Below are 72089 nucleotides of genomic sequence, written 5' to 3' on the forward strand. Positions count from 1 at the left end.
TTATTGTAAGTTTGATATCATTTCAAAATAAAGTTTTAGGTTTTTTTAAAGGGCTAATGGAGAGATGGCCTTTATAAGCACATGTGGTCTATAACAAAAATTTGAAAGTTTAAAGATAAAATCAAGATATCCAAATAAAACTTCCAGAAAGAGCCCCTTTTGTATTTATTACTTATAAAGGAATAAAATAGATGTTAAGTCAGCAAAGAATGAATCCTTCTGGTGTGTATTTAACTCAAGAAGATTATATAGTTTATGACGTGTCTGTGGAGCTATAATGGTCTTGGACGACACTTGGTAAGTTCTCTGTGTTTGCTTTGTTTTCTACATAACACCAAATTCGAAGTTAAATTTTTCTTTTCATTCCACAGGAAAAGAACATCCTCAATTCCTTCTAATTAGCAGCAAACCAATGTGGGCTCACTTCCTTGTCTCTTCACCCAAATCTCTTCCTAAACTGGAAAACACACACATACCTCAAACATGCAGTTGCTTGACCTTGAGACCACACTGTGAAAGGCGTGAAGCTAGAATATTTCACTCAGATGGATTCAAAGGCAGATACTGAATTATTATTACTAAAATTTTAAAAAATCTAACACTATATAGTATTAAAAGTTGGTAATTGCTTCCAGAACTTAAATTTAAATACTAAAAAATTCTACTGTATAGTTACAACCATAAATTGGTTCTTTAGGAGTAATCTGTATCTAGAAAACCTTCCAGGGTATTTCTTAAACCTGATTTTTTTTTCTAATTTGATCAAAGAGATACAGATTTTATGGGCTAGAAAAATAACTCTGAAACCTGAAAACCTTACTGTCTTAACTGGCAGATTTTTTTTTTAAATTTTTTTCAACGTTTTTATTTATTTTTGGGACAGAGAGAGACAGAGCATGAACGGGGGAGGGGCAGAGAGAGAGGGAGACACAGAATCGGAAACAGGCTCCAGGCTCCGAGCCATCAGCCCAGAGCCTGATGCGGGGCTCGAACTCACAGACCGCGAGATCGTGACCTGGCTGAAGTTGGACGCCCAACCGACTGCACCACCCAGGCGCCCCAATAACTGGCAGATTTTAAGTGGTCACTTATTCTTTGATAATCTCTCTATCATAAGGTAGCATCTATATCCCATACCCCCTCTCTTGCATTTGAAAGGATGTTGTGCCAATTTCAAGCCCGAATTATTAAGAGGTTTGCAGCTTCTACTTTCTTTTTCATAGAATACTCACTCTTAAAGTCTAAGCTACCATGTAGGAGAGCAACTACCCACTGGAGAGATAATGTAAAGAAATCATATTGCATGAAGGTTGCATAAGGAAGGAAAGTGGCCCAAATCAGCCCAACCTTCAGATCACACCCACCAAGTGTCAGACATGAATAAAGCCTTCTTGGACCCTCCAGACTAGCCCAGGGGCTATTTGAATACCACCAAGTGACCCCAATTGATTCCTGCAGAAGAATCACTCAAATGAGCCCTACCCAAATTCTTGCCCCATAGATCTTGAATATAAAGAAAGAATTATTGCTTTTATCTAGTCTGAACTGGTTTATCATATAACAATAGATAACCAGAAGACATGGATGTGAAGATGTTTTTGGTGTCTGAGACTGCAGCTCTCTGTCCCCTTCTCACCCCATCTTTAAAACAAGCATCCCAAATGTAGTGTGCCAACATGACTGGTATAAGGACTATAAGTCCCAGGATCCCTTGACGATCTATGTGGTCAAGTGACAACGTTCCTCAGAGATACAAGTAGAAATACTGCTCACACACTCTAGAAAATATCCTTAAACCATCTCCCCTGGTTCCTTCTCTGGACTAGTATGTGATATGATTATCTGCATTACAACCATCATCTTGGATCACGAAGAAGACTTTACCCTCAAGGTGTTCGGGTTTAGTGCTGTAAGAATAATGAAACTTTGTCATTTCCACGAAGGATGAACACATGTTACAGTCTACATTACTTTACAATTTTTGACAAATGAAGTTAAGACTAACCAATGTAGCAGGCAATTAAACAAAGGAAGACAATAGGAAAGGCAAAAATGTATTTCCAAGAATGTTAACAGGATTAAGATATCATATTGGTGGGGGCTCGAGATTCTCATATTCAGTTATCATACAAAAGAATCCATCTGTCCATCTCCAGCATAGATGTTTAATTCACCTAATTGTGGTTATTATTTTCCATTTAAAAAAATAATTATTTTATTATATGAAAAATTTAGAGTAATATCACAATGAACTGTCAGTGGATTACTCTAATGATGGTGAGTTACTTGTTCAGAAAGTTGTATCTTCTGATTGCTCAATTACATGGAATCAACTCAACTCTCCTGTCATTTTTACCGAATCGTCTTTGACCTTCTTACCGTTAGTGTTGCTGAAAAACTGAATAGCGATTAGGGAATTTCAGGGTAATACCTAGATGGCTTTGAAGACAGGAAAACATTTGTCATTTTCTCCACATCACCTGCCTGAAAAGCTAGACTTTCAGGTTGTGGGGAGGGTGCTGATGTGGGTCAATGTGATGCAAATACATGTTTCATTTACCTTGTAAAATCCTCTTAGCTGTATGTCTATGTTGTTTTTACTTTTCCATAATTATCTTCTTAGGCAATATCATTACTTTGTGTCTGCTTAATTCTTACATCAAACATTTGTTCTTTTGTGCCAGATTTGCCTGGAGGAAGTATATGCTAGGATGTGTCATGCCACTTCTGGATCTTCTAATGATGGAGATGGACAAATGAAGGATTCTATCCACAAGCAAGGGATTAAAGCCTAGGAATTAAAAAAAAAATGCAGCAACCGTGCAGTTATTACTTGGCTCTTAACGTTCAATGCCATTTGCTGAACGAATGAATGATCACAAATAATTTTTGAATATTCAAACTTGATCAGCACCTGGCAGTCATAGAAATGAATGCCCTCTGAAGAAAAAAGAGAAAACGTCCTGGGGAAAGGAACTAGATAGAAATATGACTTTTGCTTCATCTTAAATACAGAAGAAGGAATACAGAGGAAATACAAAAGAAAAAAAAAACTTTTAGGATTCTACTCTTTTGATTTTTAGTTTTGTGCTCTTGGGATTTTTTGAATATTGTAATTTTGCTATTTATTTATTTATTTATTTATATATTTATTTATTATCGATCTTGCAAGTTGTGTGCCGTTTGTAGAACAGACGGTGAATAGCGAAGAGAGGTAACTCTGGTCTGTTTCATGGTCCCCTCAGCGACACTAACTCGTTTAAGATTGATATCATTCTTCTACCTTCAGAGTTTTACCTTCTTTGTAAAGTCAATAAGTGTCCTGATTTTTAAACTGGAATAATAAAACCTTCACTTCAAAGAATATACCACATAAGGAAAATTTTCTGCGTGTTCATAGGGTCTTTTGAAATCCTATTCCTCAGAGGAGGTTCAAAGTGTAAGTAGAAAAATGTTTTCAAAGGCTTAGCAAAAGCTTCCATACACTAAGCCACAGAGTGCCCCGGAACTAATTTGTACACAGGTGCACACACACACACACACACACACACACACACACACATATACTTCTGGCTTGCATTTTGATGGACAAGTCCCATTTTTATGGACCCATAAAAAGTGGGTCATTTTAAATATAATCGTAATTCTGAACATATTTTGTCTTTGCAATGTCTTCTCACTGTATCTACTCTGTATTCTTGTCATCCAGAAAAAATCCTATGGATCATTAATACAAGTAAAAATATGCGTATTAAGTATGAATTTTCAAATTCCATGTATCTTGTGTGTTGAATCGTGCTGTTGGGAATCAATAGGTAGAGTTCGATATATAAAATTGTCTTCAGATATCTCAGGTGTCAGTTTTCAAAATGGAAAGGACGCAGGGCGCCTGAGTGGTTCAGTCGGTTAAGCACCGGACTTCAGCTCAGGTCATGATCTTACGGTTTCTGGGTTCAAGCCCCACGTCCGGCTCTGTGCTGACAGTTCAGAGCCTGGAGCCTGTTTCAGATTCTGTGTCTCTCTCTCTCTCTGCCCCTCCCCTGCTCGCACGCGGTCTCTCTCTCTCTCAAAATAAATAAGCATTAGAGAAAATTTCAAAATGGAAAGGACGTTTTATGTCTCTGATGTTTGTGTTTCAGGGGAATTCAGAGGGAGTGAGAGATGTGAGTAAAGTTAATAGGATTCAGGTATGAGGCACTCTCTAAGATGAATGATTTGATGATGTGCCAGAGACCCTTCTAGAAGTCTAAATTAGTACACATTTTTCTCAACCTCTTACAGGGCTGTTGTCCCTACATTCTTCAGTGAGTTGAATCATCGAGATAATTTGATAGAGTTCAAATTAACAATTGTTATTGGGTAAAATCAGTGTAAATATTTATAATGAACTGAAGTCAGTGCCTGGCAAACAGCAAGCTATATGTAAGTGCTTGTAAACCTAATAAAATTAGATCCAGAAATGAGGCAATTAGTTTCACGTGTCAGCCTGAAGTTGTTTTGTTGACAGAAGGTTCTTTCTTCCAGCTAATATATGTTAAAGTGCCTAAAATAGTGTTTGGCTTTTTAAGGCATACTCATATAATGAAAGAGTATTAATTGCAAGATATTTCATGAAACCTATTATTTTCAGTACTGTGCTATATTTTTTATTAATTCCTAGAATTTGTAAATAAATTTTTCTATTGGTTCCTTCAGGGCAAGGCTTATATTTCTAGATCCTAGTGTAAATTAGAAATATAGTCAGTGATCAATAAAAATAGCCTTGTTTGTTAAAATGTTAAGGCTGATTTGAAAGTCTACAAATAGATTCATTTTAATTTATATTTTTAAAAGTTTTAGTAATTTAATAAATATGGGGCTGATTGCAATTTATAATGTTAATTTTATTTATTTTTATTTTATTTTTACTTTTAGAAGAGACAGAGCAAGTGGAGGAGAGGAAGAGGATGGGGGGTGGGGGGAGAGAATCCCATGCGAGGTTTGACCCCATGACCTTGGAATCATGACCTGAGCCAAAATCAAAAGTCAGATCCTCAACCAACTAAACCATCCAGGTGTCCCAAGCATTATTAATTTTTAAAAAGCCTCACTTCCTGGGGCGCCTGGGAGTCTCAGTTGGTTAAGCCTCTGACTTCGGCTCAGGTCATGATCTCACAGCTCATGGGTTGGAGTCCCCCATCGGGCTCTGTGCTGACAGCTCAGAGCCTGGAGCCTGCTTCGGATTCTGTGTCTCCCTCTCTCTCTGCCCCTCCCCCCTCATGCTCTGTCTCTTTCTCCTTCAAAAATAAATAAAAACATCAAAAAAAAAAAGCCTCACTTCCTGTGTTGCTTGGGTGGCTCAGTTGGTTAAGTGTCTGACTCTTGATTTCTGCTCAGGTCATGATCTCAAGGTTCATGGGATTGAGCCTGTGTCAGGCTGTGTGCTGACAGTCCGGAGGCTACTTGGGATTCTCTCTCTTCCTTTATCTCTCTGCTCCTCCCCCCCCCCCAAAATAAATAAATTAACATTAGAAAGATAAAAAGAAAAAGCCTCATTTCCTCTGTTATGTGCTGAGTTCCTTGGACAGGAACAATGGTGTGTGGAATAACACAATGGTGTATAAAGCATTTGCCAATCAATGGGATTTGTTTTTAACAAAAACATTGTGGGCAGAGAAGGGACTTCCATACCCAGAATAAATACCTGTTACAGTGAGAACAAAATACAGTCCCTTCCAAGGTAGAAGTGGTTCTGCTGTATAATCAGGTATCACACAGTTCTTTGTGCATAACTCAGATCACGTGGTAACTGGGTGGTTCATAATCAAGTTTGGTTCGGTCTTTACTAAGTCCTAGCAGCAACCCTGAGCTATTTCTCAAAATGAGAGGAGTTATGTATAAAAGATGACAGAGCACTGTTCAAAAAATCTTCAGAGTTTTTGCTATGATTCACCTGCAGGACCCTGCTAAAGACTCCACACTTCTCTACCACATATACCTGAAGCATCATTGGGGCTGTGATTCATATGGCCCAAATATCTGAGCAAACTGTATGACAGCCTGGGTTTGCTACATAATCTTTTTCTTGTTCAAGACACCACTCAAAACCTGTGGGTTTTGGAATTACTTAGTAAATGGACCGGAGTGAATAGGCAAAGGAGATGTATGTTTCCTTCACAATCCAAAGAAGCCTACTAGATACTGTTCTTCTTTGTTTGTGGTAGCAAAGACATAATCCTTCATTTTCAAAGTACATCTCAACGTCTCTGAGATCACTGAACTCCTAGAAGTCCACTAAAGTAACAGCTTTCTGAAATCTTGTGGAATTTCTTTCCTACCCTTTGATTTGAATGTGCCTTAAGAATAATATGTCAAAAGCAGGGGCGCCTGGGTGGCTTGGTTGGTTAAGCGTCCGACTTCAGCTCAGGTCATGATCTCACGGTCCATGAGTTCGAGCCTCGCGTCAGGCTCTGTGCTGACAGCTCATAGACTGGAGCCCGTTTCAGATTCTATGTCTCCCTCTCTCTCTGCCCCTCCCCCACTCATGCTCTGTCTCTCTCTGTCTCAAAAATAAACGTTAAAAAAATTAAAAAAAAAAGAATATGTCAAAAGCATTTGCTACTTTCTCATCAGCAGGTCCAACTATCATGTCATCACCAGTGTAATAATCAAGCGTGTTGTCCTATGGAAAGGGGAAGAAATGTTCCTGAAGGGTAGATAATGACAAGAACTATAGAACTGTGGAAGTCCTGAAGTAAGATAGTGAAGATACACCACTGGCCTTGCCCGCTGGAAGAGAAACATTTCCAATGGTCATTATTAAGAGGTAGAGGAGAAATAAAACATTCACTAGATGAGAGTTTATCAAACTTGGCAATATTGAGGTTTTAGACCAGATAATTCTTTGTTATAGGCCCATTCTGTGCATTGTAGGATTTTAGCAGCTTCTCTGGCTTCCAACAGTAGCCACTCTTATCAGTTGGGACAACCCAAAGTATCTCCAGACACTGCTCAGATCAACTCAATTTCCCCTACTGGGAACATCTTACAGCAAAGCTACGGTATATTTGTCTAAACTAAGAAATTTGTGTTACATTACATACCATTAACTAAACTGTAGACTTTATTCTAATCTCACCAGTTTCAACTCTCATGGCCTTTTTCTGTTCCAGGATCCATTCAATCCAGGATGCCATGTTGTATTTAGTTGCCAGGCATTAACCTCCTCCATTCTGTGCAAGTTTCTTGGTCTTTTCCATCATGATTGAAAATTTTGAGAAACAGCGGCCATGTGTTTTGAATAGCCCTCAACCTGACTGTTTTCTGAGGATTAGACTGGGTTTATGGATTTGGGGGAAAAATACCCAAGAGGTGAAGTGTTTTTCCCGTTGCATCACATCAAGAGGGATAAGAAGTCAACAAAACTTATTACTTGTTGTGTTAATCTTGATTAAGTGGTTAAGTGGTACCTGACACCTTTCCCCTGTAGTTTTTATCTTTTCCTTCCCATATTATATTCTTCAGAAGCAAGTGGCTTGGGGGAGGCAGCTTAAGAACGTATGTAAAGTTGCTTCAAAATTGTTAACCCATACTGCTGTGAGAAGTGAATTCATCAAATAGAATTACTGTTCCTTTTGTCTTCAGCCTTTGAGTATGCAGTCAAAACACTTCTGTCAGAGCTTTTTATCCCAACCCCTGTTAGTGAGTTCATTCCAGGCATTAGTAATAGAGTCGTATTCATTTGTCTCTATCCCATGCAGGGATCCCACAACATTCCCGGTGATTATTGTTTAATTTGCATATAGTAAAGTTTAATCTTTTTGTGATATAATTTCATGAATTTGGACAAAGTCATTCACCTCTAATCATCAATACCATACAGAACAGTTTTATCCTCCTAAAAAATTGCTTCTGTGGCTCTGTTTGTTATCAAACCCTACCTCAAACCCCGACGATCACAGATCTTTTCTCCATTTCTATAGCGTACTGTTTTTCAAAATGTCATTTAAATGGTATCATATAATATGTGCTCTTTTGTATCTGACTTCTTTTACGTAGCAAAGAGCAAATTTTTTAAATAGTTTTTATTTATTTCTTTTGACAGCGAGAGAGACATGGGGTTGGGGGCAGAGAGAGAGAGAGAGAGAGACAGAATCCCAAGCAGGCTCCACATTGTCAGTGCAGAGCCTGATGGGAGCTCGAACTGATGAACTGAAAGATGATGGCCTGAGCTGAAACCAAGAGTCAGACGTTTAACTGACTGAGGCCTCCCAGGTGTTCCAGAAAACTACAATTTACATCAATCCATATCATTATGTGAATATTAGTTTAGTCTTTGTTGCTGAGTAGTATTCCATTGCATGGATATACCACATTTGATTATCCATTCATCCGTTAAATTAATTCTTGATTGCTTTATTTTTTTTATAATTTTGAATAAAGCTGCTGTAAACACCCATGTACAGGTTATGTGCAATCATATATTTTTATTTTTATATATTTTTAATTCACTTGGTGAACACTTAGGTGTGGCATTGCCGTGTTGTATGGTAAGGGTGTGCTTTACTGTAGAAAACAAAAAACAAAAAAACAAAAACAAAAAAACAAAACTTTAATGGGCCTTTCATTTTGTATTCCCAACCCAAATTCATTAAATTTCCTTTTTCTCTCATCCTTCCTAGAAATTGAAACTGTCCATTTGTTTGTTGTTGTTTTCCTTATTTAGCCATGTATGAAAGGTTATCTCACTGTGGTTTTAATTTGCATTTTATAATGCCTAATGATGTATATCTTTTCACATTCTCATTTGCCTTCTTTGAAGAAGGGTCCATTCATATCTTTTGCCTTTTTTGAGTTCTTTATTTTTTTTTTAATTTTTGTTTTTTAAGTGATGTTTTAATATATTCTGAATATGTGTTCTTTATCTTATATGTGATGTGCAAATATTTTCTACCATTCTATTGTTATCTTTGATTTTCTTAACAGTGACCTGCACACAAAGAAAAAACACATTTTAAAAATTTTTAGAGGAGCGCCTGGGTGGTTCAATTGGTCATGATCTCATGGTTTGAGAGTTCGAGCCCTGTGATGGGCTCTGTGCTGACAGCTCAGAACCTGGAGCCTGCTTTGGATTCTGTATCTCCCACTCTCTCTCTGCCCCTCCCCTGCTTGTGTGTGCTCTCTCTCTCTTTCTGTCTTCTCTCTCTCTTTCTCTCTCATTCTCTCTTAAAAATAAATAAACATTACAAAATTTTTTAGGAAGTCCAGTTCATTGTTTTTTCATGAGTCATGCTTTCAGTGTCATATTTAAAAACTCACCACCATAATGCAAACTGGTGTAGCCACTTTAGAGAACAGTATGGAGGTTCCTCAGAAAGTTAAAAATAGAACTGCCTTACAATCCAGCAGTTGCACTGCTAGGTAATTACCCAAAGGATACAAAAATACAGAGGCGAAGGGAAAAATGTACCCCGATGTTTATTGCAGTATTGTCAACAATAGGCAAACTATGGAGAGAGCCCAAATGTCCATTGGCTGATGAATGGATGAAAAAGATGTATCTATGTATCTATCTATGTATCATCTATCTACCTATCTCTCAGTCATGAAAGAGAATGAAATCTGGTCCTTTGCAACGACATTAATGGAGCTAGAGTGTATTATGCCATGCAAAATAAGTCAGTCAAAGACAAACACTATATATGATTTCACTCATTTGTGGAATTTAAGAAACAAAACAGATGAACATATGGGAAGGGGGGGAGAGAGAGAGAGAGAGAGAGAGAGGGAGAGAGAAACAAACCATAAGAGACTCTTAACACTAGAGAACAAACTGAGGGTTGATGCAGGGGTGTTGGGTGACAGGTGGGATAGAGGGGTGATGGGCATTAAGGAGGGCATTTGTTATGATGAGCACTGGGTGTTGTATGTAAGTTATGAATCACTGAATCCTACTCCTAAAACCAATATTGCACGGTATGTTAACTAACTAGAATTTAAACAAAAATTTGAAAAATTTGAAAATCATCCAGATTTTCTGTTTTCTTACATGGGTTTTATAGTTCAACAATAAATTCTTCGATCATTCAAGTTACTTTTTAAAATTACATATGAAATGTACATCAAAGTCACAGTGAAGGGAAGGTGAGCCCAGGCAGAGGCATGTGGCTTCCTTGGGCTGAGGAGACAGAGCTAGGCATGTGAGAGGCCAAGGAGGCTGGAGTTCACAAGGAAAAACACTAGACAGCAAAGAGCTACACATTGAGCAAACCCCAGAGACCTCTAGAGGCTCCTCTTCTGAATTCTTCCACTGATTTCTGATGTGCGCATGTGTATGAGAAATCTACCTGAGCCTGGCCAAAGAACCACCTAAAAGGATCAAACACAAGAATGTCTAGGGCCCATCTCGTGTCAACTCTACTTTATGTTCCAGGAAGCCACAGTAGAAAACATTAACATTGCATCGGGATCAGAAGCTTATCATATTACTTTTGTAGTAGGAAAAGGTTAGCTGCTCTATTCCCATCTAACAAAACTTGAAAAGCAAACCATAAAATGATCAAACTATTTCCGAGTAACTTAACACTGTCCCAGGACAAGCTACAAGAATATTTAAAGGAATATTAAGCATCCAACAAGGTTAAATCACGGCACTATAAAAAAATTATAAAGGCATGCAAAGAACCAGAAAAATATGACTAATAATGAGAATAATTGATCAATTGAAACTGACTCAGAACTAGAACATGAATGAACTTCAAAAACCTAAGAATGCTTTGATATATCTATGTTGCGTATTTTATTTTATTTTATTTTATTTTATTTTATTAAAAAAATTTTTTTTAACGTTTATTTATTTTTGAGACAGAGAGAGACAGAGCATGATCGGGGGAGGGTCAGAGAGAGAGGGAGACACAGAATCTGAAACAGGTTCTAGGCTCTGAGCAGTCAGCACAGAGCCCGACGCGGGGCTCGAACTCACATACTGCGAGATCGTGACCTGAGCCGAATTCGGACGCTTAACCGACTGAGCCACCCAGGCGCCCCATATGTTGCGTATTTTAAATGTCTTGCAATTTGGTTGTCAATTATACCTCAGTAAAACTGGAAAAGAACCATAAGAATGCACACTTTATGATTCCATGTATATAATATTTTAAAAAGACCCCAGTAAAATATACTGGTTGTGGTTATAGTTACATTTTGTTTGATGCATTTTAAAAATGTGCATTGTATTGCACAATAATCAAGTTATAAAATCAAAACTTTGTTTTGTCAATTAAAATGTAAAATATACTTTAAAATATAAGTACTTTGGCAATGCAAAGTATTTAGGAAGATATGGGGTAGTCATTCTAATCCCATGCTGGCAAATGTAAGTACTAATTAGAAATAACAAGAAATGAGATTTTCAAAAAGTAAGATTTTGTAGTACTACACACCGATTGTAGAATAGACAAGATCCAGAACACTGACAACACCAAATGCTGGTAAGATGTGGACTGAGAGGAACCCTCATTTGTTGGTGGGAATGCAAATGGTGCCGGTCAGTTTGGAAGGCAGTTTGACAGTTTCTTAAAAATGTAAACATACCCTGACCATATGATCCAGCAATCACACCTCTTAGTATTTACCTAAAGGAGTTGAAATAATGGTCATTATACATTTGTCCAAACCCATCGATGTACAACAGCAGACGTGAGTCCTAATGTAAACTAGGGACTTTGGTCATTATGATGTGTCAACGTAAGTTTATCAATTGTACAAATGGACTGTTCTGTGGGGGGGAATATTGATAATGGGGGAGGCTGTGTATATATGTGGGGGTAAAGGTTTATGAAAATTCTCCGTACTTACCTCTTAATTTTGCTGTGAACCAAATGTTCTAACATATTTTTTTTAGTTTATTTATTTATTTTGAGAGAAAAGAGAGAGAGAGCACAAGCACATGTGAGCAAGGGAGGGGCAGAGAGACAGGGAGAGAGAAAATCCCAAACAAGCCATGATGTCAGTGCAGAGCCAGATGCAGGGCTCAATCTCACAAACAGTGAGATTGTGACCTGAACTGAAACCAGCAGTCAAAATGCATAACCGACTACCACCCAGATGCCCCTAGCATCTTTTTAAAAGAAAAAAAATTAGGTTTTGGTAAACTGCTTTTGTTCAAGAGAATTAAAATACAATTTGTATTAGGTAAAAATATTGATTATGTATCTCCTTTGTAGATTTTACACACCTAGCAATATCTCTTGTATATTTATTTTGTAACTTTAGGTGAAAGTTTATTTTTATAAAGTAATTATAAATATCTTTTAAAAATGCATATCAGATAAATATTTGCAAACGTGTTTGCTGAAAATGTAGTCTAATGTTCATTATTGGAAACTTAGATGCCACGGGAACCCCAATACTTCTTATTTTTGGTAACACGTACCTTTTGCACAGGTGTTTCCATAATAGCAAGTGAAAAGTTGACTTGGCTTTCTGTTTTGTGTCAATTAGATTACTTTGGCTTGAATATATTATGAATGTACATCTTTCTTGAAAATGTGTTAAATACTCACTCAAAATAAATAATAATTTACTAATCTCCCAGGTTTCGTCTATCTGTCAAGACCCTTTAAAAGTCATATGTTACCTTACTTACAAGCTAAAAAATCCACTTGTTACATTTCATGGATGCTGATCAAAGATAGACTTCTTTTATGACTCACAGCCCAGGAAATCCCATGAGAACCAAAATATGTTGGTTCCCCTTTCCCCCAAACGTGTGACGGAGAGGAGCCCAGGCAGATGGCACAGACACGATGAGTTTGCATTCTAGCTGAGGAACCCGAATCTTTTACAGTGTGAGGTGAGCCTGACTATCCTCTGCCCCAGATGGAAGTATTATCTTTATTATACTGAGCTGTATGTAAATTTTCTATTTGCTCCAAGGGGAAAATACTAGCCCCATTTTATAAGGCCATTTGTTATCAAACATCCTTGCAAAGACAATCTGGTCTGAAAATAACTAGTGTTCCATTCCTGTGTGATATACGGAACATGAGGGACCCATGATGAATCATCTAGGAACAGTATTCAGCCATGGATTCCATCTTTTCTCGGCTTCAGGTGCATTTTCTCATGAGTGCACCCCTGTCAGCCACTCTGATTAATTTAAGTCACAGTATCTGGGACCAAATTTGTTCAATTTTTCTCACATAGCATTTAATTAAGATTTATATCAACAAAAATACAAGGAGCACAATGAATCTCACTTATACTAATGATCTCAACTATGCCCTCCAAGGCCTGGCAAATTATCGGGCCTTTTCCCTGAAGTTTCTGTACGCACTTTCACTTGGTCTGAGGCATTATTTCAGGTACCGTGGGATGCACTGGTGATTGCACAACCTCTGCCTGAAACCATAAGGAAGAAGACTAAGACAATTTTCTCAGAACAATCCTATGCAATGACTTAAGACTGATCTAAATTCCTTTGGGGGCCAGGGTAGTGTCACTGATCACTACAACTAGAGTTGGGTGAAATTTTATAGTACCTATTCTTCCATTGGATGACTTTAATTTTAGAGATAACTACACATAGCGTGAACGTAAAGAAAGACTCAGCATATACTGAAGTATCTTCATCATTTACTCTGGTCAGTTAATAAGTGTACAGGGATTTCCTTAAGTAACTTGAAACTGGAAGTCTTCCAAATTTTCCTTAGGGCCTGCGGTGTGTGTGTGTGTGTGTGTGTGTGTGTGCCCAAGTTAGTGTAAACCTCAGGAAAGAATACATGCATACATACATACAGGCATCAAATAAGCCTCAGGAAAATGCTGTGTTAAATAATTGCTGCTGATTTTTCACGACAAATCCTTGGGGCAGTGTTTCTCCTATTCAGCAAGCTCAACTTTTCCAGAGATCTGCAAGACGTATTGAATAGTGACTCTGTTCTGAGGATGGGAATTTTTGAGGATCTCTAGTCTCATTCTCTCCCCTCCAGGGGTGGACAGGCTGTCAATGTTAACAGCTACCATGGTGATAAGACTGCTGGCTTTGAAGATTACCATGAAACTGGGGAAAGACGGATGGGTCAGAACGGCTAAAACAACACAAACAACACAAGAAATAACAAGTGTTGGCAAGGATGCAGAGAAAGGGGAACCCTCCTGCACTGTTGGTTGGGAGGGCGTACTGGTGCAGCTGCTCTGAAGAATAGTATGAACAAAAAAAAAAATAGAACTATTCTATGATCCAGCAATTGTTCTATCAGATATTTACTCAAAGGATGCAAAAATACAGATTCCAAGAGGGTATATGTACCCCAATGTTTATAGCAGTATTATCAACAATAGCCAAACTATGGAGAGAGCCCAATGCCCATCGACTGATGAATAGATAAAGGAGATATGGTATATATCTACAATGGAATATTACTCAGCCATCAAAAAAGCATGAATCCTACCATTTACAATGACATGGATGGAGCTAGAGTGTATTATGCTAAGTGAAATAAGTCAGTCAGAGAAAGACAAATACCTTATGATTTCACTCATTTGTGGAATTTAGGAAACAAAACAGATGAACATATAGGAAGGGGTGTAGAAAAAAGAAGAAAAGGAAAGAAACCCTAAGAGACTGTTAACAATAGAGAACAAACTGAGGGTTGACGGAGGGAGGTGGATAGGAGACAGGCTAGATGGGTGATGGGTACTATGGAAATTATTATTGCAAAGGACAAATAAACCAATGGATGTAAAATTTCGGCTAAGATATATTTCTCATAAATAATGTTATATTTAGTTAATTACTATCCTTTTTATTAATAAAATGTAGATTTTACTGAATACAAAAGAAATTTTGTATATTATGTATATATGCATACATATATGTATACATATTCTGAGGTTCAGCAGTTTCTCTTGAGCAAATGCTCCTCTGATTTTTTTCCCCAAAACTCTGTTAATACTGAGAATTCTGAAAAAGTATATTTTAAAATGCTGTCAACATTTTTATTGTTTTTGTTGACCAGCAGATTTACAGAGGATCTCATTCTCATTCTTTGACTTTTGATTTTTCTATGAGAAGTTCTATTGTCATCTACTTGTCAGTATCTTATGATAGTTGCTTTATGTATTCATAAAGCAGTGTTTTTAGTTGAAATCAGTAGGAAGGATATGCTGGTATATCCTCACTTTGTCTTAACTGCAGCTGGAACACCTACAACACGTGCTTTATTCAAATCAAAACAGGAACATTATATAACAGATTTTCTCTATTCATCATTGTCTCATAAAGAACAACAACCAAAAAGTAAAATTATTTTTGATTTTTCAAAGGTCCAGACAACCAAGATTATTGTAAATATGTTTATGCACCGTGTAATTACATTGAAAGAATGTTTTCCCTATAATACATATTTTATAACATATATTCAGTCAATGTTTAATATCAAAATTTTTTCATTCATATAAATGTTTTGATTTGCTTATTAACAAAATGGGAATAATGTATGTATGTGTAACAAAACAAAAGTTTTGCTGGACTATATAAAAGGCCCACATTAAACATTGCTTTAAAGGCATTTTTTACCATTCCATTTCTGGTAGTTGTCAAGTAAAAATTGGGTTTAAAAAAAAACTGTTGTTAAATAGTTTAAGATTTAAAGATAGATGTTCACAATTTTTTTTTCTTTTCTAAGGTTTGAAAGAGTTTTCTAAAAACATACATTCTTTGTTTACCACATTGTTTGATTCTGGAGTGAAGCTCTGTAGACCTTGACCTAGATTAGGTATCAAGAAACTAAAGTATAATAATATATGTTGTATAAAGAAGTCTGTGTGGGTCAGATGGGGGTGTTTTAAGGATCATCATTTGAGAAACATTGAGATAGATGCTGAAGTAGTTACAGTGCTCCCCAAAATATTCTACAATCATGGCAAGGAAAATATCCACAAACTTGTATACATTATATGATATTAATCTTAAAAAATTCATTTGTGTTCAGTAAAATCTACATTTTATTAATAAAAAGGATAGTAATTAACTAAATATAATGCTATTTATGAGAAATATATCTTAGCCGAAATTTTACATCCATTGGTTTATTTTTCCTTTGCAATAATCATTTGGATGGCAAAAAATTTTCCTACGCAAACATTCTAGAATGTGAGGTACAAAAGTCATAAAAATAGGACATAATGGTTATGAAGCTACCAGGAAATACATGTTTTATAATTCCATGCAACAGATTAATATATTCATCTATATTTTACAAATATAACATGATTTCTCTATAATGTTTCAAAAAAAACCGTTGTACTCAAATGCTCTGGTGATTAATAAGAGAGGCACAGATTACCATAAATAATATTCTGGGAATATTATTTTTATTCATAAGAAAAATGGCTTGTAACAAAAGAAAAAGGGAGAATGAGATTTATAAGCAGTGGTGTTATCAGTTGGCACACCTCATTTCTTGCATTGCAGATTATATAATCTCTCTCCACCTAGACGAACATGCATTATTATAATGCTATTTTGATGGCAATTTAAATTAAGATACTCTAAACTTGGGAAAATTAAGAACGTTCTCCTTATAGGAGAAATGGAATGTATATACTGAAGCAAGTTGAAATTTACTACATTTTAAATTTGATAACATAAAACTAAAACTATAATCAGAAATTATCAGGAAAACTTAAAATAATCTACAGCCTAAAGTATTTCGGCCCGAATTATCCAAAAACTATATCTGTCCTTTACTGCACTATTTTTTTGAGATGCAAAGTTAAACTTACATTTTGTAACCGTGGTGAAATCTTAAAGTGTTTCTTAGAATGTTTCTTTTGTTTTTTTACTATACTCTTGGTTCTATATTGGACCCCGAATGCTTTAATTGTCATCTCTTAGCAGTCAAGGGACTAAATAAAAGGAATTTTAGGTGAAAGAGGTGATAGTTTTTCCAGGCTCTTGGACAGACATCAAAGGAAGGCTTTATTTTATTCCCTGTGATTTCTTTAGGTTTGGGGAGCCAGAAAGTATCATCAGAGAACAAATTTCCAGTTCAAAATGAAGAAGAAAAAAAAGGTCTCAAACGGAGAAGAAAGTTTTTGAAAGGGGTATTAATAGATCTCCGCACACAAAAACAACTCTGAATGAAAGAAAATGCTTTCACTTTACACAATTGTTTGAAAGTCAAAGAATGCAATGTTTGCAGACAAACATATGGCAAAATCGTACTATTTTCTGTAGTTGTCAATCAAACAATTGTAACAAGGAGAAAGAGTGCCTTGAGGAACTCATGGACTAGCAGCTGCGTGAAGACAAGTACACTTGACTCGAGTTTTGGATGCAGCTTTCTTCCTGGAAGGGTAGCTTTGCTAACGGGGAGGGAGTACATAGAGGAATTGTTAGTTTCACATCGGTGAAGCCTCTTCCCAGCCACTGTCAGCCTGCCGTTCTCATTGTTGCCACCACTAATCATATATGATCATTTTCATTAATATAAGGACATTCATGCAGCCCCTGGGAGGCTCAGTCAGTTAAGCGGGCTGCCTTCGGCTCAGGTCACCATCTCGCCATTCCTGAGTTTGAGCCCAGAGCCTGCGTCAGATCCTCTGTCTCCCTCTCTCTCTCTGCCCCTCCCCTGCTTTCTCTCTCTTTCTCTCTCTCTCTTTCAAAAATAAATAAACATAAAAAAATACATTCATCTCTTCAAGGAGTTGGGTGGGATGATTGAGGTTAGTTGCTGTTCCCCAAAGCTTACTGTTCCTTAAGTCTGACTCAAAGCAAATATACGACAGTAATGGAGGTATATGAATCTCTCAAGAGATCATCAAGTCGAGGTAAACAAACCCATACATAATGGAGGACATGAAGATATGAATTGTAATTACTAACAGTCACGGACATGAGGCCACATTTGTCTGCACTGTTGCATTATTTTCATTTTAAATATAAATGCTATTGAATATTTTCTTCTCCGACGAATGGAAAGAAATGAGTCCAATTTCTTACCCTGTGAAGGTTATCTATACAGAAATTAGAGACACTCCGTGTTTTCAGATCATTCTATTCCACATGTTTTCAGATGGTTCTATTCCACAACGTCCTATTCGGCAGAGATGTGTAGAGCAGGCAACAAACCACATGGCACAGGCACTGAAAAAAATCACAGTGCGGTGTAGCCAATCACAGCAGGCTCATAGCAGAGTTACACCATATTAGGTGGTGTTGTCAACACCCGTCCTCTTGAGGTATCTATGGGTTCCCAGAGGCTCCCTTTTCAGTAGCCAGCTCCAATTCTCTGCTTCTGCAAAATCATTGCTTTCTGTGCCTTTTGTGGCTTTTCATTTATTTCTGCCAAAGCAGTATTAGTCAAATAACCAAAGCAGAAAATGAATTTATTAGGTAGCTTATAAAAGAAGCAAAAGAAGTAAAGTAACAGAAATCAGGGCTGCCGGCCTTAACTGGTAGGGTGGCTGTGCTGTCCTGGAACTATGAAGACATTTTGAGGCGTCCCCATGTCTATGCATTGCTTGCTGAGGATTCAGCATCTGGACTACAGCATTTTTTTTTTTTTTTTTTTTTTTTTTTTGCTGAACCTCGCTTCACTGGCATTATTACACCAGAAAACCATTGGTTTAAAATTGAAAATTATAGTATCCCGCTGTTTAAAAGTCCTCAGGGCGACTGGGTGGCTCAGTGGATTAAACGTTTGTGACTCGATTTCAGCTCAGGTCATGATCTCACGGTCATGAGATTGAGCCCCACGTCAGGCTCCGCGCTGATTGTGAAGCCTGCTTGAGATTCCCTTTCTCTCTCTCTCTCTCTGCCTCTCCCCTGCTCACAATTTTTTTTCTCCCTCTCTCTCAAAATAAATAAATAAAACACTAAAAAAATATTATAAAAGTTCTCAATTTTTCCATCCTTTACTTTATAATCCTCCCTACTTACTAGATTGCTCACCCTACCAAGAACTCGTGTGTATTTATTAAAAACTTTGAGCCTTATTCCAATTCTTTCCCTTATGGCTTTTCATTTCTTATCTCGTGGATTTCCTTATTCTTTTTCTGAAAACACATACATACATACATACATACTTAAACATAAGTATTTTCTTCTCCCAAAAGAACTTTCTTCTTTGCTAAATTGTATGGTTCTCCTCATCATATAATGAGATGATAGTATAGGGTTGCTATCTCCCCACATTTGGGGACTGTGTGTGGCCTAAAAGTACCTGGTATAACAAGGGGTGACGGGCATCGTTTTTGTTTTTTTGATTTTTCATAGTAATGGTCATTTATTCCTACTTCTGTTTATAAAGCTAAGCTTCTCTAAACTATTCGTATCCAGGAGTTTGTCAGCAATGAAAACATCTATACTTAAATATTTAAAATATTTTTTTTCACTATTAACATGTGGAAAATTAAAAGCATATGAGTTTGAGAACAACAATAATTATAAACGTATAATATTAAATATTTCATGTAAACAGTTTGTAATAGGAAAGCACTTATTAATTGCTTATCCATATATGATATGAAGCTAGGAGAAAGTTAAAAACAAGTTGACTAATGTGATCTGGGCCCAATTAATCTGTGAATGATTAGCGCACTTGCTTTGAGCATGGTGCTAATGAGGTGCATATCACAGGCTTTATCTCCTCCTGGGCTGGTTAGGTTGGCTCTCCACCATCACAGCGTATTTCACTTCTAACTTTCATAAAGAGCTCTTACACATATGTCACTGGTCATAAGGACAAACACATTAGAGAATAGAGATGAACATTGCCAAAGTTATCAACTCAACTGGAAAAACAAAGCATGCACTCTTATATGGAGAGGTCAATAATCTTGATTCAGTTTCCCTTCTACTGGCATTGCCATTGTTAAAAATGAACAAAACCAGTACATGTAGAGTGCTTGATAAAATGTAAACAGTGTCTTCACATATGCTGTAACATTTTATATAAACATGAAAAGATACTTAAACACTGTAATCCATCCTTTCCATTTACACGCTGATAGGGCATTGAAAAGTAGAAGATAATTTGAAACATGAACTTCAAAAAGGGGCTCTTTAAAACAGTTGCATATAATTTAGTTATTACCTCACTGTTCAAATATGTTTTGCATATAAAACTGAGTCATACTTGATGCTTCAGTTTCTTTTTTTAATTTTTGTGTCAATGTCCAAAATTGTTCTGGCCACACCTTTCTTAAAGCACAGCATACTACAGTTACTGGGTTTGTTCATTTTTAAAGAAAAAAAATCAATAAGTGAATGTGTGAATTCGAGCACAAGATATATTTCAGAGGTTAAAAGCTAGTTATCTTTAAATTTCTCTGTCAAATGATTATTTTTTTGCATTTGCATGAACCACTCTCCTAAATTTTCTATATTCTAGCATAACTTGACTAAGAAGATTGTGTGGGTCTTTAAGAATAGTATTATAAAGGGGAGCCTGGGTGGCTCAGTTGGTTAAGCATCTGACTCTTGATTTTGGCTCAGGTCATGATCTCACTGTTCATGAGATCAAGCCCTGTGTCATACTTTGTGCTGACAGCCCAGAGCCTGCTTGGGATTGATCACTCCTATAACAATTACATAGTTTTCAAAGAAAATATAGTGGCAATATGGATGCTCAACCAACTGAGCCACCTAGGTGCCCCTCAACTGTCATTTTAATAACATGGCTGGATATAACAGGAATAGGAATCACACAAGACCCTGACACCAGCACTTATTAAGCAGCTCAGCATGGATAGTATCAAGTTTAATAAGAAAACACAAATATCTATGCAGAATGAAGGCCTTTTGACACAATTTTGAGATTCCAGAGTACCAGCAAAGGACACTTGCTCTCTTCTCTCTATCACTTTGAGACTTTGCACTAGTTCCTGGGCATATTTCTTGAAAGGTTTTCATTTTCTTTTCTTTCTTGCATTATTTTTTGAGGACATGTGTAAATAGTTAGGGCCCCAACAAAATAACATTTGAGAAAAATACTGGATTGGTTAATCATTTTCCTCTTTCTTATATGTTGAAAATAAACATTATGAAGGTCACAAGGGGACTTGATTTCCTCTAGGAAGTCATACTTTGTTTAGAATGTGTCTCTCTGATTCCCCATGTATGGTCATCTTGTGTTCATTACCTGAGTCCAACAGATCAATTTCAGCCAAAGCAGCACTTTCATAGTTATGAGGTCAAAAAGCAAAATTGCAAAGGTAAGAACAATTTATGTACTAAATTTGCAGTTCTCAAGGAAGTTGAGGGTGAATGTGTAACTTGCAAAAAAATCTGTTGGTATTTAATATCTGTCACGAGGATTACGTCACTAGCCACATAAAAACCAAAAACAAACAAAAAAAAATGCTGAAAAAAACATCAGCACTTACTTCCAACTTTAGGAGTTACATTAATACCATGGTGGAAGGTGAGACATCTACATTTAAATATCACTCTGTAAAATATGGTTTTACTTAAAACAATTGGCTGTTCTAAATCCCACTCCTATTTTATCCCAAGCATTTTTATGCATTTATAAAAAGTGAAGGGATAGTGGGAAATGAGTTGGCTTCATTAGCGAAAGAAGACTTTTAAACATTTAAAAGATACAACTTTTATGGTATCGTATGATGCCTCAGATAGAGAAAAGCAGTTAGTTCCAATAATTGCTTGATATTTTAATCCAAGTTACCAAGTCAAATCTTTGAAAATTTGAGTGGTATATTGAGGTAGGGATTCAACATTGAACATTAATTTTTGTTAATGTTTATTTTTGAGAGAGAGAGCACACTAGTCAGAGAGGGTGTGGAGAAAGGGAGACAGAGGATCTAAAGCAGACACTGTGCTGTCAGCACGGAGCCCAAAGAGCAGCTCGAACCCATGAACCATGAGATCGTGACCTGAGCCAAAGTTGGACTCTTAACAGACTGAGATGCCCAGGCACCTTTGAATATTAATGTTTTATTTGCAATGATAATGATAAGAATACTAATTTCCTGAGAGCACAGCATCATGACATAAACATTATTCTTGCTGAACTAAGAAAGCTTTAGAATAGAAATGGAATTAGTGGGGTACACATAAAGGTAATAATTTTGTCCATCCAGACTGCAGTACTCTATCAATCTAAATATAAACTGGTTGCTAAAATTGACTAACATTCCTAAAAATACACAGCTATAGCAAACAAACTACAAGAAATAGGCGATGAAGCTATTATTAACACAAAAATGACTTGCCGTTGCAGTAAATGTCATCTTTCTCTGCTACTTATTATCAATTAAATTTTAGAAGTGGTTTTCGCTTATAATTATCGAAAAGAAAGCTTTCAAAAAGAAACATATTACAATGTATATCTCCAAAAACTATGTGTAAAACTAAGAAAGAAACGGTCATGAAGAAAGGCCAACTGCAAATAAAGTCATGAGACACACTGAATTTGTAGCTGAAATACAAATTTCGTGGGTGGATTGAAGAATAGTCTGCTTGCAGACCAAAATAACTTTAAACATTAGAATATTGGGTTAAGCGGCGCCTGGGTGGCTCAGTTGGTTGAGCCTTCGACTTCGGCTCAGGTCATGATCTCACTGTTCGTGGGTTTGAGCCCCGCATCGGGCTCTGTGCTGACAGCTCAGCGCCTGGAGCCTGCTTCGGATTCTGTGTCTCATTCTCTCTCTCCCCTCCGCCACTTGTGCTCTGTCTCTCTCTGTCTCTCAAAAAGAAATAAATGTGAAAAAAAAAAAAAAGAATATTGGGTTAATATCTGCCAGACAACAAAGGGATAAAAATATCAAAGGACAGTCAAAAAGTATGGGTGATGGTATAAAACAGAAGTGTCGTCGTCTCTAAATTAGGAGACCCAGCACCAAAGCTAGAGTGGCAGGAAAGAAAATATTTAAGGAAATAGACTCATGGAACATAGACTCAGAGTTTCTCCTATTAAAGGAAATTTAATTCAGATTGAAAAGCTCCCTATGCTGCCATACAAAGTAGGTTTTTAAATTGCTATGTATAGACACATTATATTTAAACTAAAGACTGAAAAGATAAAATCTTCCTTAAAGAAAAGCCCAACCACCCATCAGGAAACAAGATACAAGTGTATTTCAATTTTCTCATTAGCAATAGTTGAGTAAATAGGAGAATAGTATTTTCACAGTACTGAAGGGAAAGAAAGTCAAGTCAAGGTATTATTTTAATCCTGTGCAACTACCAGTTAAAAGTGAAAACAAAACAAAACAAAACTTTAGCATACAGCGTCTCAGAAATTTTAAATCCGTGTGAAGACTCTCTTGGAAAACGATCTTGGGTGAGGTAGGCCACTAAGAAAAATAAGTCCTGAATTCTTCAAGATAAATAGATATGTAAGCTATGCCAGCTGTTTGGTTTCCAACACTATTCTATCGTGAAATACATCAAGTGCGGGGCGCCTGGGTGGCTCAGTCGGTTAAGCGTCCGACTTCAGCCAGGTCATGATCTCGCAGTCCGTGAGTTCAAGCCCCACATCAGGCTCTGTGCTGACAGCTCAGAGACTGGAGCCTGTTTCAGATTCTGCGTCTCCCTCTCTCTCTGCCCCTCCCCCATTCATGCTCTGTCTCTCTCTGTCTCAAAAATAAATAAACGTTAAAAAAAAAAATTAAAAAAAAAAAAAAGAAATACATCAAGTGCAGTGTCTTTTCTTGATTAAAACCCGACTGACACATAGGTCAAAAAACAAAAGCAAAATCCAAAACAATAGATCCAGGAGATATAAAGATGAAACATATTTTCATTTTTCATATGAAAAATATTAACCTTACAATGCTATTTCAAAAAAAGCAAAAAACCTACAGAATTTGGGTGAAGAAAATTCCCTGTATAGTCAAAAATATTTCTTTTATGTAATGATAGAGGGAGTGAGTAAAAGGTAAGTAAAAATATTGAAAAGTTAATAACAGAAAGATAGTTCTAAAGATGGCTTATTGTCTGTATCATAAAAAACTATCAGATGTAATTTGTGTAAAGGGAAATTTATGAAACCCTTTAGACTTGAATGAAAACAAAACTACTATATGCCAAAATCTGACAGATACAAAAAAAGCAGTACATACAGGGAAATTTGTAACTGAAAATACATACATTAAAATAACAGCCATTGGGGTGCCTGGGTGGCTCGGTCGGTTGGGCAGCCGACTTCGGCTCAGGTCATGATCTCGCGGTCCATGGGTTCGAGCCCCGCGTGGGGCTCTGTGCTGACAGCTGGGAGCCTGGAGCCTGTTTCGGATCCGTGTCTCCCTCTCTCTCTGCCCCTCCCCTGTCCATGCTCTGTCTCTCTCTGTCTCAAAAATAAATAAAATGTTAAAAAAATTAAAAAAAAAAAAAACAGCCAGTAACTGAAACAACTGAAACTGAGTGGTCCTATTAGAAGAAAATAGAAGAAAATTAAAAAAAAAAAAAAGATAGACATAAGTGAATAAATACATTAAAAACACACAATGAGCCTGCTTCAGATTCTGTGTCTCCCTGTCTCGGCTCCTCCCCTGCTTGAGCTTTGTCTCTGTCTCTGTCTCTCTGTCTCTCTCTCAAAAGTAAATAAACATTTAAAAAATTAAAATAAATAAGTAAATAAACACATGCATACATACATATATACATACATACATACATACGTAAAGGGGGCGCCTGGGTGGCTCAGTCAGTTAAGTATCTGACTTTAGCTCAGGTCATGATCTCACAGTTCGTGGATTCAAGCCTCATGTTGGACTCTGTGCTGACAGCTCAGAGCCTGGAGCCTGTCTCCCTCTCTCTCTTCTCTTTTGCTCATTCTAAACATTAAACAAAATAAAAATAAAAAAGAGCACACAGATTGTTAAAAATGCAGAAACTATCTCAGAACTTAAAAACCTGACATTGATGAGAAATAGGGTAGGGAGAGGAAAGTAGAATCATTTTAATTACAATATGAACTTAATCCTGTTAATATTTGTTTCCTTCTTTAATATATATTCATATAGACATATATATGCCAAATATATTTTCGTAAGCATGTATACATTTAAAATTCCAAACACACAATAGACATTAAAGAAAAAAAAATAGTATACAAAATTTATTCACTATATAGTTGAATAAAGCATAAATATAAACATTTCAAAAAACATAAAATGTAAAATCAGCATAAGAAAAAATAGAACACCAGTAGCCAGTAAGGTAATTAAAATAGGAATAGAAGGTTGGAATATGCAATTATTAAGCTTGAGTTAATAAATATGAAGATTTTTTTAAATACAGAAAATATGCATAATAATAGAGCTATTTGCCTTGTTCCTTGTCTTAAATGTAATGAGTCCTTTAGTCTGCAAATGAATTGTGGTGTTTCCTGTAGGTTTTTGGTATAAAATCTGTTCTGAGAAATATAGTAGTATAGGCCCTGACAAACATAATCAGATAAGAAAGTGGAAATTGAGAATGAGAATGAAAAAGAAATGTATTTGTAAGTGATGTATCACAGATTCATAAACAGGCTAATAAAGCAATAAGAGACTTTGGTCAAGTTTCTAAATTCATGAATCATTCACACAAATTGACAATACAACCAATAATCATAGAGAAAAAAAACAGAATACGATGCTATTTCCATAACAAAAATAATTGTGTAGACTCTAACATACAAGATGTTGATGGAGAAAAACATTAAACTCTTTGAAAGAATAAAAAAGTAGACTCAGAATAAATGGAGAGAAAATATGCAGTAACAGCCTGAAACAGGCAAGTATTTGCTTATAATGCTTACTTAACAATTCATTGTGTTTTAAATTTTTTGTTTTACTATTTTCCTTTTTTTATTTTTTATTTTTTTTATTTTAGAGGTAGAGAGGGGCAGAGGGAAAGAAAGAGAGAGAGAGAATGAACCTTAAGCAAGCTCTGAGCTCAGTGCAGAGCCCGATGCAAGGCTGGATACCCTGACCTGGGATCATAACCTGAGCCAGAATCAAGAGTCAGACACTCAACCAACTGAGCCCCTCAGGTGCCTCAATTTGTTGTTATTTTTATTCAAACTCAAATTTTGTCCTTAAAGTTTTGTTCTGTCATCAAATTTCAATTTATGGGCATAACTAATTTTCAACAATACGCTTAGAAAAAGACTTGGTACTATAGATCGTAAGATGATTTCAATATAATTTTTATTTTCATTCGTTTCTATAGTTCTTAATTGTAGCTATACAGGTTCATATTCACAACTTTCTAGAAAGGAGAAGTTGACCATGGCATTTAAAAGTACTGATTATACTCAGTTTCCTTGACCAGATCAATAGAATTTATTAGTTTTGGTGAAGAGTGGGCTAATCAAAAAAGTAACAGGTCAGTTTTTTCCCCATTCACGTGTCATTGTATTATACTCGTTATTATTAGTTGTGGCCCACTGCTCTGATTCACCTTCATCCTGTGGTCAAGTATGACCATTTCTAAATTTGTCCTGAAATACTTGCACAAAGACAAATTTGTCCCACCTGGTATTTGTGGTCTTTATTTTTCTTCCATGTGATTTACTTTGAACCTATTTCTTCTGAACTTAACCCTGTTTATCCTTGTTTCCATCTCTAATATGTATTCATGTAGAAGTGTTAGGCCCAAGCCATTAGAACTCAGGTTTACCCACAGAAATGTGAAGTCAAAGAGCTGTTTAAATACAGCGCAATTATTTACCTATAACATATGTAGGGACAATAAATGTTATGCAAAAGAAACAGGACTCCTGGGTGTTTCAGTAGGTTAAGCCTCTGACTTTTGATTTCAGCTCAGGTCATGATATTGTGGTTCATAAGATTGAGTCTTGCCATTGGTCTCTTCACTGACAGCACAAAGCCTGCTTGGGATCCTCTCTCTCTCCCTCTGTCTCTGTCTCTCCCCCACTTGTACATGCATTCTCTCTCTCTCTCTTTCTCCCAAAATAAATAAATAAACTTAAAAAAAGTATTATGCAAGAGATTAACTGGTCAATGACAATTTTTGTCAAATGTCAAGATCCCAAAAGAAATGTATCAAATTATAATATTATATAATTTTAAATATGACAGATGTCTCCATATAAGCATAGTATCTATACTACTTACAAGTTCTGTTAATTGCAGATTCGAGACTACAATAAAGTGTATGACATTCTTTTTTCAAGATTGAACACTAAATACATAAGGAATGTGGAGGTGTTGTGAACTGCCTCCATTTTTCCCCTGAAATGTATCCCCATATTATTAACTTGAAATTCTCATCTTTAAATGCGTATTTTTCGAGGATGGCTATAGAAGGAGTATCTCCAGAAATTTACTGTCTAATGCCTGTCTGTGGTTTCTGTATTTTTAAGACTGTTTTTTTTTTTCATTTTTAATGGATCAGTTATTTAATTAGGCTCCTTGTAAGAAATTTAGAACACCAATTTCTGACGATAAACTCCATTTGTGAGAGCGGAGTTAGCCCTGAAGTTGAGGAACAGCTTTAGTTTTGGCAGAATTTGTGAGTCCACGGCTCTCTGATCAACTTTGCACTGCTCTGTAATCTCCTATTTCTCTTTCTCCATGTCGAAGATCTCTGTCTGGGTGTGTGCAGCTTCTTCCTTTTGAAGTGAGCATCAGAGAGACATTTTGGGATTTTCCAACTGTTGATACCAATTTTGGTGGAAGTGGCAATCACCAATTTCTGGTGTGTTCTACACAGAGGAACTCGATTAAGAGCCAGAGGACCAGTCACAAGTAGCAAACCACTGCTCCATTGCTTAAGGAAAACCACCCTCTTGCCTTTGTGGCTTCCAGGGAGGATGGTAAAAATGATCCCAGGAGTGATGTTAGCTTCCAGTTTTCTCACCTGCTGCCTGACAGGTTTTTTGCTGTGACTCAACAGCTTCTGAGCATACCTTCCGTAAGATAACGCCCAGGCATTTTGTGAAGTTTAACCACTTTGCTGCCACCATTCTCGTCACCACGAAGTAACTTTGTGAGAGTAGCAAGAACCTTCTCCTTTTTCTTTCCAAGCCTGAATTTAGGTGCTGAATACTTCCCCTTGTACATGGCCTTTCTCGAATACGTAGAAGATCGGGAATATCTGCCACCTCCTCTGACTAGGACAGGGTTTTGGCTGCAGTGGGCCTTCCCCTTCTCTGGCGTTTTAGCCTTGAGGTTACCCTTCTTAACCTCGCCACCAACATCAGGCTTCTTGGCTTCAGGTTTCTTCTCCTTAGTATCTGGTTTGTCAGCTTTATCACTTGCCACCTTGCAAGATGGGAAAGAACTTGAGACCATGTCTTTTAACTGGTCAGCACTATAGGAATGTCTGCAAGATCTGGACCAGTGACAACTGAAGACAATAAAAGGCTATATGGGAAAGCCAAAGACCAAAGACCAAAGACCAACCTCATCTTTGCAGGTTAGCCTGTACGTACCGTATCAGCATCTTATTAGTAAACGACCCCCAAACCGTAAGATACGTGGATTTAATCTAATTTTCTCTGAGTTGCTACACAGAAGTACTTCACAGAGTGAAATTAGACACTTCATGGGATATTTAAAACGTGGAGTAAGTACACTTGTCGTTAAATCAATCAGCACCTGCTGTTACACACAGCTTGGTTGCCTAATAATAAATTAATTAAATTTGAATGTAAGACGCCTTCATCTTTCTGCACATTTATATGCTGAGAGTGTCAAGCCTGAGTGTGAATTCCAAAGGAAATACTGTCATATATATTTTTTTCAGAGAATCAAAAACTGCTTTTCCCATTCCTACTGTAAGCTGCTTTGAACACCATTCCCAACGAATGTGCCAATTTGGTGAAGGGTGTGAGCCAAGGCTTGCTGATTTCAAAGCCAGTTTGCATCACTGCAAATATTTCATTTCTGGTTTTTTGCACGCAGGATCAAAATGATGAAAGATGACTGCTTCTCTTATGATCTAGAAAAGGCTTATTTTGGGGTCAAGAATCACTGACGACTTTACCAAATGTTTTCTTTCCCCGTTGTGTTTTCACTTACTCACTCACTCACTCACTTACTCACTTGGAGACCTTGACTTCACTCTTATCAATCATTGCATGTACCTATCTCTACTCAGCTGGTAGTTTTGGAGACCAGAGCTGTAGTATAGGAGCCAGGAGCTGGCAAGGACTGTTGGGGGCTGGAGTTCAGAACAGGTCTCCAGTCTCAGGAAAGAATTCGAAGCAGAACACCAAGGAAAAAGCATAGTCGTAAGAATCAGACAATTATTATGCAGAAACAAAGATATTTAAGCAAAAACTATAGCCCAAATATATGAGCAACATAGACTTAGACCAACAAAAATTTGTTCCCTGATGAGGTGTAAACCTACTGATAGCTGAATGTCTGGAAATCCTGGTGCCAGTCCTGGACTTTACTTCATTCCTGTCCAACTATGGGCCCTCATAAAATTTCTAGAATCCTGAATTATCTAGAGTTTCCAATTAATAATTTGGAAGTCAAATCTACAATTCCCTTTATTAAAGCAAACTGGAATAATATTATTTTAAGCAAAAGAACACTGGGGCTTTAGGGAGTTCTGATTCAAGATAGTGACATAGGAAGATCCTGAACTCACCTTCTCCATGAACACACCAAATCTACACCCATTTATGGAACAATTCCTCTTGAAGAGGAAAAAAAAAACACTGAAGTTTTAGATAATGTAACAGAGAAAAAATAGTATCTAAACAATCTAAGCTACCTTATCTTCCTTGCAAACAAGCAAACAAACAAACAAAAAAAACAAACAAAAAAACTCTGATGATGAAAGAAATAAACTCATTTGGCTTGATCTCTACCCATCAATCAAAACATAAAACAACTGTACAAACCTAATGTTCATAACATACAAATTGTCATCTTACCAAAGTTATATTCTCAACCTTTCTGTCCTTCCTTATACTGTCTTCATTCAAGACATTCAGAGACCACAATTCTTTCCAACCAAGTAAACCATGTCTACATTTCTCTAACCCCATCCCCTTTAAACTCCAATTACTTTAAGTCTAACCAGCTTCTGTCATCTCCTGCCTCAAGCTGCCTCACAATGGCAGCGTATATAATGCATCTATTTCTGACATGTTTATTATGCAAAAAAAAATACATTAGTACATTTTTCATAATTAGCTGAGTTTTTATTGCAGTGTCCAAATGGGCCTTCCTATGAAATTTATTCTTTGCTTGGCCACCTATGTAAGATTACAATATGGGTCAAATGATAAATTGCATAGTATGAATTCCACTGTCTCTGTCATGATCCATTGGTTTGGATTGGTTTCTTTCTTCAAACTGTAGTTATTATTTAACATAATAATACAATTCCGTTGGCAACATACAAAGGATTAAATATGCAAAAACAAGGAACAAGGGAAGGAAGGAAGAAGGGTTAGAGGGAGAAAGGGAGGGAGGTAGAGAAAAAGAAGGACTTGCATGAACTTTTTAGACTATCCATCCACTTTCAAACTGGATGGCAGTAGGGAAGATTAATCGAAGAAGAAACAGAAAGCTAAAGTTGAAAGAGAAGAGATCCCTTTTTCCTATTGTTTCTTAGAGTTTTTAGAATTAGGAGATAAATAGAAGGTACTTTAAAAATGATTATAGATACATGGATTTGGTTCTTGGTCCTCCAGTGCATGAGTCACTGGTGACTCCATCTCAGGATTTCTCAACCTTGGCACTATTGATATTTTGGTCTGAACAATTTCTTGCGCATTGTAAATGTTTAGCCACACTCTTGGCTTCTACTCACTAGATGTCAACAATACCCTTAAATTGTGACAACCAAAAATGTTTTCAGACTTTGCCAAATGTCTTCAGAGGGGCAAAATTGAACTCCATGGAAAATAACTGCTTCATGCGATGGCAAGTGTTAGAGAAGGCTATGACTTCAGCCCATTGTTCAGATGAGCAGTTTGCCATCCTGATATGTATATATATACATATCTCCAAAATATAATATCTATTATAATATATGCATATTATATATATATACACAACATATGTGCAATATATGCAATATATATTATGCATATATACAATATATGCGATATATATACACATATATATGTATATATACACACATATATATATGTATATATATACATATATATAAAATCCTTAAACTCTCTCTCCACAGATTTTCATGTAATTGCTCTGTGTTGTAGCCTGGAAGGACGTATTAAGTACTTTAAAACTCTAAGAGTCTAACATATACCCAGGGTTTAAACCCTGGCTTGGAGATAATTTGGCTGGCCTTAACATGAGACCTCAAGCTAATGAAGAGACCGTATTTCTGTCCTCTAAAATCCTCTAAATTTTGGAGCATTATATTCACAGCACATGCTTCATTCTCATGAATTTATGCATTGAATATCTTGTGTCAGCACAAAATAAATCACTGAAATCTATAAAAGTCTCCAAAACATCAGACATTCAGTATACTTTGCGTGGAAGGATATCTTGAATTAAATTTACTGATGCATTAAGTATTAAGCAAAATTGCCTATATGGAACAAAACTTTCCTTACTACTTGTACAGGACCTCATCTTATCTAGTGTTAGGCAAGACAGGAAATCAACTTCCTAAGCCATGTTTAATGGTGCAGTTGGGTGGGATGAACAATACATTTGAATATAATGGAATTGACAATTTACATTTTGTTTAAAAGACCCCAACTGCATTTCCTTGACAGATGTTCAAACCATTGTTTAAAGGGCAATAAAAAGAAGTAAACAGAAACTCAAAGGCTAATTATTTATTTTATATCTACATATTTTTAAAATAATTATTTGAAATCAATGTGGTCTGTGAATTTAAATTGCCAATTCACATATTGAATTCATTTCTCCATTTCATTGGATAAAAATTTGACCCTCTCCCCATTTATAAAAAAAATGTTTGTTTATTTTTGAGAGAGAGAGAGAGAGAGAGAGAGAGAGAGTGCAGGGGAGGGGCAGAGAGAGAAGAGAGAGATTGAATGAATCCCAAGCAGGCTCTATGCTGACAGTGTAGAGCCTGATGTAGGGTTCAAACACACAAAGCAGGAAATCATGACCTGAGCCAAAATCAAGAGTCAGATGCTTAACTGACTGAGCCACCCAGGCGCCCCAACCCTTCCCCCATTTTTTATCTACCGACCCTAATTTTGGTGACCTATATGTATTGATACTTTATTTCCTAACATATTTTCAGCCTCTGCTCTAAATCTCCTCTGAAGTTCTTTGTTTTCCTTTCTTATTACTCCTTATTTGGATGATCAACCAAAATTTATCAGCAGCTAAAAGCCTCAAACTCCTTAAAATATCAATAGCCTAAAGAGATATTTCAAAAAATATGACAATGTTTAAGTGTAATGTCAATCTTCTGAAAAAAATAATGTTTATTTAATGAAGATTCCTTTAACAGTAATAATGTTTCAAGGTTATTAATAAAAACTAAGTGCATTTTAAAGTATAATATACGTTTTAAAAACCTTTAGCATTCTTTTTATGTGAAACATATAATCTGAAAATTAGCAATGAGAGTACCCAGTCCAGATGTTTGACACCTAACGTGTAGTGTTCCAGAAGATTTTATTGATATCACTCTCAGATTACCACCATAGAAGTGCTAAATTAGTGGTGTTGAATCAAAGAATTGATCACAAAGTACACATCCATTCTTAATATTTGCATATTTGCGAGTCCCACTGTAATAGCACATGTGAGATTCTGTCACATCTTTATCATTAAAGAATCGTGAAGATTGGGGCATCTGGGTGGCTCAGTCAGTTAAGCGTCCGACTTCAGTTCAGATCATGATCTCATGATTTGTGAGTTTAAGCCCCGCCTCAGGCTCTGTGCTGAGCTCAGAGCCTGAAACCTGCTTCGGATTCTGTCTCTCTCTCTCTCTCTCTCTCTGCCCCTCCCCACTCAAACTCTGTCTCTCTCTCTCTCTCTCTCTCTCTCTCAAAAATAAATAAACATTAAAAAAAAAAGAATCATGAAGATTGATTTCAGCTGAAAGTTTGTTTATAAAAAAATCATGTTTGAAGTCCACATTTGGTTGATAGAAATTAAATACAAGTTTTAAATATAAATAAAAATATCTCAATTCTGTACAATGTTAGTAAGTGGAAATTCTGTCAGTTTTTACTGATATTAAAAAAAAGTCTATAAAACTTTATTGATAATTATTATTCATTTTAATCTCCCATTTTCTCAATTCCAGTAATATTAACTTGAACTACATAACTTGAATCTTTTTTTAAATTATTTTTTCTAGTGTTATATTAGTTTCAGGTGTACGGTGTAGTGATTCAACAATTCCATACATCACCTAGTGCTCATCATGACAAGTGTACTCATTAGTCCCCATCACCTGTTTAACCCAACCCCACCTCTGGTTAAATCTTTATTACAATATTCTTTAGTAACGTAGTATAACGTTTGCCGTTGTTTTATAGTTTCAGTTTGAAGCCCCGTAGAAGTAGATGACTTCCGAAATTTGAATGGATATACAGTTGTACAAAGAAAAAATAAGTAGAAATCAACCCCAATCTTGAAGATCTACTAAGTAATATTAAGTATAACTATATTGATTCTTATGATTTGTTACTTACATAATGTAATATATGTTTCCTTGTTAATATTTAGTTTTATTGTAAGCAAAACAAGCATAATTTGGTTTCAATAATTTCTTTTTTTTATTTTTTTTAATGTTTTTATTTGAAAGAGACAGTGAGTGAGTGAGTGAGTGGGGGAAGAGCAGAGAGAGACGGAGATAGAATAGGAAGCAGCCTCCAGGCTCCAAGCTGTCAGCACAGAGCCTGATGCAGGTCTCAAACCCACAAACCGTGAGACCATGATCTGAGCCAAAGTCAGACACTTAGCTGACTGAGACACCCAGTCACGCTGTCAACAGTTTCAATTAATCTTGCAAAGTTAATTATTGTGTAAATTTGAGGATAAAGGATACACTCAATTCTCTTTTAACATTTTGTTGCTTCCCATGTGTAGTAGAAATATTATTCCACACAAGTGTACCTAATATGATCGGAACATAATCCTATTTCTGGGCACTCACTGGAGATTCCCTTGTCAGAAATAACACCAGCACGCATGGGCAGCAGTAGCCTGAGCTTTTACTGCAGGTCTGGGACATCCAAAATCTCATCAGAACGTTTTATTTCACAAAGCCTCTGTCTCTTTCCCAGGCTCCCTTGGCTCATACACAAATTATCTTTCTACAATATTGAAAACATGATATAGTCTTCAGAATTTTAGTTCTGGTTAATTAACTATTGTGAATTACTGGAATTTTGGAAAACTGCTTACTACTGTCCTTTTGCACATTAATTTTCCTAAGAAACAAGTAGCCGTGGCATTCAGGAGTGATTCTGTCCCACACAACACTTTAGTCAACACGACTATGGTTATCTGGGAAGTTCTTTCTTGTGGATAGTTGATCTAAAAATGAAAATGGCAGTAGAAATGTTATTTACCTTCCTAAACACTTATTTGTTCATTAGCACATTCAATGAGTATTTTTTCTGGCCTGTAGGGTACATAATACATCCTAGGCATTATATCAGTAAATACAAGTAATAATTCTTCTCTTCACAGCACTTACAGTCTGAGTCTCCCTTTTGTAGCACCTTTAGTCTGTGTTTTAGACTCAATTTTAGTATCGGCAGTTACTGGTAGTGGCTGGCCCAAATTTAATTTTCTGTGATTTCTTGTGAGATGTTATTTACTTCTCTTTTTAAAACATGTCACTATTGAGAGAGCATTTACCACCTAAATATGATTCTGCAAAGGCAATAGTCTATTTGTGATTGAAATCATTCTTTACACCTGAAGATCAGTATCATGATACTTATTAGTGAGAAACTCAAAGCTTTTCCATTTAGATCAGAAACAAAACAAAGATGTCTCCTCTCACCACTCCTTTAAACACTGTATGAGAAGTCTTAGCCAATGCAATGAGACAAGAAAAGCAAATACAGAATATATGGATTGGATGAGAAGAAATAAACTATCTTTGTTTGTAGATGACATGAACATTTATGTAGAAATTCTGAAAAATCTACAAAGATATCCTGTAACTGATGAATGATGGTAGTAAGTTTTTAGGATACAATGTTAATAAATATCACTTTCCTATAATAATTACTTTCCTATAAACCAGCACTTTCCTATAAGCCAACAATGAACATGTGCAATTTGAGATTAGAAAAAACGCAATATTTTTACATTAACATCCCTCAAAATGACACACTTAATTATAATTCTAACAAAATATATGCAAGATCTATATGAAGAAACCTACAAACTCTGATGAAAAAACAAAGACCAAATAGGTAAATGAAGACACATTTCATGTTCATTGATAAGCAACTCAATATTTTTAAGATTGTCACTTCTTCTTAATCTATGCATTTGAGGCTATTTCAATCAATATCCCAGGAAGTTATTTTATTGTTATTGACACATTTATTCTAAAGTTTATATAGAGGCAAAAGATCTAGAACAGCCAGCGCAATGTTGAAGGAGAAGAACAAAGTTGGAAGACTGACATGACCCCACTTAAAATCTTACTATAAAGCCACAGTAATAAAAAAAAGTATTGGCAAAAGAAAAGGCAAATAGATAAATGGATGAGAATAGACAGCACAGAACTAGATCCACATTCATATAGTCAACTGATCATTAACAAAAACAAAAGAAATACATGGAGCAAAGATAGTCTTCTCAACAGATGGTGTGGAATAGCTGGGCATGAAAATGGAAAGAGAAAGAGAAAGAAAGAAAGAAAGAAAGAAAGAAAGAAAGAAAGAAAGAAAGAAAGAAAGGAAGAAAGAAAGAAAAGAAAGAAAGAAAGGAGGGAAAGGAGGGAGGGAGAAAGGGAGAAAGGAAGAAAGAAAAAATATGAACACATACCATATACCTTGCACCAAAATTAGCTCAAAATAGATCACAGACTTAAATATAAAATGCAAAACTATAAAATGCCTGGAATATAAATAATGTGGGAGAACACATAGATAAACTTAGGTACAGCAACAACTTTTCCAATAAGACACCAAAGCCATGATACTTGAAGAAATATCTATGCACATAAAAACAATGGTGAGATACTACTACATACCTATTAAATCACCAAAATTTGGAACACCAACGACATTAAATGCTGTGAGGATTTGGAGCAATGGTACCCTCATTTGTTGCTGGTGGAAGGCAAATTGGTACTCTCACTTTGGAAAACAGTTTGGCAATTTCTTATAAAATTAAATATACTCTTACCATGTGACTAACAATCATGTTTCTTGATATTCACCCAAAGGAGTTGAAAACTTGTGTCCACCCAAAAACCTGCACATGAATGTGCAATTAGTAATTGCCAAAACTTGGAAGCAACCACAATGTTCTTTAGTGGGTGAATGGATTAATAAACTGTGGTACCTCCAGACTATAGAGTATTATTCAGCACTAACAAAAAAAAAAAAAGGAAAGAAAGATAAAGAGAGAGAGAGAGAAAGGAAGGAAGAGAGGAAGGAAGGAAGGGAAAAGAAAAAGAGAGAGCTTTTAAGTCATGAAAAGACGAAGAAATTCTTATTCCCAAATGAAAGAAGCCAATCTGAAAAGACTACATACCATACAATTCCAACTACACAACATTCTAGAAAAGGCAAGACTATGGAGACAGTAAAAAGATCAATGATCAATGATTGCTAAGTGTTGAATGGATAATGGAGGAACAGGTGGAGCACAGAGGATAGTTAGGGTAGTGAAAAACCGTATGATACCATAATGATGATAGAATATACAACATCAAGAGTGAATAGTAATATGAACTATGGGTGGGACTTTGGATGATTATATTGTGTCAGTGTAGGTTCATCATTTGTAACAAATGTACTACTCTCCTAGGGAATATTGGTACTGGGGAAAGTTAGGCGTATTAGGGGTGAAGGGTATGTAGGAAATTATGTATCTTCCCCTCAATTTTGTTGTGAACCTTAAATTGCTCTAAGCCTTATTTTTTTTTAAATGTTATTATTTTTGGTCCCATTATTGTAATAATCCCTGAAAAGACCCATAATTATTTAGATTTATAGCTTTAAAGTTTCAGGCTATTTAAAAAATGGTGACATTGGGGCACCTGGGGGACTCAGTCACTTAAACATCAGACTCTTGGTTTCTGCTTAGGTCATGATCTCATGGTTTCATGGGTTCCAGCCCCACATTGAGCTCTGGGCTGACAGTGTGGAGTCTACTTGGGAATTTCCCTCTCTTCCTCTCTCTGCCCTTCACCACTCATGCTGTCTCTTTTTCTCTCAAAATAAATAATAAACATGAAAAAATTTTTAAATGGTGACATCAAGAAAGGAAAGAAGGGAGCTAAAAAAGGGAGGAAAGGAAGAAAAGAAGGAACAGTCTTGACCAGTGCCATGCATAGATCTGTGCAGTGCTATGAACTGATAGAATTTAATTAGATGGTTTTAACATCTGCCTGAAATAAAGACATGTCAGTGATCACCTTTATTTTTCCCCCACCTGTCCCAAGACCCATGCACGCCCAGAGTCAATAATCACCTTTAAAGTGGGCCTTCATTCACAGAGAGAACAGTCAGGTACCACATATCAGCAATCTTCACCTAAGGTATCACAAGTCACAGCTATGTCACAAGATATTTGCTACTAATATTTATAATATCCAAGCATGCAAATAATTAATTTTTTAGTTAACTAAATTAGAACAGATTAAAAATTATCTAAAATGGACCATTCTCATTCATGTGCTGATATATTTTCCAGAGAGAAAGAAGTCTAGAAGCACTCTACACAACATTGGGTTCATCCATGAGAGATCCTTGCATGAAGTCTTGTTGTGTACATAGTTGTGGAAACAGGAAGATGAGAACTCTCGATGCTTCTCCCTGTATGTACTCTAAACTGCAATGGCGCTCTTCCAGAGAGGAAGGAATACCAGTTCTATATGACGCCTGGAGTGTACAATGTATAACAGAAATGAAAAGTGTGCGGAAAAGTGGCCAATGGAACGTAAATTGGCCAGAGTCCATAGAATATTTCCATAACTTCATTCAAGCCTGAAATGAAAAGACAGAAGTTCACTTTTGAAATTTATTTCCAACATCTGCTTAAGATTTTAATATAAAATATTGTCTAGGGGTGCTTGGGTGGCTCGGTCAGTTAAGCGTCTGAATTTCGGATTCAGCTCAGGTCATGATCTCACAGTTCATGAGTTCAAGTGCCCTGTTGGGCTCTGTGTTGACAGTGTGGAGCCTTCTTGGGATTCCCTTTCTCTCCCTCTCTTTCTGCTCCTTCCCTGTTTGTGCACTCTCTCTCTCTCCCTCTCTCTCTCTCTCTCAAAATAAATAAACTTTAAAAACAAAATAAAATGTCTAGAACAAATTAGATGCTGCTCAGCTGTTATAGATTAGATGCTGTTATAAAGATCAATATCTAGAGCAATGGGTAGAAATAAACTAGAGCCAGCCCTTATTTGCCAAACTTATGCATTTTTAATTTGTACTATAAATTTCCAGTTTCCATTAGAATAAAATATTAGTAAGAGATTTTGAGAAAAACAGATGAAAAAAGTATTTTTAATGCTATGATTCCAATATTTTAAGAACCTGTTGGAAGTCACACAGTCTCATTTTCCCAGAAAGTGAAAAGATTTGTAAATACTAAGTATTCCAAAGTATTATATTTAAAGAAAATAAAGTGCAGCTCATATTATTTATAAATAATTTCAGTTGTGAGAGACAGAAAATCCAAATTACAATACTTAAACAAGAAATAAATTTATTTCCTTCGTACAAAAATCAAAGATACATTCTGGAAGATCAAGACTGGAATGACAGTCCCAGGGACCAAAGATCTTTTTCTTGTTTGCTTTTTTTCTTTTTTTCTTTTTTGACCAGCCATTTTTAACATGCGGCTTCCACATCATGGTCCAATGTAACTTTCTGAACGCTAGTTCTCCAGTCTGCATTCCAGTCAACAAAAAGGAGGGGTTGACAAAAATGAGTGTAATCCTACTTTAATTTTTTTTTTCAACGTTTATTTATTTTTGGGACAGAGAGAGACAGAGCATGAACGGGGGAGGGGCAGAGAGAGAGAGGGAGACACAGAATTGGAAGCAGGCTCCAGGCTCTGAGCCATCAGCCCAGAGCCCGACGCGGGGCTGGAACTCCCGGACCGCGAGATCCTGACCTGGCTGAAGTCGGACGCTTAACCGACTGCGCCACCCAGGCGCCCCAAGTGTAATCCTACTTTAAAGGACATGCTGGAAATCATATAGAGCAATTCCATGTATATCCCTAAATTCTAACAGTTGCTATTGCAAGGGAACCTGAAATATGCAGTTCCTTATTCTGAGAAGCCATGTTTCCAGCTAAATATCAGGCAGACCATTATATACAAGGAAGAATGGCTATTGGAATACAACTGACAGCCTTTGAAACACATTCTAAATAGCCCTGAAGTCACAAGCTGAGGGGCACATGGGTGGCTCAGTCAGTTAAGCATCCAACTTCTGCTCAGGTCATTATCTCGCGGTTCTTGAGTTCAATCATCAGTCGGGCTCTGTGCTGACTGCTCGGAGCCTGGAACCTGCTTCAGATTCTGTGTCTCCCTGTCTCTCTCTGCCCTTCCCCTGCTCATGTTCTGTCTCTGTCTCTCTCTCTCAAGAATAAACAGTAAAAAAAAATTTTTTAAAAGGGTTGAAAGTGTAGCCATTTCCTGCGTCATAGCAAACTTAGCATTCTCCATCATCATTCTATTCAACATTGCAATAAATATTTTAATGTCTATGTCAGAAAATTAAATGCATACTTAAAGAGTCTCATATATGTATCAAAAAAATAGCTTATAGAGTTTTTTAGTAAACATGTATTTTGGAATTTTAGATTGAGAGAAAGTTTTCAAAGATAGTATGCCAAGTTCCTATATCCCTTCACCTAGTTTCCTCTAGATGTTGGCATCTTACATTAGCATGGCACATCTGTCACAATTAAAAAATGACAATGATAGATTATTATAAACTAATTGCATACTTTATTTGGATTTCACCAGTTTTTCCATTCTATGTATCTATCTATCTATCTATCTATCTATCTATCATCTATTTCAGGATCTAATCCAGGATATCACATTGCATTTAGTGTCATATGTTCTACATCCTCTTGTTCTGTGACAGTTGCTCAGTCTTTCTTTGTCTTTCATGACCTTGACAATTTGAGGAATGCTGGTTAGGTATTTTGCAGAATGTCCCTCATTTTTTTTTTCTGAAACTAATATTGGGCTATGAACGTTGGGAAGAGTGTCACAGAGATGAAATGACTATCTTATCGTATGATAGTAGAGAGCATGCCCTAAAATGTTTAAATAAAAATTTTTAAAAATGGGTCTCATTGAAAATATTTCCTACTTAATGAAACATTTTAATATTATGAGAACAGTCTTGTAGAACATAATACATGAAGTCAGTTTTAATCCTGGTACACAATCCTGATTTTTAACAAAGTTTTGTCTAATAAAATTCTTTTTAGAGATTTTTTTTACATAGCAAAAGATACAAAAATTAAATTGTATGATATTGTCTAAAATACTGTACTACCAAAGTGGCTTAAAGATTGTAGTAAACAGATTAAATATTTCTCCTATAATCTTTATTTTTGTCAATTGTCTAATAAAGAAGCTTTGCACACATAGAAAATACTAAGTAATTAATCAAAGCCTGCTCAAATTATGATGTGTTGTATATTAAAGTATTCAAATCATCTACAATATCCTCCTGTTCATCATCATCATCATCATCATTATATAACTATAATTCTGCTAGCTTTGCCACCATAAATTAAAAAAAAATGTCATCAGATGATAAGTAGGACTTCAGGTAGACAGTACCTTGAGTAATTATGTTTTGTCTGGATTTTTTTCCCCAGAAATGTATAAAACTAATGTAGTAATTACTATAGGTTCAATACTTCTGCTGAAAATTAATGAAGGATCATAGTTTTTCTTGATCTCTCTAAAGCAGGCAATTGTATGGTGGCAGTTGGATATTAGCTGAAAGGTCTCAAGTACCTTGGAAGTTGCAGTTGAATCCTGAGTCAGGGGATGATCTATTCCTGTTCCTTATCAGGAGAATTTGAGTCTAAATAGTTCCTGTTTCTAAATTATAAGGGTCGTTATCTAAATTAGTCTGAATATTCTTCCTCACTTCTTCACCGTGTTGCTACACATATACATTCAACTGATTACCAATTACACTTTATGAGCAGGAAGTGTATTTTCTTTTTTATAAAGTTTCTTTATTTATTTTGAGAGAGAGAGAGAAAGAAAGAGAGAGGTGTGGGGGAGGGGCAGAGTGAGAGAGGAAAGAGAATCCCAAGCAGGCTCCGTGCTGTCAGCATAAAGCCCTATGTGGAGCTTGAACTCACAATCTGTGAGATCATGGCCTGAGCCAAAGTTGGACCCTTAACTGCCTGAGCCACGCAGGCATTCTCAAAAGTATATTTTCATAATCAATCATATTTAACATATTATTCTACCTTAATAAGTTGATGCCTTTTATATTTCAGAACTAGATGAACTAACTTATATTGAGTGTTTATGATACATTATAGGCTATTTGTTGAATTTACTGCATAAAAATAAAATTTTTTATTTTATATATATCACATAAATTTAATTATATATATAAATTATAAATTTATACATGTTTAGGAAAGGAAAAATAAGGAGACTTAAAGGTCAAGTAGAGTAATAGCCATGCTTTCTTGATCTACAAACCTTGTCTTCTTTGACTATTAATCCTTAATAATTAAAAAAAAATTATACATACAAAAAAAGAATCACAGGATTTACTGAAAAGTTCATTCCTATAGCATTATTTTAAACATGACCAAACACCTCTATGTTTTGGAATACACATGTTTATCCTCGGTTATTTTCAAACTTCTTTAAAGTTTAAAGAACTCATCCCTCCTATTACATATTGACTTCTTTAAATATCATTATGTTTGCTAAATATAAATATAAGTCAATGTTATTATATTTTCTAAATATGAGTATAATAGAATATGAGGCAAATGATTATAGCTATTTTGATACTCCTCAAAACGCGACTTGTTTCGAGACAGCCTATCAGAACATTAGTCTGTGAACATCTTCTTTTGTGTTCACAGAATTATAAAACATTTGGATATCCAATCTCTCTTAGCTTTATGAAACATGTAACTAACATACAAATTTTAATATAAATAGAATGTACAATGTTCTTCGGAATTAAGCATTTTGAAAAGCACATTGAGTTATTTTGAAAAGAATGAGAATAATCACATGACAAACGAAGTCCTATCAATTGCAAATATTCAGCTATTCTTTGGCACTCCTTGGAAGCCGCTCTTTGGTCTCGTACTGTGTATATGCATGAGTCAGCCCCTGTCTTCTCATGACAACATGTAGTTCTCTGTACTTTATATGAATTCTGATTTTCTTCTTCACAAAAGTGAGATGAATGTAATTAAACAATATTGACCTGTTGCCTTAAAAACAGAAGTCTATTTATAGGGACTCACACATCCCTCCTTTCTCAATGAGAAAAATATCATCAAGTTGCCGGGTCAGCAGGAAGTTGACCGTCAGCTGGTATGCTTCAGGGGTCCTCTACTCAGTTTCTTTTTCTCCAAAAGGCCATAGGGTTTCTTATTCTCCAAAAGGCTAGTTTGGGTTTACTCACACGGTGTCTGGCTTTCAGGAGCAACAAGGAGTGAAGATGTAATGTGCAATCACTTTTCGAGTCTCTGCATCACTTTTTTTTTTTTTTCTGTTCCATTGGCTATAGGAAGTCACCTGGCCAAGCCCAGATTCAAGAGGTAAAAATAAACTTTCTCTTCATGAGGTAAGAGCAAAATCACATTCCAATGGGGACTGAAAGCAAGGATTAAAATAACTGGTGGTCATTTTCACACTATACCACATATCCCAGCCCTAATTCCAGTAGGTTTTAATACAATCTGTAATCTCAGTGTATCTCATTAAAGGTGGAGTATGATAATTACATTTGTTACAAACTATCACTTAAGCTAGTCTCTGGGTCAAATATGAGGTGTGACCGAGAAAGTTTCTTAACCTCAACTTCCTGCCAAATGTTTTGTGTACTGCTGTATAAAGGAAGATTGACTCTTAATGTTTGGATTTTCAACTTAACTAAATAGCTAAAATAGCAAACTATTTCTTCCCTTATAAATAGTAAATAATTTAACATAATTTATTTCTTCCAGTTGTAAGTTCTTGTTTCTACCATTTCTTTCAAAATGGCAGAGGCATATTTTGAAGCTTTAGCTTTGATAAAGACAAGAATCTTGCTTGGCATAAATATCCCACCCATATTTTCCAAAATTAGAAGGACTTCAGAGTTTCCATAACTGTGGATGCCAAAGGCTAACCATGAGAACCACAGGAATTTAACAGTAATGACAACATGCTTGATCCAGAGTTTCATATTTAGTAGTTCAAAATTTCATTTTGTTAGATGTTTTGAAAATGCATTTTTCCATTGCAAGCAAACATCAAATATCGTTTTCCTGAACAAATCTACAATGCTCACAGCATGATTATATTTTAAGAGATAAAGCTTTTTTCTTAAAACTATGAAACTTTCAAAAATAATGTGCCTTCTTTTCTTTTAGTCCTTCTTTTAAAAATATATCACACTACACGAGTCTCAAGAGAGTGAGTCAACATGTTTAAGCTAGTATAAAGTATTTTAGGCAACTCAACATGCATGTGGTGTGGTGGTAAAAATACTGAAGCTTCTATGTGCTGTCTTCTTTATACAAATAGACCACTGAAATGGATTGTGGACAGGGCACAGCAAAAATAAAGCAGTACCAAAGCTGCAGATATATGATTAAGGAGGTCGTACGGTAAATTCAGTCTCTTTCCTACAAGTCTCCAGGGGTCCGTAAACATATCTACTTGATGTAAAAATAGATGGATTGGCCTCTGGCAGCCATATTGCTTCAATGTAGACTTAACTGCTAGTGTGTGGTTCCTTTCCCTTGGAAACACCAATCAACCAACCAAACCAAACTGATCACAAGTGTAAAGGACACAGATTGCATATCAGGCACAAAAAGATACATACTACCTATTTGGGAGGAGGAACAGGAGACCAGATTAAAATCTGGGGATTTGGAGTCAGAGAGACTGTATATAATCTTAATTGGGCCCTTTGTCATCTGCCGGAAAAGTGCACTCACTGCTATCCTCAATAACCTCACTGATATATTGATTTACTTAGTTACTCCTTCCATAAGAATGAAAACTTGAGTGAAACTTGTCCTTTTGATTCCCTAGTGGATAATGTGTTTCATTAAAATGTTTACAAAAAATATTTTTAAGGTTTACATTTGAAATTTTTTAAAAAGTTAAAAAAGTAAAAAAAAAAAAAACAAAAACAAATTACATGAAGGGAAGAGATCAAAACAGAGCTTCTGAGATGCTAGAAAAACAAACTGAATTAGGTAAAACTAATTTTCCTCTATGAAGAACTACATATTTTATTTTATTTTTATTTTTTTATTGAGATGTAATTGACATGTAGCATGTTAGTTTCAGTTATACAACATAAAGATTAGACATTTGCATATATTGTGAAGTGATCACCACAGTAAATCTAGTCAACATCTATCACCATACAAAGTTACAAACGTTTTTCTTGTGGTAAGAATTTTAAGATGTACTCTCTCAGCAATTTTCAAATATACAATACAGTATTATTAATGATAACATGTTGGACATTATATTCCCACGACCTAATTATTTTATAACTAGAAGGAACTGCCTATTTTATATGATCAAACTTAATAAAATCCTGTCATTTTTCCAAATTAAGCAGTGTGTCATATTCACAAAGAAAAGGGTCTTACTCGAGGGGATTTTCAAGTGGTTTCCCCTTCTTCACTCACATAACAGCTAATATTGATTTCATACAGTAGGTGGATTGTTATACTTGTTATTTTTTTTTTAATTTTTTTTCAACGTTTATTTATTTTTGGGACAGAGAGAGACAGAGCATGAATGGGGGAGGGGCAGAGAGAGAGGGAGACACAGAATCGGAAACAGGCTCCAGGCTCTGAGCCATCAGCCCAGAGCCTGACGCGGGGCTCGAACTCACGGACCGCGAGATCGTGACCTGGCTGAAGTCGGACGCTTAACCGACTGCGCCACCCAGGCGCCCTATATTTGTTATTTTAAAGGGGGGTTGAAATGTAGAAGGAGATGGGATGGATATAGGAGAGGAAGGAGGTGCAGAGAAGGAATAGAGTTTGAGGCCAAGGTACAGGTGGAGACACAGATGGAGATACAGGTCAAGGCCAATGGAGATATAAACACAGATATAGATACGACACTTCTAAACACATAAGCATATATTATAAAAAATGATTAATAGCATAAGAGAACCTGGACAACTGAAAATTTTCTACTCTTGTACTCATATGATCTCATCTCCCTCAAGGGTGTTCCTCCCCTGACTTCTTGCTAAACTCAAATTGTGAACCAAAGGCTGTTAAGCTTTGATAGCATTTTAAGAGCCCATTTTTGAACAAATATTCCCAAAGCAGCTGAAATTCAGCTGACTCCTTTTCCTAATACTCTATGAAATCCTTGCCCTCTTTCTCCCAAGTGAGAGTACTTTTTCAGGGGTGTTCTCATGCCTCAGCCTTCTAAATTAAGGCTTATGTCTTTCTGCACGCACTCTAGTTGATTTTCCTCTACAGTATCTAGGCTTACTATGCTTTATTATTATGTTGATTATTATGCAATTCTTTTTTTAATATATCTTATTAAAATAATAACATTTTCAGCTTTTTGGTCCAATAATACATTTTTGAATTCTGTCTGTTTTCCAAATAATATATCTGCCATCATTATCAAGTTCTACATTCAATATTTACCCAACTACTCTACCTTGTAAATCATTCCAGAACAATCTACTTATATCAGTGGTGATTATCAAAAAATTACAGAGAATTATTGGGTGATGTAAAAAAGTCTCAATAAATATGTTTTGAGTGGATTAATGATTTTACTCACTAAAGCACAAAATGATAAACCATTTCAGTTCCAAGTCGTTATGGCTATGTATTATATAATTACATAATGTAGACAGATAGAAATACATATGAACTCTATCAAATACCTACAGTTGCCCATGAGTTGCTGGGAATGTCCTGGTTTCTATTGCACTGAACAGATCTATTATCCCAAATTTAACATGAACAAATTACTGCTGAGATGATTAGAATGTCAAAGAGCCTCCATTAAAGAAGAAAACTTCACTTTGTGATTTATTCCTGCATTGTATTGTCAAACATCCTTGGTAAAAGTCACAGCCTATCTAATATCTTCGTGCTGTCTTACATGTGAGTTTCAGATTTTTCTACTAGAAAGGAAAGAAGATGCTCATCTAGCACATGCTCATTCTCTCTGAAGGCCTGTGCATGGAAAACGGACATTGTAAATCCTCAAGGATACAAAGCAGATTCAAAGAACAAAGCAACAACAGAAAGCATGATGTGGTTTCCTTTGCTCATCCTTTCCTCCCCTCAGTGTCTCCCTGCTTGCCCACCAAAAGGAACACATAGAAGCTTTTGTCCTTAGTCATTTAAAACATTTAACTTAAAAGCTGTGCCTGCCCGTTCACTTATTTGTTCAAGTTATCAATAAATCAAGTCATAATCCACTAAAAGCTTCTTAGCTATTAAATGCGATCAGGTTTACTTTTCAGTGAACTCATGTTTTATTCAGATTCTGAGAGCAAAAGCTTCGTATTTGCTTGATCAATGGATAAACCATTCCTCTTTGCTCACAAAGTATTTCATTTAAACTTAAGGAATTTTCAAAGTAAGAAAAAGATAACCCAGCCAGAGGGCTGTTTTTATGTTGCATCTGTACCATAGCATGCTGTGAACGATTGATTTCAACTGCATTGTTCATTTTTGTCTTAAAAACAAAAAACAGAACTGAAACTATCTGGACTTTCAAAGGAAACAGGCATTTCTCCGTAATAAACTAAGAGATAGAAAAGAAGCAAATTATTATATTTATCAAAAGGAAACTTAGATGTGTGGCCCATAAAAAGTGATAGTATGACAAATTTTAGGTGGCAAGTTGTTCAAACAAATGGATATCTCACATAGTTTTGTTTTCTGTTTATTTTAAACTGTGATCAAGTCACTACATCGCAGGCTGTTCACAGTACCATTTATAGGATGCTTCAAAAAGCAATTTTTCCTCGAATAGGCCTTAGGCCTTAGAAAAATATTCAGAGGGGAAAACAGATTCTTCAAAGTATAAGAGCATTAGTTTCCATCTTCATGAAAGCAGTTTTATTTAGAATTCTCCTAAGACTTTTGAGTTTTAAAATACATTTACTATTTTGTAGACAAAACATCAGAGTAAGAAACTCTTAAGACATTGGAAAGAGAAAACAAGAATATATTTTAAATTGATAGGTTCAGTTTCTTTATGGGTCTTCCATTTTTAGAATTTAAATGTTCCTCATGGATTACAGTGAAATGCTTTCACATTTAAAAAATAAGTTATCAGAAAAATCAAAAGATGCATTTGTGAAGTTAGCAGCAGCACTCACTTCTTCTGAAGATAAATTTAGGGTCGCAGAAGTCTCAAATGTGAAAAGGAATAATTAATAAAGTGATATTTCTGAGTAGGCATGAAAAGATGAATTCCAGAACACAATGAAGAGATTTAGCCTTTGGGGGAAAAAGGAGAAGCTTTCATTCCATTGTAGCCACGGGGATGGAAAGGATAAGTTCAGGTAAAAGTATACCTACCCTGAAAAGTTTTCAGGAAAGTAGAGGAAATTCACATATATTCCTGTAGAAAATGTAGAAATAATTGACTAAATCCAATAGAAATATTCGTGGATCTTGGTGTTGAAAGCCAGTTGGAGACCATGAAGTTACAGTTGCACTAACAAAAATAGATGTAGATAAATCAGATAATTTGATTCACCCAAATTGGAATTTTCCTAGGCAGTTCAATGGTAAGTTAGAATAAAAATAAATCTGATAATAGTATCAAGAGAAAAAGTAGTGTTCAGTGAGATCAAGGCAGAAAGATAAAGAAGTGAATTAGAAAAGGAGAGAAAAAAATAAAACGCAAAAAGATCACAGCTGGAAGGTCCCTATTAGGTCAAATATTAAATGTTAAGGGTGTTACTGAGCAGCAGGCATATATGGTCAGGATATAATAACTTTGAAGTTAATATTTCAGAAGGCTCACAGTTCTGGGTGTTGACAAGATACATGGAATAAACAGCTCAAGAATAGTGAAGGTTGGTAAGGTCACTGGTGAAAATTAGGTGAGGAAACAGCAAGAATCCTGGCTTGGGGTAGATTTATCAAGTTCACTTGAAGTTGTCAAGGATGATTCAACTGGTGGTGGAGAGTAAGGCCCAAAAGTATTCAGTGAACCAAATGAAGAAATGAGTAGAGCTCATAGGGATGATGGATTGGAGAAGGAAGATTGCTAAAGCAGAAGAGAGGAGGCAAATAAAGACACAAAGTAAAATTCTCAAAGACTGAAAATCCTCTCATTTTCACATAACTCAAGACATGGTGCCTCCTCAGTGGACCAACTCTGCTCTGTGTTGCTAAGTATAAGAATGATTCCAAAAAGGAGAACCACTGTGGGGAGGAGAAAATACACAAAACAACAAATTATTGAGAAAAAATTAAGATGTTGTAAGAAGAACTCCACATTCTGATAAAGAAATTGGATATATCCTGGACGGAAGTGGATGCTTCCGGACAAGTGGATTTTCATTTTTATGGACAAAGAATTTTGTAACACCTGAGGCAGGGATTTATCATTGCTTCACACTTGATTAAACAGCTGTCAAAAGGCAAGGGAGCCGTTTGTTGGAGAACTTGCATGGACTGCATATAACCATTTTGATGTTCAAAGAGAATATATGAAATTTTGGTTTAAAAAAAAGCCTCTTGGCAGCTCCTGGAAACTAATACACTAAGCATTACTTTTGAATATCCCATTCATGATAATTAAGCCAAAAAAAAATCATTATTTGCACACGGCTTCCACATCATAGACTTGAGTCCAGATGGTCTTCCTTTTAAAAGATCGTTTGATTTTCTTTCTTTCTCTGTGAAAGGTTTAAGAAAACTGGATTTTATGAGAAATGAGCTGTGAATATATGAATAAATTATATTTTAAAAATTTTATGTGACTTATTTAACTTAAGTAAGAACAGTGGTGCAGTAGAGTTGTGTTACTCCAGATTGTTAATATTAACTTCAACAAAAGTAATGTCTAGAAACGTAATGATTATAAAAACCTTCAGATAAAACACATTTAGCTTTTAAGACAGATAACCCTCTTGATACTAATGTCGTAACAGCAGCAAAAGAAGGTGCATTGGTAACCACATATAACCATGGATATGTCATGATTTCCCCTGAAAAAAGAGACAGACATCATGCCATCTTGGTTTTGAGCCTCATGTCATGGGATATAATTGCAACTGTTGATTTTTTTTTTAATTTTTTTTTCAACGTTTATTTTATTTTTGGGACAGAGACAGAGCATGAACGGGCGAGGGGCAGAAGAGAGGGAGACACAGAATCGGAAGCAGGCTCCAGGCTCTGAGCCATCAGCCCAGAGCCTGACACGGGGCTCGAACTCACGGACCGCAAGATCGTGACCTGGCTGAAGTTGGACGCTCAACCGACTGCGCCACCCAGGCGCCCCTGCAACTGTTTATTTTGAATGATAAAGTGATCTAAGAAACTGACAATTTTATGTGAATGGATGTTTTTAAGTTAAGGTTACTTATTTTGGATGAGTGTAATATTTTGGGCTAGTTGTTCTCATTACTATTGTTTACACTCTTTGTGTGGCAGATATGATATAAGTTAATTATACACCATTTCTCATATATGAGATTTCTATGGTAAATCTGTCTGATAATGGTCTCTAATTATGTTGGCAAAAATGTAAAATGATGTAGGAGCTATGGTAAGCAGTATGGAGGTTGCTCCAAAAATTACAAATAGAACAATCATTAGATCCAAAAATCCAGCTTCAGGGTATATATCAAAAAGAACTGAAATCAGTATTTCAGAAAGATATCTGCATCCCCATGTTCATTGCAACAATACACACAAGAGCCACAATATGGACCAAGTGTCCCTTGATCGATGAGTGGATGGGAAACGTGGTATACATTGGAATATTATTCAGCTGTATAAGAAGAGAAATTCTACCATATGTCACAACACAGAGGAAATTGCAAACATTATACTACGTGAAACAAGCCAGTCACAGAAGCACAAATAGTGCACAATTCTACTGACATGACAAATCTAAAATTGCCAAACTCGGGTGCCTGGGTGGCTCAGTCAGTGGAGTGTCCAACTCTTGACTTTGGCTCAGGTCACGATCCCAGGGTTATGGGATCAAGCTCTTGTTCAATGTGGCACCTGTTTAAGATTCTCTCTCTCTCCCTCTTTCTCTCTGTCTGTCTGTCTCTCTCTCCCTCTGCCCCTCTCCCCGCTCATATATACTCTCTCTCACTCTAAAATAAAATGTAAAAAAAAAACAAGTCATTAATTAAATTATCAAACTCACAGAAAATAGAATAGTGGCTTTTAGGAGCTGGGAGGTCTGAGAAATGAAGAGTTGTTGTTTAATAGGCATAAAGTTTCAATTATGTAGATAAATAATTTTTAGAGGTCTGCTGTACAACAAAATGCCTATACTTAATAGTATGCTGTGCACTTCAGACTTAAGAGGGTGGATTGCACATTAAGTGTTACTAACACACACATACACACACAAAACAAGGGATACTTAAAAACTTTGATATGTTGCATATGTTTATTGTTTTGATTCTGGTGATGGTATCACAGATATTTGCATTTCCAACACCCATAAAATTTGTACACATTAAATATATGCAGTTCTTTATATATTAACGACACCTCAATTAAAGTTGTAAAAATAATGAATGAATGAGTGGAATTTAAACTTTATTCAATATTTGGGAGACTTGGTCTTATTGAGGTCATTTTCCATCAAGAGGTGTGGATTCATTACCCTTCTGTCTCTTCATTGCCTATCTGTAAACTTTATCCCTGGTGTTCTTTTTTAAAATTTAGTCAATATTTCTTACGGCATTTTTATTTTGCAAAGGGTTTTTCCTTGTCCCAACATGACAAAGGTATTTTCTTATATAATTTTCATTAAATTTCTTTAGGTTTAGAGTTTTATATGTATCACTTACATCTTTCAACCATCTGGAGGTCACTTAAACATAGGAATAAAGACAGGGATAACATTTATTTGTCTTCATGAAGTGACATAATTTCCTAAGCCATCTATTAAAATTTTTCTTAGCGATTTTTGGTTTGATTTTATGTCAAGCTTCCACTTGTACTCTGATCTGTTTCTGACCCTTCTATTGTGTTACATTAATCTATGTGTCTCACTCCACATCAGTAACACGCTGCATTTTTTGCTTCTTCGCTTTTAATTTGTACTGACTACGGTTCTGTAGCAAGTTGTGTTCTCTATTCCATCAAGTGCCCTCTCTGATCTTTTTTTCAGCAAGTGACTTAGTGACTCAGGGGCATTTATTTTTCTAAATAACATTTAGAATATTTTTGCTGTGTTACACACAAATGTCTTGCTAAAAGTAAAATTATAATTTTGTGGATGTGATTGGACTTTAGTACAATACTTTCTCCACTCCTTATGTCTGCATGCTTCAATAACTGATCTATTGTTGAGACCCTTCTTGTGCTTTAAACAAATGTGTACATTAGAACTGGAGAATCTGAAGATCTTACCATTAAAGCCACATTCAGAAGACTGTCATACCAAGGGGAAAACACGAAGAGAGATGAGTCCTTTTATTACTGCTTAAGTAATAAGGTCAGAGTTTAATGTTGGTTGTGGAATGCTTACTTTGTGTTTGACAAAGACATCTGGGAAGCACTTGATATTTTGGTAAAATATATAACATTTTCTGTTTTCTAGGTTTTTCTACACATTACTGGATTTTCTGTTTCTTTGATGTTTTAAATGCTATCTCCACTGAACTTGCAGCGTTCAAAAGGGGATATAGAATCTGCTTCTCTGTGATTTTGGTTTTTAAAACACTGTTAGCACAAATTATGGCTAGAATGGAAACCATCCACTCTGATATGAAATATGCTTCATATTTGAAACTATATCATGCAATTTCTAACTGGCACCACTTTAATTTCTATAAAATCCATTCCTTTTGTTACCTTCACATTTGCCAGAGTTGTTCCTGGACATGTTTGATGAAGTATTTATGTATCTTTGTATCCTAACACAGCTATTTCCGAGGGACAGATTATAGGCGTTAGACTGCCTGTGTCTTTCTATTCTACATAGGTTAAGGTAGAGATGGGAACAAATACAAACAGAATGAGGGTTGGAAGAAATAAGTTCATGGTAAATCATGTCAAGAAAAATAAAAATCCAAAAACCAGGCTGGACAAAATTACATTTGCACAAACATTTTAGAAAATGTTTGAAGCAAATGGTCATATCTACTCTGGGGAGAAATGAATCAGCACTCTACAAAGACATAAGGACACAGTGACGTATTTGTGGTAAAATAAGCAAGTAAATAAATAAATAAATAAATAAATAAATAAATAATAGTGTTTGCCTGTTTTTATTAACTACTTCTTCGTGGGAAATAATTGATTCAACTGTTTTTTGGGAAAAAAAGCTTTCATCATCACTTTTGGTTTTTATTATCAGGGACAATTTTTTATTACATTTTTGTTTTCTAAGGGTTCTTAACCTATGTGTTTTTACCTAATAAATATATATTTATACCTAAAATATAAAATGGCTGAAAAAATTGTATTAAATCTTAAACCCTATATACCAAATACTTGCCTTGTGTCATTATAGCAATAGGTCTCTGCCTCCATATTGAAAATAGAAGAATGGGAGTGGATCATATTAATGAAATCTTTCATTTTAAATTTAAAGAAAAATAGCATAGGAGATCAGGTAAAACTTATGATGCAAACACTTGCTTCTTTCAGAGTATCCTTTTTCTTGCTATGTTAAAAGACATCTCAGATATGAAACAGATAAAATATGATTATTGCCTCTAGAATAAGATACAGCATGCTTTTCAATTAAAAAATGTGAAATTGATGCATTTTCCATTTTTTTCCTGTATAGCTATAAAAATAAGTGAAGACTAGAAAAAATGAAAAAAAAAAGGAAGGAAAATGTTGGTTTTGCATTAAATGAAATATTAGACCTTGTTAGTGCCAATAACCCTACTGTTTTTAAATTGTGGTCAATTATATTGATGATATACTTAATCTCATAGTTTGAAAATCACTCTGGACTTACATCCACTAAATACCATTTCTATGTAAATGACAGTCTACAAAGCACGTGTGTGTGTGTGTGTGTGTGTGTGTGTGTGCGCGCGCACGTACACACGCGTGTATAATTAACTTTACAAAGTTTTAATGAAAAATAAACTGCTTATTTTGAGTATATTAAAAAATAAGGTATAAGAAAAATCTATCTCTTCCCCAGACTCAACTGGAAATCCAAATCCTGGCTGTCTTTTGAGTCTCTCCACTTAAGAACTAACTTATCTGAATATTGCCCAAAATGGGTGAGGATATACAATGAGTCCATTTCGTTTCTAGCATTTCTTCTTACTATTAAAACCAATGTGTCAAAATATTTTAATTGCATACTGGGTGATAGATATCATAACCATGCATATTTATTTCTTATTGTAATTTTCCCCTGCCCTCTCATAACAATATGGCAGGCAAATGCTTGACTAATCAAATAGCTTTAGGTAACAAGTTAGAGTTTTTTTCTCCTTACTGAAAATCTATTAAACTGGTAAAATACAGAGATAGTTTGGAGGACAAAAACAAAATAGAAAATGAACAGTGGTTCTTTTCATATGTTTTGAAGTTATAGTCATTGTCTTATAACACTGTTAGCTTTGAATATCATTAAGAACGAATAATAGGGGCACCTGGGTGGCTCAGTTGCTTAAGCATTGGACTTTGGCTCAGGTCACTCACTGTCTTGCGGGTTTGTGGGTTCAAGACCCACATGGGGTTCTGTGCTCACAGGTCAGAGCCTGGAGCCTGCTTCGGATTCTGTGTCTCTCTGTTCCACCTCAGCTCATGCTATCTGTCTCTCTCTCAAAGCAAATAAATAAACATTTAAAAAAAAATGCATGATAACCAATACTTATTAGTAAGAAATATGCAAAATAGGAAGCAGCATCCCATACCCTCAAGAAATCTTTCTTCCATCTTTACTTTCCTCCAAATATGTTCTATCTTCATTTTTTTTCATGCTCAGTTATTTATAAAGAATATTCCAACTCATTTCACGCAGTTTCTTCTAAGTATTTTGCTCTTCATCTCTCATTGTACTGAAACTGCTCTTACATGAGTCACTATGATTTGGAATCATCAAATTTAATGACCTGTTTTGTGTACCAATCAATCTCTAGAGGCATTGACCCTGTTTAAACTGGGACCCAATCTATCACTTAAGACCCATTACTCACATAAAAGTACTAAACAAGTTTCATCAATTTTATCCTTGCAGTATTTTCCTCATATCGTTTCCAATATTTCTATTTCCAATAAAAATGGCTCAATTTGAAACTCACCTGAATTACTATAAATAATCTCCTGGCTGATACTTCTGATTTCCTTCAGTTTTCCCCATTCTAAAAACAATTTATGAATACTGTTGGGATATAATGACAAATACTCTTGTGCAAAGTTTCTCATCCATGGCTTGAAATTTAGCTAATTAACTCAAATAATTTAAAATTTCAGTCAAAGAAAATGATGTAACTCATGTCTTGCCCCCACAAGAAGAGATCTTACTTGTAAGACGATGGATAGAAATTTAATATTGTGCTTCTGTTTCTTTTATAAATATTAGTTATTTTAAAATCCATGATGGTAACATGTCTGTTATATGAAATATACACAAAGAGCAGATTAGAAGGTAATATACTAATATTTAAAAGTTAAAAAATAAAACTTAAAAATATGTTACAATGTATCTTTTTTTGGGTACAATTATGGATGCATTGCTTTTTCATAGCCAGGAGTAAAATATGCACATTCATTTAGATATTTTCAATGAGAAAATCTAATCATATAAGCTCTGATGCGTCTACCAAGGGCACAAGGACACTGTACTGATTGAAGTTATTTATTGTTTTTATGTATTTTAAGTGGACTTTGTAAGAACAGAATTTGATTTTGAATATATGGAATAGTGGATTGAAAATCTCATTAGTATTCATAGAAATTGTCTAAGTTCCTGTCAGAAAACCTGTACAAATGTATTTTGGGAAAAGAGAATTATTTAACATATTCCAGCATCCATATATGTCTGTCTATCTATCTATCTATCTATCTATCTATCTATCTATCTATTCTACTAAGCAATTTCCAATATAATTAAGTGTAAGTAGGGATTTTAAATGTTATATGGAGTAGATATTCTTTGGTAATTTTGCATTTTACCGATAATCCAAATTATCTATTCTATTACTTTGTATTACTATTAAAATATTGAAACACTTAAAATATTTCAATATTATATTATCTTTAAAAATTGATTTAACATTGAAGAAAGAAAAAAAAAAGCCCTGAAACTCATTTCTTAATTTTATGAAAACTTCATTTTGAATGCTAAACATTCTTGTGTCTGTATTAATTTTCAAGCCCCCCAAAATTACTAGGACTTCCAATGTTAACATTATCCCTTTATTTAAAAATGAATCCCTGAAAGGATGTAAACTCAATAGTTACTACAGGATTTATTTTGTTAATTTTACTAAATCTTCCTAGATTAGCTCTCTTTTGATATTTTTTCTTTTCAATTCCTGTCTTCCTTCACTTTTCCAATTGCATACATTTTTGTTAACCCCAGAAGTTCTAAGAAAAAAAAATACATCCTTTGAGCCCTGCCTAGCATTGTTAAGAGTGGACCATACTTTTTGCTCGATGTTCTATAACTGAATGAGTTCAAACTCCTTTGTATGCATTCTAGGTAATGTTGAGTTCCATTTACTACAGTCTTTAAATGACAGATCACTTTCCTGAGTTTATATTTTCTTTTCTGTTGCTCATTTACTCAAAATGTTATGAGACTTTTGTATTAACAACCTGGAGGTATAAACTTCTCAGTTTGATCTATTATATAGGGATAAAGTTACCCTCAGAAAAAACTATTTTTCTTCTCACTACTCTAGTATTCACTGTTACCTTATGAAGAGAATCTCTAAGGATGATGAAAAGACATTTCAACATTTCACTGAATGATTATTTAGTTGACTATGTATACAAGAACTGATTGATTATAGGCTTGGCTATTTGAACTTAACTATACAACTTTTCCTTTCTATTTCTTCATAAAAGCAACAACATATCTTTGTGCAAGCCTGGGTATATTGCTTTATAAATCATTAGTGTAGAGAGCATACAGAAATCAACCACAAAATTGTGTCTTCCATTTAATGACTGATGTCACCAATAACCAGAGGCCAAGTAAGTATATCCTTTATGTTTCTTCATAATTAATGTATGCAAAATATTCCTTAAAATGACCTATTTAAATACACTAAAAACTTTGAATAGTACAATTTAAATAGGTCATTTAAATACCATACAATTGTATGGTATTGGAATTATAACACAAAAAAAATCTGTTAAAAAACTGCATTGCAAGAATGGTATGGACACAAGCAAAGGTAACAACTAGACAGGAGTATAGTTTTATGATTAGCAGATCTGGAGTTCCTTTGCACTTAATTTTTATGTATGCATGTATATTTGTATGTATGTATTACATATGCAAAAGAGTGCATAATTAATGTTTACAACTAAAAGAGTTTTGAGATAATTATATACCCATGAAATTATCACCACAGTCTTTGCCATGAATCTATCACCTCTAAAACTTTTACACACCCTCTTATTATTATTATAATTATTATTTATTTTTGTAGTAACACAACATAAGAGATTACCTTCTTCACAAATTTTTGCGTATAAAATACAGTATTGTTAACTACAGGAATTGTGTTGTACGGTAGATCTCTAGGACTTATTCATCTTGTATAACTGAAATTTTGTACTGTTTGGCGAATACCTCTCCATTTCCCCTCCCCCAGCCTCTGGCAACCGCTATTCTACTCTCTGCTTCTATGCATTTGACTATTTTAAATTCATAATATGAGTGAAGTCATACAGTATTTGTCTTTTTTGTTACTGCTTATTTCAGTTAGCGTACATAATATTCTCCAGGTTCATCCAGGTTGCTGCATATGATAAGATTTTTTTTTAAGGCTGAACAGTATTATATTAATGTAAATACTACATGTTCTTTATTCATTCATCCCTTGAAGATCATTTAGATTGCTTCCATGTCTTGGATATAGTGAATAATGCTGCAATGAACATGAGAGTGCAGATATCTCTTCAAGAAATTGATTTCAATTTCTTTCAATATAGCAAGATTCTGGCATAAAAAGATACATAAGCCAATGGAACAGAACAGAGTCTAGAAATAAACCCATACATATATGGTCAACTGATCTTAAACAAGGGTTCCAAGAGTACACAATGGGGAAAGGAAAGTTTTTTCAATAAATGGTACTGGGGAAGTTGGTTATCCACATGCAATAATAATAATAATAGTAACAATAATAACAGGTCCCTTATCTTACACCATACACAAAAACCAATTTAGAATGCACTAAAGACTTAGATGGGAGACCCAAAGCCATAAAGCAACTAGAAGAAAGCTCTTAGGGAAAAAGCTTCTTGACACTGGCCTCGGCAATTTCTTGGATATTACACCGAAAGTACAGACAACAAAAACAAAAATAGATGAATGGGATTATGTTAAGCTAAAAAGTTTCTGTAGAGCAGAGAAAAAGAGAGACGAAAGGAAAAAACAACCTATGCAATGGGAGAAAATATTTGCAAGCCATTGAACTGTTAAAGCATTAATATTCAAAATATATAAGGAATGCCTGTAATTCAATAGTATAAAACAAAATAACTCAGTTACAAAGTGGGAAAAGGAGCTGAAAAGGTATTTCTCCAAGAAGACACACAAAGGGTCAACAGTTACATCAAAGGATTCTTAACATTCTTTGGTGCAAACCAAAACCACAATGAGATATTCCTTCACACCTATTAGATTAGCTATCATCAGACAACAACAAACAAAAAATCTTGGAGAGGATGGGGGAGGGGAACACCTCTTCTACACCGTTGGTAGTAAGGTAAATTGATACAACGACTATGGAAAACAGTATGGCTATTCCTCGAAAACCTACTGAAGCTACTAAAAAGCAAAATAGCCTTATAGACATTGTCTTTAATGCATAGAAGGCTGAAGAGGTTTCCACTACTGGTAAGTTTAATCATATATATGGAGTTTTAATAATAAGTCATCAACCTGCTGATGGCGGCACACACCACATATTTTTCCTGTAAAATTTCTTAGGAAATGATACTAAAAACAAAATAGTAGGATGAACCATGTCTCTTTGCACATTTACACATTCCAAATGAAATTGTACCCTTTTCTTCCAGATGTCTTGTGAAGCTCCATGGAACAGATGTTCAAATATCTGTTTTGTTCCTGCAACTTTTGAGATTCTCTCTTATACTGGTGGTTTCCCAACGAATGCCAAGTTTCTTCAGGATAGGGTTTCTAAACTTATATGAGTTGGCCATAAACTCATGCAAGTTCTATATATTGGCCATAAACTTTGCGAATTCTATATATTACACATACGGACTAGGAATTTGAGATCATACTAATGTGGACTTTTTGTCTGGTAAATAAGTTAATTTTCAATGCAAGAGAATTCAGATTTACCTTTACATATCATAAGTAAGAGCTACCATTTGTTGTGTACCTACTATGCACCAGATACAGAAGCTTCTCAAATTCCATTCTCATGACTCTGTGAAGTAAGGGTTATTATTTTGTATTTTATTATTGACACAACTGGGGTTCAAAAGGAAAAAATAACTTATCTAAGGCTAAACAACCACTGTCAAATCTACCTGACTCAACGTTTTAACTCTTGCCTGCATACCTTGGTTTATGTCTTCCACAAAGCTGTATTCCAGAACATGTTTATCCTAACTCTGAAATGTCTCTTCATATTTCTGCTGAGGCCTTGGAGGAACTTCAGAGACAAATACTCTCTCACGTATATTGAAGGATAATAAGAAAAAATTAAAGTAGATGAGAATCAAAGTAACCTCCCCTCCTCCCTCCCACCCCCCCCCCTTTTTTAAAATAATTGCCAGATGGAAGAACATATTTCAGAGTAAAAGTCAATGAGACCAGCTACTAGAACTAACATATTGCCAACAATGCCCACTGACTTGCCAATAACAAGAGTACCCACAAGGGGGGACCTGCCAATAAGACTTAGAACATGAAAGGGAAGAATATATTTGTCTTCTGAGACAGACTTGTTCCCAAAAGAAAAAGAGCAAAGCAGAGCTATAAATGCTAGTTCTTGCCTAATATCTCTAAAGGAAGACTGAGTGAAAGGGCAGAATTTAGCTACGAGTATATTTAGAGAAGTTCCCAGGCTAAAGAAACCAGAGAACTAAAAAGAAGCAATCCCTTTTAAAGATATACTTTTTCACATCAAATGTTAAAAATAGCAATATAGGTAGGTAATTAAATTTCATTAACTATTTACTGATTATTTCTTTTATTGCCTAAAAATCAGTGTAAGTTTAAGTAAAACAAGTTCTCATCTTCCTATGAAATTATTTTCAGCATTTGCCCTGAATAAAAATATCGTGACCAGGAGATAGGAAGAACTGAAATTAAAAAAAAAAAAATACATCGGATGAGCCGGCAAAGATGTTAAGTTAGACACGAATCTAAATATTGCTTCTAGCTCAAATATAATAGGCTAAGTAAATTGGTGATGAGAGCTTCCCGTAGTATTAGTTAAATGGGTGTTCTTTGACAAGTCACTGTTGCCTCGCTAGGACTTGATTCTTCCCTATCATTCTAGAAGGTACATCCCATTTAAATGGTACATCCCGAATAAGTGTGTGTGTCTGTGGTGGTGGTGATGGTGGCGGGTGGCAGAAGTAAATTGTGTTACTTCTGTCCCTTTAGGAAATGAAGTGCATGAAGTCTCCTGTATAGTTTTCATTTTATAGATGTTTTTTCTTTGTGTGTACGTTTGTTCGTTTTTTCCTCTTTGGGATTTCTAACCACCTGTCACATACCTCCCCAGTTAAGAGAGCATGTGCAATGCCCTTGATTCTCATATGGATTGGGTGTTCGTTTTGCCCTTTAGATCTGTCTAGGTGAGAAATGCACTGGAAACTGCTGATCAGGCCATACGAATGTATAACTTCCTCCCAAATAGTTTGCTATAAATAGTTTGCTCCAGGAGGCCCCGAATATACACTTAGTTGAAACACTGTGTAAGTGTTAAGAAACACTCGTGAGGACATAGAAGTTACACGTAGTAATGGTGGGATGACTCACATGAGGTTGTGGAGAGCCATAAAACCAAAAGTTTGCTTTTCATGTAGGGACATGTTTAAGTCTCCATCTCTTGTGTGCAATGATTTTGTTTCAGACAGATGCCCAGTTACTCTTCTATATTTGGATTTGAAAACAATTGACCAGCAGGTAACAAACTTGCAAAAAATAAAACTGATTACTTCAGGAGTTACCGATGTTAACAGCCCTTAACCAATTCTCAAAATTAAATGTCCAGACCCGTAATGATGGTTTTGCCTGTGATGGAATTAAAGATGAAATAAAGGGTAAGAAGTGCCATCCGGCTTGTAGGTGGAGAGTCTGTCAAAGACACTCTCTTTGCCTTCCTTCCGCTGGGAAAATATTTTAATTTTTGGAAACTCTTTGTCCATATGTTGCATAATTTTATAAATGTCTTAGTACAGAAACCTAGAGCAGGAGAGGATAATGCACATGCACTCAAACGTGCACACACACACACACAGAAGAAAAAGGACCATATTTTAATGATTTTTTTTTAGATTTGCCGAGTACAACAGTTTTTTATGCTATCAAATTTAGTTGTTGATGTCATAAGAAAAACATATTGATATTCAAATTTCAAGTAAGATATTGATTTTTTTTTATTTTTTTTAAAGTTTATTTATTTTTGAGACAGAGAGAGACAGAGCATGAACAGGGGAGGGGCAGAGAGAGAGGGAGACACAGGATCTGAAACGGGCTCCAGGCTCCGAGCTGTCAGCACAGAGCCCGACGCAGGGCTTGAACTCACGAACCATGAGACCATGACCTGAGCTGAAGTCAGACGCTTAACCGACCAAGCCACCCAGGCGCCCCAAGATATTGATTTTGACAAAGCATTTGGTTATATGTTGAACTTTGTCAGTGCTGAGGAACAACATAGAGAACTCCACTGTAGCTATTTTTTGGTGAAGTTTAATTGTGCAGGCCACAAACAAGATGTGTTCTTAAGTTGAAGAAGGAAAGGAAAAATTGATTTGTGAATAAATAAATAGGCACTAGTTAAAGGGAAGCTGTATGCAATCTCAAGCTACTTTTTTTATTTAGGAAAACAAAATATTTAGCTGAAAGAATTTCATATTCCGTTTCCACTCGGAGAACATATAAATGTTTCTCTGACATCTGTCAATTTCTCGGACATATTTTGTAAAAATAATGCCTTTAAAATTGCAAAACATAAAATGCAAATGGTTTCACATAGCTTGAACGGGTTTTGCTGTGTATATATGTTTTATAAAGACTTGTTATTACTGTTGACAAGAAGAAAATTTATGGAAAGATAAGATTTTGGGAGTGCCTGGGTGGCTCAGTTGGTTGAGCATCTGACTCTCGGTTTTGGCTCTGCTCAGGATCCCAGGGGTCATGTGATTAAGTCTGGAGTCTGCTTAAGATTCCCCCTTTCTCTCTCCCTTTGTCCTCTCCCCTGCTCGGGCTCTCTCCTTCTCTAAAAAATTTAAAATATATGAAAAATAAATAAAAGAAAAAAGAAAAGTATGTCTCTTTTTTAAGTTTTCATTTATTTATTTTGAGAGAGAGTGAAAGAGTGGGAGCTGGGGAGGGGCAGGGAGAGAGAGAAAGAAAATCCAAAGCAGGCTCCGTGTTGTCAGCACAGAGCCCAATGTGGGGCTTGATTCCGCAAACCATGAGATCATTACCTGAGCCAAAGTCAAGAGTCAGACGTTTAATCGACTGAGCCCCCCAGGTACCCCAGGAGGGTAGGATTTCTAATTCTAAGATCATTTTCACAGTAAACATTGTTATTGGAGAAATAAAATGTTTATTAATAAAAGTAGGTATAACAGAACTCAAAAGGAGAGAACTAGAAATACCATCCAAACACACAGTAAACATTTATTTTTATGTCTTGTCAGGTAAAAACCAAGATAAATCTTCAGTGGTGCCCAAAACAGTATGATTCCATGGTATTGGCAGATGACAGTTTTGCACCAATAACCCAGGGAGATTCTTAGGACAAATTCCTCTGTCCTAAGGCGGGGGTGGGGGGGGATGGATAATACAAATCACTCACCTATTCATCAACACAGTGGAAATCTGTACATATTTTACAAGCCTGTTTTCTACTTTGTGGAGGGAGTTTTCATCACTGTTTGAAGTTTCTCTGTAGAGGTTAGTTCTTCTTCCTCCAGATTAAGCCTCTTGAAAAGGATATAACGACATCATGTGCCTTTTCCTGAGAAGGAACAGAGTGGCATGATATTTAGACATGATCAGTTTTAGGAGCAGAAATCAAGAACATTGTTTTTTTTTTTGTTTTTTTTTTTTTCAAAATTATGCTTATATTTAAATATAAGCAACTATGTACTTAATAATCAATAAAACAAGTTAGTTAATTTAAATTATAAGCATCAGTAGGAAAAGAAAACTACCAAGTAAAACAAGGAACAAAACATCAGAAATAGCCTATCATGTATTTTATGGGTAATACTTGACCCTTTTTCATTAGGTTCCTCTTCACCATGTATGGCCTGTGCTCCATTTAAACCTGTTTTCATTTGCGCTGTATTAGTGAGTAGCAGATTCTGATTTCAAGTGCCTTATACTTTTTGTTTTTCAGAAGATTTTTTTAAATTCATTTTTTTAAAATGTCTATTTTTGACAGAGGGAGAGAGAGCGCATGAGCGGGGGAGGGGCAGAGAGAGAGGGAGACTGAGAATCTGAAGCAGGCTCCAGGCTCTGAGCTGTCAGCACAGAGCCCGACGCAGGGCTGGAACTCACAGACGAGAGATCATGACCTGAGCTGAAGTCAGCCGCTCAACCGACTGAGCCACCCAGGCACCCCGGTTTTCAGAAGATTTTATGTTTAATTCAAGACGTTCTTTCTGCGGTGATTTTTTATTCTAATATGACCTCATCCTTCTGTGTTAGCCTTTTAATGAAGGAACATGTATTATCAACCAAAAACTGTCAGGACACAGTAAAGACTTTTAAGCAACATATATATTATTCCAAAATCCATTTATTCTTCCGCTTACCTATGACCTCTCTAAGGTCTTTATGAAAGAGGAAAATATATTAGCTAATCATTAATGAATAGTCTTAAAAGAAGACATTTGAAGATGTAAAGTTTAATAAAGCAAAGGATAGTATAGCAGTGGTATTCCTAATTAGAAAGGTAGATCCATTCAAGAGAATTCACAAAGGGAAGGAAGTATATTCACATGAGGGAAGTATATTCACATAACACCTAAAGGAGAGATCTTGCCTACCCTGGAGACACAGCTTGTTGCATAAGCCTAAAACATAGCAATTTCCAGATTCTATTTCTAAAATCCTTCCAATAGTCATTTGATGTCAGGTTTATTCTTCCCAACAAATCTGATAGGATGGGATTCCACCTTTGTAGACACATTAATAATCTCCATTGTGATGATTAGGAACTATACAGATTCACATGATAGGGATAAGGATGGCTTAATTTTTTTTTTTCAATTAAGTTGTTTCTTGGGTGAAAAGTTATTTAATAAAATACAGTACGTGAGAATGAATATTATAAATGCTTGATGCATTTTTGGAAAATATAACTGAATTTTTAAAGTTAAAATGTAATATGTAAAATTAAGGAAAAAAATAGGTTAATTTAATGTCTTTTCATCGACTATAGAAGCAATTTGACATCAGGAACAATGGTAAGTTAATTATAGGTTTTGAAAAATAGGGATAGATTTAAGACAAGAGTGGCAAAGTCTCAGTTAGTTTTCTATACACGTACCGACTTTTTTTGAGATTGCAAAGAACTCTTGTCCATAACAATCACAACAGCCACAGTAGGTTTAGAGGGATTAATTGGTACTGGAAAAAAAAAAATACTTTTGGAATAATGTTGTGCACACAGGTTGAATTCCAGCATGTAGTCAATATAGGCTTCATTATGATTAAAAATAAATTGCAAATATTTATATGAAATTTACTCTATGCCAGTGATTACTCCAAGTGTTTGATATATTAGCTCACAAAAGACCTGAAAGGTAGGTACTGTTATTTTTCTCGTTATATTGATTTGGTAAGAGAGACGGAGAGAGGTCAACTAACTTGCCATTAAGTGCAGACTTACGATTCAAAAACAAAGACTTTTGTTTGAATGCTTCTGTTCTTAAACTCCATGCTATGCTTCCTATGAATTTATTTTTTTCTTTATTTTGGCAGTGATTCCAGTGGAAATGTATTAATAAGACAAAATTTAGTTTCATAAAGACCATTTATTTATCATGAACAAGCTGATGAATGACTGAATGAATATATTGAAAGGCTAAATAATTACAAAGACAGATATTTGAGATAAAGGAATCTGGTTTAATACCAGTACTAGAATTATAGCATGAGCTCTTTGGACCGGCTTCTCTAAGAAAGAATCATAACTTGTTGATTGTGTATTAACAGTACAAATTTATTTTCCGGGAATTATTTTAAGTGTATACAATAAATGAAGAAACATTGATTCAGGAAAATCTACTAAATCTTGGTAAGAGCGTCCAGTAGGACTTGAGTCACAACTCACCTCCCACACAAACATACATAGCTAAGACTAATGGAAGCTCCACTTGGAGACAATGTGGCCAAGAAAACGGGACTCCCTTTCTGTCCAGCTCCCAGTTAAGGGCTATGATATCTCTTTGGGATGGGTGGTGAGCCAGCATCTCTTACTCCCCCAGCTGCATGTTGTAAAGGCGAAATTCCAAGTGAATGAGGCCAAGAGGCCAGGAACTCCTTTTCTCCACCCAGGCTTGACTCATGAACTAGAGGCTTACCACAGGTGTGGAAGGCCAAAAATACTGGGGTTTTGATCACCCTTACCACAACTTACTCATAGGGTGGAGGTTCCATATTGGGTAAGATCATCTGAAAGTACTAGAAGTTACTTTCCCCACACAGCCCTCCAATCACAAACCGAGTGTGCTACTCTGAGAGTAGTGGGTCACCATTACCGAACCAAAGTGGGTAAGCTATTTGGTGAGTTACAGACCTAGACTGCACTAGGTAGAGTTGTCTCACAACTTACTTTGTAAGGCTGTGACTCCCCCAACAGTGGTATACAGGCTCTTTTTATTAGGGTTTGGTATGAATATTGAGAGGGGGAGTCCGCACTATCACATATAATGGGCAGACATAAAGTTGCACAGTGCACTCAAATACTATGCCTATATGTATACGTATATGTATATGTATATGTATATGTATATGTATGTATATATATATATATATATATATATATATATAGTATGTTATGTTAATGAAGCTTATGCCTCTGCTAGGGTAGGGATTTTAACTTTATTATAAGGCTGCGGTAACCGTCCAGGACTTTTTAATTCATCTGCACAGGTGTCCTCCTGGGGTCCTATTCAGAAATGCTTCTTTTTGTCTTCCAGCAATTCCTAGTAAGTTTCTAAAAGATAAAATTGATAGGCAGAAGCTTCTAGGAGTTTCCTGAGTTTGGCAGGTCTCACTGGTGACGACTATTTAGTTGCCTCCTATTCCTGAGCAGTGGCTCAGAGAAGCTGTTCAGTGGGAGAGTCATACCGTAAGATCAAGCTTCAAAGCTTTGCCCAAAATAATGCATTTAATTGAAGAATTGTGGGGAAGTTCAAGCCTAACAGCACCCCCTGGAACAATGGATATTTGTGAATGTTTTGGTGGTCAGCGATTAAGAATAAGCTACAGCTACGTGAGAGCAACAGCTAAACCATAGGCCAGCTAGTTTAGACCTCCTGTTGTCAAAACAAACCTCAAAGACTGGCCCACCAAATTATCCCTGCAAAGGACCCAAATCTGATTGGATTGGACTGGAGCAGTTTATGTCTCAGGGCAGGGCCAGAAACAATAAGACAATCAGTGACCAAATAGTGGAGCCTAACACCTGGGTGTGAACACAATAAAGGCTGATGGTATAATGGAGAGATCAGGGAAAGAAAAAATCAAAACGGCCCCCACTAAAACCATTGCCCTTGAAGGCTGACTGTGCTCTAAGCCCAAAGTTGAGCCCTCTGAGGTGTGACACCAGAGAATTCACACTGAAGGGGGAAAAAAAAATCACTAAAATTCTCTGACCAAGTTACTAAATAAATGAGCAAATAGATACTAGCAACAATCCATGGGAGGGTGGAAGTGGAGGGAATTATCAGCCCCTGGCGTTGCAAAAAATTTTTAAATGCCCATTTCTAAAATAAATACAGAGCATGGAAAGAAATTGAAATATATGATCTATACACACGAAAAAAAAAAAAAAGACAAGAGAAATGGTGGGATTTACCAGGCAAACACTGTGAAGCAGCCATTATAAATAGGTCCAATGAGCTAAAGGAAATTGTGTTTGAAAAAAGTATGTCAATTATACTTCAATTAAAAAAAAAAAATAGAAGATGTAAAACAGCTCCATCTTTCCATTGAATGCAGGAATTCCCTTTAAGTTCCACAAGAACTATCAAAACAAATTATTTCTAAGCATAAATAAGTTAATATTTTTTCCATTTCTTTAAATCTTCTTCAATTACTTTCATAAGCTTTCTATAGTTTTCAGCATACAGATCCTTTACATCTTTGGTTAGATTTATTCCTAGGTATTTTATGCTTCTTGGTGCAATTGTGAATGGGATCAGTTTCTTTATTTGTCTTTCTGTTGCTTCATTGTTAGTGTATAAGAATGCAACTGATTTCTGTACATTGATTTTGTATCCTGCAACTTTGCTGAATTCATGTATCAGTTCTAGCAGACTTTTGGTGGAGTCTATCGGATTTTCCATGTATAATATCATGTCATCTGCAAAAAGCGAAAGCTTGACTTCATCTTTGCCAATTTTGATGCCTTTGATTTCCTTTTGTTGTCTGATTGCTGATGCTAGAACTTCCAGCACTATGTTAAACAACAGCGGTGAGAGTGGGCATCCCTGTCGTGTTCCTGATCTCAGGGAAAAAGCTCTCAGTTTTTCCCCGTTGAGGATGATGTTAGCTGTGGGCTTTTCATAAATGGCTTTTATGATCTTTAAGTATGTTCCTTCTATCCCGACTTTCTCAAGGGTTTTTATTAAGAAAGGGTGCTGTATTTTGTCAAAGGCCTTTTCTGCATCAATTGACAGGATCATATGGTTCTTCTCTTTTTTTTTGTTAATGTGATGTATCACGTTGATTGATTTGCAAATGTTGAACCAGCCCTGCATCCCAGGAATGAATCCCACTCGATCATGGTGAATAATTCTTTTTATATGCCATTGAATTTGATTTGCTAGTATCTTATTGAGAATTTTTGCATCCATATTCATCAAGGATATTGGCCTGTAGTTGTCTTTTTTTACTGGGTCTCTGTCTGATTTAGGAATCAAAATAATACTGGCTTCATAGAATGACTCTGGAAGTTTTCCTTCCCTTTCTATTTCTTGGAATAGCTTGAGAAGGATAGGTATTATCTCTGCTTTAAACATCTGGTAGAACTCCCCTGGGAAGCCATCTGGTCCTGGACTTTATTTGTTGGGAGATTTTTGATAACCTATTCAATTTCTTCGCTGGTTATGGGTCTGTTCAAGCTTTCTATTTCCTCCTGATTGAGTTTTGGAAGAGTGTGGGTGTTCAGGAATTTGTCCATTTCTTCCAGGTTTTCCAGTTTGTTGGCATATAATTTTTCATAGTATTCCCTGATAATTGTTTGTATCTCTGAGGGATTGGTTGTAATCATTCCATTTTCATTCATGATTTTATCTATTTGGGTCATCTGCCTTTTCTTTTTGAGAAGCCTGGCTAGAGGTTTGTCAAGTTTGTTTATTTTTTCAAAAAAACAACTCTTGGTTTCGTTGATCTGCTCTACAGTTTTTTTAGATTCTATATTGTTTATTTCTGCTCTGATCTTTATTATTTCTCTTCTTCTGCTGGGTTTAGGCTGTCTTTGCTGTTCTGCTTCTAGTTCCTTTAGATGTGCTGTTAGATTTTGTATTTGGGATTTTTCTTGTTTCTTGAGATAGGCCTGGATTGCAATGTATTTTCCTCTCAGGACTGCCTTCGCTGCGTCCCAAAGCATTTGGATTGTTGTATTTTCATTTTCGTTTGTTTCCATATATTTTTTAATTTCTTCTCTAATTGCCTGGTTGACCCACTCATTCATTAATAGGGTGTTCTTTAACCTCCATGCTTTTGGAGGTTTTCCAGACTTCTTCCTGTTGTTGATTTCAAGCTTCATAGCATTGTGGTCTGAAAGTATGCATGGTATAATTTCAATTCTGGTAAACTTATGAAGGGCTGTTTTGTGACCCAGTATATGATCTATCTTGGAGAATGTTCCATGTGCACTCGAGAAGAAAGTATATTCTGTTGCTTTGGGAGGCAGAGTTCTAAATATACCTGTCAAGTCCATCTGATCCAATGTCTCATTCAAGGCCTTTGTTTCTTTATTGACCGTGTGTCTAGATGATCTATCCATTTCTGTAAGTGGGATGTTAAAGTCCCCTGCAATTACCACATTCTTATCAATAAGGTCGCTTATGTTTATGAGTAATTGTTTTATATATTTGGGGGCTCCGGTATTCGGCGCATAGACATTTATAATTGTTAGCTCTTCCTGGTGGATAGACCCTGTAACTATTATATAATGTCCTTCTTCATCTCTTGTTACAGCCTTTACTTTAAAGTCTAGTTTGTCTGATATAAGTATGGCTACTCCAGCTTTCTTTTGGCTTCCAGTCGCATGATAAATAGTTCTCCATCCCCTCACTCTCAATCTAAAGGTGTCCTCAGGTCTAAAATGAGTCTCTTGTAGACAGCAAATAGATGGGTCTTGTTTTTTTATCCATTCTGATACCCTATGTCTTTTGGTTGGCGCATTTAATCCATTTACATTCAGTGTTATTATAGAAAGATACGGGTTTAGAGTCATTGTGATGTCTGTATGTTTTATGCTTGTAGTGATGTCTCTGGGACTTTGTCTCACAGGGTCCCCCTTAGGATCTCTTGTAGGGCTGGTTTAGTGGTGACAAATTCCTTCAGTTTTTGTTTGTTTGGGAAGACCTTTATCTCTCCTTCTATTCTAAATGACAGACTTGCTGGATAAAGGATTCTCGGCTGCATATTTTTTCTGTCTAGCACCCTGAAAATCTCGTGCCAATTCTTTCTGGCCTGCCAAGTTTCAAAAGAGAGATCAGTCACGAGTCTTATAGGTCTCCCTTTATATGTGAGGGCACGTTTACCCCTAGCTGCTTTCAGAATTTTCTCTTTATCCTTGTATTTTGCCAGTTTCACTATGATATGTCGTGCAGAAGATCGATTCAAGTTACGTCTGAAGGGAGTTCTCTGTGCCTCTTGGATTTCAATGCCTTTTTCCTTCCCCAGTTCAGGGAAGTTCTCAGCTATTATTTCTTCAAGTACCCCTTCAGCACCTTTCCCTCTCTCTTCCTCCTCTGGGATACCAATTATGCGTATATTATTTCTTTTTAGTGTATCACTTAGTTCTCTAATTTTCCCCTCATACTCCTGGATTTTTTTATCTCTCTTTTTCTCAGCTTCCTCTTTTTCCATAACTTTATCTTCTAGTTCACCTATTCTCTCCTCTGCCTCTTCAGTCCGAGCCGTGGTGGTTTCCATTTTGTTTTGCATTTCATTTAAAGCGTTTTTCAGCTCCTCATGACTGTTCCTTAGTCCCTTGATCTCTGTAGCAAGAGATTCTCTGCTGTCCTCTATACTGTTTTCAAGCCCAGCGATTAATTTTATGGCTATTATTCTAAATTCACTTTCTGTTATATTATTTAAATCCTTTTTGATCAGCTCATTAGCTGTTGTTATTTCCTGGAGATTCTTCTGAGGGGAATTCTTCTGCTTGGCCATTTTGGATAGTCCCTGGCATGGTGAGGACCTGCAGGGCACTTCCCCTGCGCTGTGGTGTATAACTGGAGTTGGTGGGCGGAGCTGCAGTCAGACCTGATGTCTGCCCCCAGCCCACCTCTGGGGCCACATTCAGACTGGTGTGTGCCTTCTCTTCCTCTCTCCTAGGGGCGGGATTCACTGTGGGGTGGTGTGGCCCGTCTGGGCTACTTGCACACTGCCAGGCTTGTGATGCTGGGGATCTGGCGTATTAGCTGGGGTGGGTAGGCAAGGTGCAAAGGGGCAGGAGGGGCAGGCTTAGATCGCTTCTCCTTAGGTGATCCACTTCAGGAGGGGCCCTGTGGCAGCGGGAGGGGGTCAGATCCGCTGCCGGAGGTTTGGCTCCGCAGAAGCACAGAGTTGGGTGTGTTTGCGTGGAGCGAGCAAGTTCCCTGGAAGGAACTGGTTCTCTTTGGGATTTTGGTTGGTGGATGGGCAGGGGAGATGGCGCTGGCGAGAGCCTTTGTTCCCCGCCAAACTGAGCTCTGTCGTCAGGGGGCTCAGCAGCTCTCCCTCCCTTTGTCCTCCAGCCTTCCGGCTTTCCGAGCAGAGCTGTTAACTTATGACCTCCCAGAGGCTAAGTCGCGCTTGTTGTCGGAACACAGTCCGTCCGGCCCCTCCGCTTTTGCCAGCCAGACTCGGGGGCTCTGCTTGGCCGGCGAGCCGCCCCTCCGCCCCGGCTCCCTCCCGCCGGTCCGTGGAGCATGCACCGCCTCGCCGCCCTTCCTACCCTCTTCCGTGGGCCTCTCGTCTGCGCTTGGCTCCGGCGACTCCGTTCTGCTAATCCTCTCACGGTTTTCTGGGTTATTTAGGCAGGTGTAGGTGGAATCTAAGTGATCAGCAGGACACGCGGTGAGCCCAGCGTCCTCCTACGCCGCCATCTTCCTCTTCCAATCAAGTTAATATTTTTTAGTGCCCAAATGTTGCCTTTTATTTTAACTCTGAATTTTTTTTTATGTTTATTTATTTATTTTGAGAGAGAGAATCCCAAGCAGACTACGTGCTGTCAGTGCTGACCCTGACCTGTGGCTCGATCTCAGAACTGGGAGATCATGACCTGAGCTGAAATCAAGAGTCCACCCAGACCCTTCTTATCTCTGTATTTTAAGGATGGGAAAATTTTAACTTACCTAATAGCCTGGCATTCCCCTATTTTCAGTGAGGGAAACTGGAGTATAGGAGACGTTTCTGCACAATAGAAGTTAAAACACAATAAATCTGAGCAATATTGTCTGAAAAAGAAACCTTTGTAAAATACATGCTTCTTAAATATTGTTCAGCTCACTGGCAATCTGTAGAGGAGATCTGGAGAAATCTCGGACCCATGTACATACAGAAGGCCTGTATCTGCTACTCTGTCACTTGGGGTAGCACCTTTCCTCTTGTTCTTCATTAATAACCATAATTATGGCTGGAATCCTTTACCTGGTATCCTCTGGTCCCCACTGAATCTTATCAAGAGAATCCTCTCATTTTTTTCCTTTGAGCCACATCATTTTTTTTCTTGTATCTTCATAAAAAAGGAAAAACAAGCACATTGCTCTTCCCAGGGCAGA

General features: G+C 36.1%; 1 pseudogene; it reads right to left on the minus strand.

The window, feature by feature from the left end:
* Positions 1 to 27383: 27383 nt before the first annotated feature.
* Positions 27384 to 28254, minus strand: LOC101090434 (annotated as a pseudogene).
* Between the last annotated feature and the right edge of the window lie 43835 nt (positions 28255 to 72089).

This window comes from Felis catus, chromosome B1, assembly GCF_018350175.1.
Source record: "Felis catus isolate Fca126 chromosome B1, F.catus_Fca126_mat1.0, whole genome shotgun sequence".
NCBI classification, from domain to species: Eukaryota; Metazoa; Chordata; class Mammalia; order Carnivora; family Felidae; genus Felis; species Felis catus.